The sequence below is a fragment of the Panthera onca genome, chromosome F2, assembly GCF_046562875.1.
Source record: "Panthera onca isolate mPanOnc1 chromosome F2, mPanOnc1 haplotype 2, whole genome shotgun sequence".
Lineage (NCBI taxonomy): Eukaryota > Metazoa > Chordata > Mammalia > Carnivora > Felidae > Panthera > Panthera onca.
The window spans coordinates 10,421,877-10,493,965 of record NC_138356.1 but is presented as its reverse complement, the minus strand read 5'-3'; the positions used below and the strand labels follow the sequence as shown (position 1 = coordinate 10,493,965).

The following is a 72,089-nucleotide window of genomic DNA, read 5'->3' as shown; positions in this document are numbered from 1 at the left end:
AGATTTATTAGGTTGTAAAGCCTAAAAGCCTATTAACGGGTCCATGTATTCAGGGTGAGGCAGTCTGGGTCCAAGCCTGAACACTCACTTCACTTGCTTCACTTATCTCATTTGATCCTCCTAGGAGTCCTTGGAGGTGCTCGTTACTCTTACCCCTGTGTGAGAGAGGAGAGACAGAGGGAACTCCAGAAAGGTCAAGTCACAGACTCAAGGTTACAGCGCTGGCCAGGGGCAGCGTATTGGAATCCGGGCTGTTCCCTCTCGAGAGCCAACTTTTTCCACCTCGTGGCAAGTCAGAGTGACAGGCTGTGTCTCTGAACTCAGGTCGTCGAAGGTAGGCCACAGTTAACAGAATCCGTAGTGTCATTTCTCTCCTAAAATCTCGACCGTGGGGGAGCATCGTCTGGCCACGCTCAGCTGGTCCAGCGTTGCCAGGATGCTGGCGGTGGGACTCCAACCACGCGTATGCGAGGAGCTGCTGTGTCGCTACGTTCAACTGTGGTCCCTTTCGCGGGGAAGGCAGTCCTCTGCCTCACCGATAGCTCGGACTTGTTTGTGGAGTCTCCGTCTGTCCCTCTCAGGATCAGTGTTAGACATTTTTGGGGCGGCTGGGTTTCAGGCTCCAGCCTCCATCTCATTGATAGATAACCGAATGCCAATGTCATACTCACCAGCCCCTTCTCTACATCGCCTCGACTGATCCCAATTCAGAGGCTTGGACACCCAAGGCACCCGAGGCATTCAAGTTTCGCAGAGCATCACAGATTATTCAGATTCTTCTAGTCTAAGCTCTCCTTTTAGTTAGAAACTGGTATCTGATGAGAGAGAAGCGATTTTGCTAAAAAGGTTGCACAGCAGGGTCCAGGACAGGCCCGAATCTAGAAATCTCCAGCAGACAACGGTAGTTGCTGAATGAGTCGGTATACATTTAACATTAAGGACCTTGCTCTCCAAACCAGAGGCATTAGTTGTTGTTTTTTTTTCATAGACTCCACCAAGTCCATTTCTTTATCTATAAAGATATACATGAAAAAAATAGAAAAATTACAAGTATTCATAAACTTTAATACTACGATATTTTTTTTAAATTTTTTTTAACGTTTTATTTATTTTTGAGACAGAGAGACAGAGCATAAGCAGGGGAGGGTCAGAGAGAGAGGGAGACACAGAATCGGAAGCAGGCTCCAGGCTCCGAGCCATCAGCCCAGAGCCCGACGCGGGGCTCGAACTCACGGGCCGCGAGATCGTGACCTGAGCCGAAGTCGGACGCCCAACCGACTGAGCCACCCAGGCGCCCCAATACTACGATATTTTTATAGAAGTCCAGCCTTTATTTGGAAAAAAAGCAATACACCAACAATGTCTGTTGGGACATTGTCTGTTCCCATTTGCTAAAAACCACTTCCCAGTCAGCGAAAGTTACCCCAAATCTGCTGTTAAGTTAATCAGAATGTAGATGGACCCGTTGGGAGTTCTAGAGCCAATTTATCACGGAGTAAATGAATGATAATTTTGAGAATGTTCAGAGTTTGTGTGAGACAGGTTTTGACACAAGGGAGAGCTTACAGGAGAAAGGACGATCTCCCTGACGTGCTGTTTTGCAAAACTTCAAACGCTGAGAAGAGGTTAGAGAACACAGTGAAAACGCCCCCCACTCCCATCCAGATCGGCCACGTTCACACTTCGCCACGTCTGCTTTTACCAAGAAAGATGGCTTGACGAGTGATTTTCGCTAGGGTTTTCATTTGTAATTATCTTCCTTTTAAGTTTCCAATTTGGCGTTTTTGTCTCTGGTTCCTCTGAACCTTCTGGGAGGAAAAAGGGACGAGGGAACCAGGTGGTAAGTGAGGTATGGATTCTCTTCCCCACTGTCACCGGTGCTCCATCAATACATAATCTTGTTTTACTTTTCTGGCAGGAAAAAAAGAGAGATTCACTTCAACTCCCTGGGAAACAGAAATTGTTTTTCTTTTTGTTTAATTTTTTTTAACGCTTATTCATTATATTATTGAGAGAGAGAGACAGACAGACAGAGCATGAGTGGGGGAGGGGCAGAGAGAGAGGGAGACACAGAATCCGAAACAGGCTCCAGGCTCTGAAATGTCAGCACAGAACCCCACTCGGGGCTTGAACCCATGACCCCTGAGATCATGACCTGAGCCGAAGTCGGACGCTTCACCGACTGAGCCACCAGGCGCCCCTGTTTTTGTTTTTGTCTTTTTTTTAAACAAACAGAGAGACCCCTGGGTGGCTCAGGTGGTGAAGCATCCGACTCTTGATTTCAGCTCAGGTCATGATCTCAAGGTTCATGAGATCGAGCCCTGCATCGGGCTCTGTGCTGATGGCGTGGAGCCTTCTTGGGACTCTCTCTCTCTCTATTCTCTCTCTCTGCCCCTCCTCCACGCTTGAGCTTTGTTTCTCTCCAAATAAATAAATAAACTTAAAAAAAAACATGTGTATATATATATATATATATATATATACACATACATGTAGGGAAATACATCCAGGAAACTATTTTTGTTCAGAATTTTTCTTTGAGTGTGTTGGTGAGTATATGGCCAGGGAGAAGGTAGGTCCAGGGATTTAGGGAAGCCTTCGGTGCTCCAAGTAACGTGTGTCGGTCAAGGGCTGTCCTTGAGAAGCGAGGGCAGGTGTCCTGGGGGTGTTTTGGCGTGAACACAGGACAATTAGGCAGACTCAGCAGTTAGCTTCTCAGAAATATGGACCTTAGTTCCTTTACTTCATCACTTCTTTGGAGTGATTCCAGGGCAAGCCGGTTCCACAGGAGGCTAACTGTATTTTATTCCCCTCCACTGCTCGCCAGTGCTCCGGACTGGGGTTCTACCCACAGCAGGAGTTCCGATGTCTGAACACAGCTCCAAAGGAAATGAATGATGCGTGTGGAGGCGCTCCGTGCTCTGGGGTGGGGGTGTGGGGGTCCCCTGTTTTGCCTTAGTCTAGGCTCCACAAGTTGCAAATGCTTTATTTGGCTGCTTTGTTGGCAGACCTTTTTCCTTCTATTGATTTCTCACTCTATTAAACTATTGGGAAAGAGTTACACACAGAATTGAGAACACAGCTCAGCACCCGATTGCGTGATGAGGTGGGTTCACTATTTGCGAAGAGAAAGCCGAGGTGGACAGGGTCTCAGCCCCTCGCCCGGCTGAGCAGTCGGCCCACGGGTCCCCGAGGCAGACAGGTGGCCTGGTCAGCGGTGACAGAGGCAGAACATGCAGCAGAGACTGGGCAAGAGAGCCAACAGAACCCTTCAGGGTGCATTCGTTTATGGAAAACCTCACGTTTATACCGTACTTTCTCATTAACTGAAGTTTCGGAAATGGTCATAATCAGGCCTTCGCTTGTGGCACAGTGAGGTAACTCGTTCGCTGTGTAGCTTCCTATGGAGCTGTAAGGCCAGCCACCTTTTGGATTTCCGCTCATGTTAGAATTGGCTCAGGCTGCTCGTCTCATAATAACGAAGGCTTATCGCCAAAGAAATAGCGTCTAGATATGTGACTTCTTTCAATTCAACCGTGTTTATTAGACAGTCCCAACTCCTATGTAGTAATTTCCGAAGATGCACTTGTGAATAGAATATCGGGGACTCAGAACATATTGTATGGACGAAACTACGTTATAAATGGGGTTTCAATTCTCAGAGAAACCAACAAAAGCTGATTTAATCCCTAACGTCACGTGGGTCATTCTGTTTTGAGTAATTTTGCAATGCAAAAGAAAAGGGGGGGGGGGAACGCTGTTGAAATATGAATATTTTAAGTCAGTTAAGGAACAGGTTGATTTACCTCGAAAATATGTCTTAGAGGAGGATGGGAGATGGAATATGAAGCCCGAAGAGTCATCTGGGTACTTCGAAGGAGGTAATTTTACAGGAGGCGGTTTAGAATCATAGTCTCTAAGGGAAGGATACTCCCTGATTTTATAGCTGAGGATAACAAGAGGCAGAAAGCTATTTCTAATTTTACCTCAAAGCGTATCCGTTCGATTTACTTCTCATTCAGCTGTGTCAGCAGTGGTGTGGGGGTGTTAGGGAGAAGGCTAAGAGCACGTAAAGGAGAATTGGGGGAAATGGGACAGGTCAGTGCATTCGTTTCCTAGAGCCGCCATCACAAAATACCACGGACTGGGTGGCTTCCAAGTTCTGGAGGCCAGAAACTCAAGATCAAGGTGTTGGTAGGTTTGGTTTCTCCGCAGGCCTCTTTCCCTGGCTTGTAGGTGACCATCTTCTTACTATGTCCTCACACAGGCTTTCTTCTTTGCATGCACATCCCTGGTGTCTTGGCATAGCTTTCCAAGGAACCGGCCATATGGGATTAGGGCCCACCCATGTGACCTCATTTAACCTTAATTATCTCCGTAAACTCACTGTCTCCAGACAGTCACATTCTGAAGCATTGTGGGGTAGAGCTTCAACATGCAAATTGGGGCGGGGGGGGACACAATTCAGTCCATACCAGTAGGGAAGGTGAGAGAGATCAAGAAATGAGTTGAGGAGTTAGGCGTTACCAACGTGACAAGTGAACGGGGCAGGGCACACAGAGTGGTGATTGGGAAGAAGCCAGTGGTCGGCTAGTTGCTTCTGCATGAGGACAGGGAGTGGGGTACGGGGCCCCTGAACCAGCCAGTGTGTATGTGTGTGTGTGTTGGGCGGGGGGGGACTAAGGCACCTCAATTCTCATCCCCATGAATCTGACTTTTTCCTAAAGAGCAATGCCATCACACACAGTCTCCATGAAGACTTTTAACCCATCTTAAACTCCTTCAACAGGAAGCTGGCTGAGATGGCTGTGCGGCCTCCAATGAAGGCATCCTTCCCAGTACCCACGTCAGACATGACAGATAACATTGGCCAAGCGATTCCCTCTCGGACAGTGTGATCCAACACTAATCAAGGAGCTTCCCTTCACGTTAGAAGGCCTTCACAGTGTCTGGCCTGGGAATTTCAGAATGGCTGTAGAACATTGACCGCTGTATGTCTCCCACTCTTTCCTATTCTAAAGGGGAGTGTTTTCTTGCACTTATCCGACCCCTACTCAACCCTGGTTCATCAGTCCAAGGTGTGCCTTTTTAGTTCATAGATGCCCAGATCAAGAGGAGGCATCTCTGACTTGATGGGCCTTCTGCTGGAGACCCTAGACTTTTAGCTGGAATGGGGCTGACAGTCCCCCTAAGGAGCTCCCCTTGGGTCGGGGTCAGTGTGTTCCGTGAATGAGAAGAACAGTGGGATTGTTAGAGGTGCTCAGAGGGTGGGTTGCTATAGAGACAATGTTATGGGTCTTCAGATTCTATCTCCTCATTCTCTTCCTAGGTACATGGGATACTACCTGTCCTGGCTTCTCTTGTAGTGAGTTTGGGGCCAGATGTCTGGGTTCTGGTGAACAGGATGAGTTCACCAGAGCTGTTGGTTGCCCCCAACCCGGCCTTTAGGAACCCTCTCTGAGATCAGCCACTTCTCTTTTCCCTCACCGTGGTGACCGCAGATAACATGTTGGAGGCCAGCACGTGATGGACAAGGGCCACCTGACTCACACGCTGGGTGTTGCATCAGTGAGAAATAAATCTGCTTATTATGTGTATGCCACCAAAAAACAGGCATGTCCCAGGCGTTTCTAAAACTGAAATTGCCTCGCTGTTGTATGCTTTCCTCCTTTCCCATGTCCCTCGACCCTTGCTTTCATAAAGACTTCTTATCTCAAATTCCAGCCAGTCCCACGTGCTAACTCATTCCAAATAGTCCCCCCACATACCTTGTTCTCCAAAAATTTAGAGCAACCTCACAAAAGGCTGTTCTGAGGTTTTGTTTCTCAGCTCTCAGCCTGCTCCTCTGTGCTGTACTCTAGCCCCCCTCGGAATCGGAATCAAACGAAGGGGTGGGTCAGCTGGGCAGCTGCCCTCAGAGCCAACCCATGAGAGGCGACGGAAATGCAATAGAGCGAAGGGAATTGTATTTGCCAGAATTCCTCTCAGAATCCTTTGATCAGCTGTTTGTGGGGGGTGGGGCAGAAGGGAGACCCCCGCAAGGGGCACATTCCAGTAATGGCTGGCGTCTGCTCAATTGCTTTCTAGGGAAAGAGACCGATGTGCACCCCTGTGACCAGCTGATTGCTCATGATGGGGAAGGAGACGCAAAGAACCACTACCAACAGCCCTTCCTCAGCCCTTTCCCCCACTCAGTGCTCAGCCCTCCTCTGAGAACGTACGTAACGGCTTGATTTGGTCTGATGATGACTCTTGTTGCTTTATGGTCAACTTGTCTGTATGTTTACCGCAACCCAAGAGTAAGAAGGGCAGCATAAGTATCTACACATAGTGGGGCCCCTTCTCACTCCTGTTTTCCTCTGGGTAAGCAGGTAATTGTAGGACTAATAGGGCCACAGAGCAAATCTCAGCCTCATTTGGGACCTTGTATTTACCTGCAGGCAGTGGGTCCTTTTGCAGCTAGAGATAACAAATATTGAACTGCCCAGAGCCTATAGCATTTCTGCAGCGAGAATGACCCCCGGTGACTCACCCAACATGATTTTAGCCTGAGACTTGAGAACAAGGCAAGGTGCAATTATGAAGTGAGCCTTACTCTCTGGCGGTCCCTTCCTCATCTCCCAGTGCCCATCTTTCATTCATGAAAGAGTTAGGAGTTGCCGAATGCCCAGACATGGTGCCGGGATTGGTAATTCATAGAGATGAAAAGACCCAATCCTGCCCTCCAAGAGTCCAGAGTTGAGTTCAATTGTTTTAGGAGCCCAGACAGATGAAGTTCCAACAGCATGTATACCTAAGGGTGGATTTAAAATAACATGATACCTTTGGGGCAGGGGCAGGTATTTAAAGTGTAACTTCTAACTTCAGAACAAACAGACCCCATCCTATATCAGAGGATGTCAAGCGGCAGACGGGTGAAGCTGTCTTCCTAAGGTCCTGCAGTCAGGCCTGGAGACAATTGCTCTTTGGAGGCTGGCCCTGTTTTAGGGACACAGTGGTCGCCTCTTCTATCTGACTGCTCACTTACAAAACAAGCCTTTTGCTTTATTCATCAAAATTGCTCGGCCGTTATCAACCCTTGTGCACCGTATGAGTCTTGCAGAGCAACCCTGGCCTCAGTGCTCCAAACTAATAACCCTCTTTGGATGTCTTCCAGTGCTGTCTCATGGTGTTTGAAATTTTGGCAGGAGATCTAGGGTCAACAGTTGTTTGCAAAGTATTCAGCTTGGTTACTTTGGGTGAAATGATGTAACCATCGCTATATCTTCGGTAAATCAGCGTTTGAATCTAAAGTCACTTAAGGGCAGTGGCAAGGCTGATGGGTAAGAATGCAAAAAACTGCAGGCCTGCCCAAATACGGCCGGTCAACACACACACACACGCACACACACACACACACACACACACACACACACACTTTAAGTAACCTTTTGCAACTTATATTCAAAAAGAACAAGGAAAAAGTATTTGCAAATAATAAAACATCTCCAGACTAGATGGCAGGCTAAACACGATCCAAACCAAAGGACTTTGCGGAGAAACAAGAGAACAACACAAACAAACAAAGAAAACATAAAGTAGCCCCTTGGTAGTCAGAGATGTATTTTTAAGACCACCCAAACCCACAAGCACCACTGCTGTTCAAGCGTCTATTCACCAGGTAAGTGACTCACTCCTGCACACAAATATCACAGATTACTAAATGCTAAGGATGGTGGGGGGACCCTCCTGAATGTCCCAAACTGTGATGGTAAATCTTCAAAGGAAGGGACCCTCTCATGATTATGGGGATAAGACCAAAGGAACAAAGGCTAGTGACTCACCGATTACGTACATCCTTGGCCTCTATTGATAAATATGTTAAAGAGGTTCTGAGCTCAAATTTATTAATAAAATGTACAAATTAGATGCACAAGACCACATTGCAGTTCCTCATCGTTTCTAAGCGACACCGATAAATATTGAAACAATTTAATTCACCTGAATGAAAATAATTTCATAATTTTGTAAGAATCTAGGGAAAAGCTTCTGGCCAGAATATGTTCACTTGTGCCAGAGGAGAAGATCACAAGCAGATTTCCTGTACACACACACACACACACACACACACACACACAGATGCACTCATACTCACACAGAGATGAAGAAAAAAAAAAAAAGAAAGACAGAAGAGGGTATAAGAAAGACACTGAAAGCACCAGATGGGGAAGGTAAGTTGGGTCACCACCTAGGGGTGATTCTTCACACTGCCCAAGCTCATGGAGCTTCCATCATATGACATGATCACGTCTCATTAACCAGAAGTTGACCACATAATTCCAGGAAGGTAGGCATGGCAAATGGATTTCTTTGAGGGAGGCATCAGATTAACAGGATGCAGTGGACACATTTAGAATTTCAGAAAGTCTTCGATAAGTTTCACAAAATCCATCATGAAATTGTTATAGAAATAGTTCTCATTGTATATGCATAAAAGAACTTGCTCGGAGTAAGCAATCAACACAGGCACCACAAACAGCCAAGTGCCCTCGCTAACTATAGGCTTTGTTAAGAAACGCAAGTTCTCGTTGTAATATCTCGTATGGTTTAAAACAAACAAAAAACCGAGCAGTATTGTTTAGCGGTTGTATTATTGCTGTATGGCAAAATACCCCCAGATTTAGTAGCTTAAAACAACGATAAATATTAACTCACGATTTCTACGGGCCAGACGTCCAGACCTCTTAGCTGGGTGCCCGATGCTCAAGGTCTTTCCTGAGACTGTAGTCATTCAAGGCCGGATCGGGGCTGAGGAATCCGGTGCCAGGCTCTCTCATGTAGCTGTTGGCAGACCTGAGAAATTTGTATCCAGTTTACTTGTGTGGGTTTACTTATGTGGGCTGCTTCGTGCCATGGCAGCTGGCGTTCCCCACGGAGAGTCACCCAAGAGATAGCAAGAGGCCCCAAATGGACCCTACAGTCTTTTTATGACCTGACCTCAGAAGTAATATCCCATCACTTCTGCCGTCTTCTAATTGTTAGAAGCAAGTCAAAATTTTTAGCTCCCAAACAAGGCATGAATCCCAGAAGGCAGGGATCACTGGGGCCATCTTTGGGGCTGTATAGCACAGTGGCTAGGAGTCTGATTCTGGAATCATAATACCTGCGGTCATGTCTCAGATTTTCCACTTACTAGCCTCATGATCTTGATCTCTCGGTGCTTGAATTTCCTTACATTTAAAAAGGGGATAATAAAGCACCCACCTCACAGAGCTGTTATGAGTAGTCAGTGAGTCCTTAAAACACCGCTTAGCACTAAGTAAGCCTTCCAGAAGCTTTGGTGATTATTACAAAGGATTGCTTGGTACTCTGGGTTTCAAAATGTTCTGGGGCTAAAAATGAGAACTTTCTGTATTGGGTTACGTAGGAGGTAATATATTTTTTACGCGCATTACCCACAGGGAGGTAGTACTGAAGGAAAAATAAAATGGCAAAAGTATAAATGGCTGCCCGAGTGGAGCACTGCCAGAGTTCCCATCTCATGGCAAGAGGGCCTTGGGTGGTGAGGGAGATGTTGATGGGAAGAACCAAAAATCTCATCAGGGAAGTCCAAATTCTCAGAACCTGAGGACCAGCAGCCTTCTGTTTCTTTCTTTTAAAAAAAATTTTTTTTAATGTTTTTATTTATTTTTGAGACAGAGAGAGACAGAGCCTGAGCAGGGGAGGAGCAGAGAGAGAGGGAGACACAGAATCTGAAGCAGGCTCCAGGCTCCGAGCTGTCAGCACAGAGCCCGACACGGGGCTCGAACTCATGGACCGTGAGATCATGACCTGAGCTGAAGTCGGACGCTCAACCGACTGAGCCACCCAGGCGCCCCTACCGTCTTCTGTTTCTGATGGCTTCCTATCTCTATTTTACTCGTAAGAAGAGGATAGGGGATGGAGAACCTCTTGACTTTGCCCTTCAGAAAAAATATATTTGAGAACTGCCCAAGGTTACAGAATTCCAATAGAGCTAAAGTCAAAGTAAACATATCTTTGCAAATCTTATTGACCTCAGAGTACAGCTATGCCTCCCCACCAGACCTAAAAGCCTTGCAATTGCCAGTAAAGAAAACACTCTCATGATTCACCTGTCAGGCTGCAAAGTATAGGATCAAGGGAAGTCAGAGGCCAACCTCCAACTTCAGGATAAGAATTCCAAAGATTTTCCGACCCTTCAACTCCACCCCCAACCGATGTGTATATCCCGGGGAATGGGTAAATAAATCACCTAGAAGAAGAAATTTACTGATGGGAAGTGACATAGGCATTCTGTTGAGATTTTCACATATCAGACTTCTTGATTTATTAAAGCTGCTTGAAATCCCAAGTATCTAATTCCATCCAATATTTTGGACTGAGACTACTAGTAATAGTAAATGTTCTACATGCTTATTATGAGGTTGACACTGCACTGGGGGCTCTCGTGGATTGCCTCAATCACCCTATGAGGGTTATACCATTACTGGCTCTTTTTCCGGATGAGGGAACTGAGATTTACAGAAGCTAAGTGACTCATGGCCAAGAATGATCTGTACCCCGAAGGCCCCAGTGCAAAGACCTTCCGCTGCTATCGGCAAGAAGGGAAAGGCAGAAGGTGTTTAGTAACAAACCGTTGGTTGTGGGATGGGAGTATGCTGGGGTGCACTATGAATGTTGGACGGCCCAGCAGGGCCAGATCACTACAGACCCGCACTAACACGGTAAGAATGTTGGGAAACCTCAAGCTGTTTCTGAACTCACTAGTCACTGATTAGAGGGTGAAGGAACTCTTTGTGAGGAAAGAAAGATCTGAGGCAGGCCAGCTGGGTTTGACAAAACAGGTAAGGGTAGACAGGGCGGAACGTCACTCTTGCTACGGTCCCAGCCCTTCATGAGCAAAAGTGGGGAAGGAGGACCGGGGATGGAGGTGGGGACAAAGGAGTCAGACACACAGAGCTGTATCATCAGAGACACCTTGAGAAGATGAGACCACGGAGTGGCCCTGCTCGCGTCACGTTCTAGATGGGAATGTGGTAAAGCAAAGCTTGGTGACTGCAACAAAAACCACCACTTGGAAAAAGAGGAAACACAGCAGTCACTGCTTCTCTGTGAAGACGGAATCTCGCCAGGGCAGGGACCATAAGGATTCTGTGCCTGGAAGTGTGTGTGTAGCGCCTTAAGTAGACCTCGATCATGTTCCCTTGTCTGTGTTCTCCAGGCCCTGGGATCCTCCCTCTGGCAGGGTGTTCACTGGCCTCATGGTCACGTCTGAAGTGGGCTCTCGGGAATCTGGGCTCCTCGAAGGCTGCTAAAGCCAGTCAGTTGCTAAAGCCAGTCAACTGTTAACGGTTCGGTTAGGTTCTGAAGTTGTTATATTTTCTGCCAGGTGAAGGCCAGGATGCGTAGAGAGAGAAGAATGAGGCTGACAGACAAGAGAGAGGTAGATACAAGGGAGAAGGTCTTGATGTCATTTGAGTTCTGGGTCCAGCTGTTCTTATACCTCAAATAAGTCATTCTCTTTTCCTCCCTTCCTTCCTTCCTTCTCTTTCTTTCTTTCTTTCTTTCTTTCTTTCTTTCTTTTCTTTCTCTCTTTTCCTTCCTTCCTTCCTTCCTTCCTTTTCCTTTCTTTCTTTCTTTCTTTCTTTCTTTCTTTCTTTCTTTTCTTTCTTTCTTTCTTTTCCTTCCTTCCTTCCTTCCTTCCTTCCTTCCTTCCTTTCTTTTCCTTCCTTCCTTCCTTCCTTCCTTCCTTCCTTCCTTCCTTCCTTTTCCTTCCTTCCTTCCTTCCTTCCTTCCTTCCTTCCTTCCTTCCCTCCCTCCCTCCCTCCTTTCTTTCTTCAGAGAGAGAGTAAAGGGTGGGGGGATGGGGGTGGGGGGAAGGTTGGTAGGGGTAGAGGGAGAGAGAGGAGAGGGAGAATCTTAAGCAGGCTTGTGGAGCCAGATGCAGAGCTGGATCTCATGATCCTGAGATCATGACCTGAGTCAAAATCAAGAGTCGGATGCTTAACCGACTGAGCCACCCAGGCGCCCCAGTCCTTCCCTTTCTACTCCTTAGATTCTCTTTAGATTTTGCGAGATGCCCTCAAGGCCTTGGCAACCAGGAGTCCTCACTAACACAATCCTGTAATGAATCCAGCCATCAAAGGTATTTCATTCAATGTCATAGACAGTCAAGTGCTTTGACCTGGACTAGAGTTCTAATAATTTTTGCTCTATTTATATTACGTAACATCTGTTACACATTACCAAGGCAAAAACAGAAACAACCCCCCAACACCCCTGCCCCCAAATATTGTGGTTGACCTATGGCAGGTGCATTTGTTTACAAGGGATAATAAATGAAAATGAATCACAATGCAATGGCTTCTAGATGCCCTGATCAGGCTCCAGAAGTAAGTCTGTTATCAATAATAAAAACATGCGTAAAATATCAGTGGGTTAAACAAAACGTGGCAGTTGCACACAATGGAATATTATTCAGCTTTTAAAAGGAAGGAAATTCTGACACACGCTACCACACACGTGAACCTTGAGGACATTATGCTAAGTGAAACGAGCCAGTCACCAGAAGACATACACAGCACAATACCCCTTACATGAGGTGCTTAGAGGAGTCAAATGCATGGAGGCAGAAAAGAGAATGGTGATTTCCAGGGGCTAGAGGGAGGGAGCCATAGGGAGTTGTTGTTTAAGGGGGTAGAATTATAATTTTACAACAGGAAAAGAGTTCTGGAGATTGGTTGCCTAACAGTGTGAAGGAACTTAACACTCCTGAGTTGTGCACGTAAACATGGTTACGGTGGTAAATTTCATGTTATGTGTATTTTACCACGGTTCCAAAAAAATCAGCCGGTGAGATCAGTGTTCTAGAATCTTGCCATTGTGAGCAAACAAAGATATTTGTCGAGGGGCACCTGGGTAGCTCAGTCGATTGAGCGTCCGGCTTCGGCTCAGGTCATGATCTCGCGGTCCGTGAGTTTGAGCCCCGCGTCGGGCTCTGTGCTGACAGCTCAGAGCCTGGAGCCTGTTTCGGATTCTGTGTCTCCCTCTCTCTCTGCCCCTCCCCTGTTCATGCTCTATCTCTCTCTGTCTCAAAAATAAATAAACGTTAAAAAAAAAAAAAAGATATTTGTCGATAAATTAGTCCGGGTTTTAGGCTAGATGACCTTCCAACCTGGGTAGTTAAAAATTTGATGATAGCTATTCCTTGGGTGGGTGGGTGGCTCTTCATTTTTTTCCCTCAACAGGGTACACATAGAGACATTGTTCTACTTCAGGCACATGGGGGTAACTGGAAAGGTCTGCTTGAAGCCGGAGGTCATCGGTCGGGGGACTGTAGCCGTCCCGGCACCCAGCCAGCTTGCCAAGTGCTGACTGTCAGTGCACTCAGTCGCCTATTCACGGCACACCTGTTCATGGCTCAATCCCATCAGCAGGGTCGCTTCGCACGATGATGACCTCTGTCAAGGGCTAGATTCCAAAGCCGACAAATTAAATGTGTATAACCTGTAGCTCTGAACAGATGGAGTGGTTTTACTCCGGCTGTTGTTGTTTTGTAGCCTGCTGATTTTATCGGCAAAGCCTTGACCATCAAGACGATGTGTACTTAAAAGCGGCTGATTGATTAGCTGCTAGTAGCTGGTCCTCAGATGCTACACGAGATTGACAATAAGAATGAGCATTAGTTGGTTATTCAAGTAGATAGAGCACAACTACCAGACCCTGGGACATTAGTGTTCACATTCACTATGACTTTTGGATATAAACATAAGTATGCATTCCTTTTGAAAGATTTCTTCTCCCTAGCCAACCACCCACAACTGTAATGAAATAACTTATCTTAACCCAGAGTGGGTATTTTCTGAAGTCACGTAACAAGGAAAATGGATCCCCCAAAGAGGGCATCTGCATTGTACTATATCACCACACATTACATCACATTAGGGTACACTTAACTCCAAAATAAAGGAGGAACGTCTCTGTATCTTAGATCAAATACTGTGCCTGTGTTACTCTTAGAATCCATCATGGCTTTTTGAAATGTCATTTTAGGAAAAAATGTTTGGGAGTGATGTTTCTGGAAAATGAACTTATGGCAGACTAAAGATGACAGTCCTCTCTTTGAGAGGCGGGGTCAGTTCCCTCTGCCCTTGAGTCTGGGTGGGCTGTGGCTGGTTTGACCAGAAGTGATGCTGCCTTATAAAATGCCAGGCTAGAAGAAGCGTTACCCTCATAAAAATCCTGCTTTATGCGTACAACGGGTTAAGTCTATCTTTGAGCTTGGATGTGCCCAAACAGTTCCAAGGTAAATCATCCAAAGAAAAATTCAAATAATACCTAACTAAGGCTATAACTGACTAATATGTTGCCTCTATATTTGTTTTCTCTTCTGGTCTGGTCACAATCCTCAAGAAATCTTCCAACCATTCCAAGGTTGAAAGAATCTTCAGAAACGGTGATCTATGTTGATTTCCTATTTGGGGAGAAATACATGCAAATAGACTTCTAAGTCAGCATGTTATTATTATGACCAAATGTTGAGAAAAGTTTTGGGGGATGACTGAAAGATCATGACAGCTATCAACAGAGTAACTTTATTTTTCATCAAATGTCAAGTTATTTCAAATGTACTAGACTCCTTAAGATGTAAACAAATTTTAGAAAAACTAAAACTAAAAAGGACGATCTCTATTTCACAGACAGTGGTCAGCAAAGCAAGGAAGGCCTTAAATCAATAGATGACAGATACATAATGACTTCTTATGTTGTGGAACACTTTAGAGAGGTGAAGTGATTTGCCTAATGTCCCATTGATGGTAAGTGGTGGAATAAAAACAAGACTTCAGTTTATATAGTCATTGTCTTCCTCCTGCCAAGCCATGATGTGTCCATAAACCATATTGCTTCTGCAGAAATCCACATGAGACATGAACATTCGAGAAATACAAAACTTTAAACATGTAACCCAGTGAGCTCATTGCCATGGTGCTGATCTACCGAAACTTAATTGAAAAATTGGTCCAAGCACTGATGTCATGGGACATGCTGTTTTTGTTGGTTGCTTAACGGAAGTTCAAAGAAAGAAAGCAAGAACTTACCCCGCACTCCAGCCTCCAGTTTGCGTTGGGTTCATCTGATACTGGCCACACATTAGGTGCTATAAGTGTTTTGAAAATCTCCCTCTAATCAAGCAGGAGGACCCAAAGTTGGTTCTATTGAGATGTGTTATTTGAATATTTGATATTATTTCCCTCTCCCTGTTCTGTTCACCTTGAAATAGCATACTTTTCAAAGCTTATAAACAATTGGCTTGCACAAAAAGGTAAACTGATAACTCTATCTCTTAGGACAAAGAAATATCAGTAGAGGTAACAGTGTGTATTTGTGTGTATATTAGAAAGTTTGGAAATAGCAAGCATTTTGTCACTGAAGAGCTATAAAGCTTCCAATGTCAACATAAGCCAGTAGGTTATATACATGGCCTGTTCAACTCTGGACCCAATAGCCAAGATCAAGGCCATTTACTGATAAGAATAGACCTTGAACAGTACTTATCAAGGTCTTTTTTTTTTTTTTTTTTTTTGGCCCCCCTACAGGTATTTGGGAAGGCTGAAACCAAACTGTATTTGCATGTAGCCTTGATCCTGTGTGTGTTGTACTTCTTATGTTTACTCTGAGGTAGTTCTTTATTCTTAGGCCTATAAACTCTAGGTCAACGGCATTTAAAACAAAACAAAACAAAACAACTGTGATACCACAGCCACATTTTCGTTAAGAACCAAGCCATTATGTAATGGATGGTGAAAATGCCATATACAGCTACTAAGGAAGACATCTCCACCCTTTTCTGCTGAGGACCTCAACTGGTTTGGTGAAGAGGCTAAGTTTATGATTATAGACAGAAAAGAGGGAATTGGCTTTACTTAGAAAATCTGGAGTTTTAGGGAGCATTAACTTCCTAGCAGAGAGCATAAAGTCGGCACGGTGGCATAAGCCTGGAGGTGCAGCACAGAACAAGGTGGCCAAAGAAAAATCCCCAGGAATAGACAGTGGTAGGGCTGGAATGTTCTACTGAAGTTGTTTGTCTTGCTGTAATATTTCTTTCCGCTTCCTCTGCAACTTTTATTAAAGTTGGCTGCCCAAAGAAAGACCCTGTAGGCAGAGTGTTGTTTTTGCTGGGCTTTTGGGGGAGGACAGGATGGGTGATGTCCAGGTTCGACATCTGCATCAATGTCGTGCAGAATAGGAACGGGGCGGTGGGATGGGGCAGCGGCATGGCGGTTCACAAATTGCACTAATTCGTTAGAAACAAGGAGCTCAGAATAAAGATGCTCATGAAAACAAGACGAATGTGGAGCAATGCTGGGGAGGGCTTTTGACTTCCGCAGGACGTGGAAGGGAAGTCAGAGCCGGTCTCATGTAGAAATTAGAAGGATGAGAAAGCATAGCCGCTCTGGGTAGAAGTAATTCCATGTTTCTCCTGCTCACCTTTTCCCTCTCTGGAAGGGGGTGGTTAACAAATACACAAGTATCTTTACAGAACTTTTCCTTATCTTGCCTTTAGGAGGTACTATGAGCTTCTTTTTGATTTTACAGAAGAAGATATTAGAGCTCTGGGCTGCTTTTCCAGGGACACTAATGAACAGTGGGAGAGTGAGGGATTACGCTGAGACCTGACCCCAGGATGATGTTTAGGGCACATGGACGCAACGTGGACCCGCCCCCTCTCCCCCCCCAGAGTGACTGAAAAGCATACTTCCCTACACTGGGGGCAGGGAGGATCTCTGGTGGCTTGTGATCTAACCAACTCACTTTGCCACATATTAGTGAGACTAACGATATATTGACGTATATATTCAGATCCCTAAAGGAAAAAGTAGGAGATTTTAAAGGAATGAATGACATTTGCCATATCATCATTTTCATTTAATCTCTTAACACTGGTTCTTCAGCAGTCTGTTTTCTTGGGGGAATTTGCTGCAGAAAACACACTGTTTCTGTTCTTTGCACAGAAATTGCAGGGACTGCAAAGTAAGTATGATCAAAATAGGGAAACCATGTGCAAATGAGGGACAGGTGGGAGAGAATGACAAGTAGCTGTAATCAAGTGAGAGCATTAAAGACATTACTGGAAAAGTAAGAAAGCCAGTTCTAGGTAAATTAAGACAGACTGATCACAATTACCAGTGGCTGAAAAGTCCGAAAGTTAAAGATCACCACGAAGATTTTGGATTTAGTTAAGAAAGAGGTTGGGATGCCTAGGTGGCTCGTTGGACTCTTGATTTGGGCTCAGGTCATGATCTCATGGTTTGTGAGATCTAGCCTTGCCTCAGGCTCTGCATCAACAATGTGGACGCTGCTTGGGATTCTCTCTCCCTGCCTCTCTCTCTGCCCCTCCCCTGCTCAGTCTCTCTCAAAATAAATAAAGAAACGTTAAAAAAAAAAAAAAAGAAGAAGAAGAGGTTAAGGAAGACCTTAGCGTGGCTGTTTCTGATAATTGAGGGCAACAAAAGTCAGAGCCCAAACTGGGGAGAGAATTGGAGAGTGGACAGCGAGGCAGTTCAAGCCAAGTGGGTTCGGACTCAAGCCACAAGCCAAGTGGGTTCAGACTCCACTGAGGAGCAAGACGAAGGAAATAGAAAGACACGAGAAGTAGACACTGTCAAGCAGAAAAACTATTCTCCCTTATATGAGAGAAAATCTGGCTCTCTTTAATGACACAGAAAGAGACTGAATGAGAGAGAGGGAGAGAGGGAGAGAGAGGGAGAGGAAAAAAGAGAGATTGAACGATCGCAAATAAAGTACGCAGGACACTTGTGTTGAGCGCTGGGCGTTGTATGTAAGTGGTGAGTCACTGAATTCTATTCCTGAAACCAATATTACACTCTATGTTAACTAAAATTAAAGAAAAAAAAAAAAGAATTGGGAACCAAAATAAAGCAGGCAGGACTATTTTAGAAAATAGAGGGCTGAAGGAGATTAGGAAGTCAGTAAGAAAAAAGGTATTGTCCTAAATGAACTGTCACCAAGAGACACAGCAGCAGGGATTGTTGAATTCTTTAGTGACAAAAAGATCTAAGAGAAGTGAATGATTATGTATAATCAGAGTACTCAGCGGCACGGAGATAACAATGGATAATTTCACCCCGAGTCCTCACAGCACAGAGAGAATAGATGAATATTGAGTGGAAATAAGGATGAAATCTAGTGAAAGCTTAAAACAGGAACAGAGAGATTTAGAAAAAAAAAAATTGTAATAGAAAATAGGTCAACCATCAGGAGGTTAATGGGAAAGTGCCATAGACAGTTGTTAAACTATATGTTATCTTGTACAATTCCCATTACCTATAAGGTAGGCATAGCATAACGAGGTAACTAAGGCATAGAGTTAACATGCCTTGACCCGCTGGTCGATGATGAAGTCAGGGGTCAAAGTCAGACCTGTCTCCAAAGCCTATACACTCCACCACCATTAACATTTTTGTCATTAATGAGCATTAACATTTTTGGAATACTTTAGTATGCGTTAAACACTTTTTTCTACATAGCTGAAAATATTAACCACGCTTCACAAGATCAATCATAATTTTCAATATTCCCCGACCGTATTTCACAAGTTGCCCTCAAAATATCATTTAGAGTTTGTCTCTCCAGATCAGGATCTTGTTCAATGCACACTAATCCAGTTGTGTTCCTTATCCCTCCCTGAATCTAGAAGAGTCTCCTCTTTTCATGACATAGATCTGTCCTGTAAAATGTTTCACCTTCTGGATTTGTCTGATCACTTCTGGTTGACCTTTAACTTATTCTTCTGTATATTTCCTCTGAAGTGCAACTTTCATCTAAGGCTGACAGATTCAAGTTACAGTTCTAGTAGAGAGTTATCTGGCAAGTTCTACGCGTATGTCACAGGCAACCCACTGGGAGATGTGCAGTGCCTGGCTGTTTCACCACCGGGATGCTAAGTGCGGTCGCTGAATTAGGGGGTTGCTGAAATCAGCCATTTTTTTTTGAAGGGACTCTGGTTACTTTCGGTGAGGAATAATATTAGAGACTGAAACTTGGGCTAGAAATGGTAAGAAGTTTGTTTGTTTGCTTTGTTCTCCCTAAGTAAACTGTCATCCTATGGTAAACCTTTACTTTTTCTTTAAAAAAAATTTTTTTTAATACTTATTTTTGAGACAGAAAGAAACAGAGCATGAGCAGGGGAGAGGCAGAGAGAGAAGGAGACACAGAATCTGAAGCAGACTCCAAGCTGTCAGCACAGAGCCCGACGCGGGGCTTGAACCCACAAACTGTGAGACCACGACCTGAGCCGAAGTCGGACGCCTGACCGACTGAGCCACCCAGCTGCCCCTATGGTAAACCTTTTCTAACATGACTTTGTTTTTAGCATGAATTTTTTCATATTATTAAATATTCTGCATTTAAAAGATGACTTAATAGTATTTTATACAGACACCATATGTTTTGTTGATTAGATCTGCACAGTTAGACACTAATTTTTTAAAGTTCTCAAACAATGAGAAAAATTGTATTGACCTGTAAAATTGTCTTTTTAAAAAGTGTTTATTTTTGAGAGAGAGAGAACATGAGCAGAGGGAAAGGGAGAGAGAGACAGAATCCCAAGCAGGCTCTGCACTGTCGGTGTGGAGCTGGACACGGGGCTTGAACTCACAAACCGAGAGATCAGGACCTGGGCTGCAGTCAGGAGCCAGACGCTTAACCACCTGAGCCATGCAGACGCCCCAACCTGTAAAACTGTCTTTAACCTATTCGTTAATGCTATAATTTACCAGCTATTTACTATACTAAAAACGCTTTTGACAAGATTCCTCAAATTCTTTTACCAGTAGAACAGCGCCAGAAAACCCACCTACAAGGAAGAGAATAAACAACACAAGGTATAGTTTCTGTGGATTTACTTATTGGCCATTTTTACCTCCATCACACCACCTTTAGGCACGTTATGTTGGTCAGTGCTTAATTTTGTGGAAAGAATCAGAATGAAGAGCTGAAGGACCGTGTTCGAATGTCCTTGTTCCGGACAGAAGAAGACCAGGGACTGGCAGAGCTGGTGGTAGAGGCATGTTGAGCAGTTTAGGACACCCAGCTCTTATGCCAGTCTTCTCCGTTTCCACCTGCCAACCTGCCAATTTTGTCTTTATTAGAGGGCCCGGCGAGCATACGGTTTGCACACACAATTTGGAAGAACCGGCCACTGCAAGAATCGAATCTGAGTAATCAGAATCTAGCCAAAGAAAACAGCACGGAATATGATATGGGTAAAAGGAAAAAAAAAAAAAAAAAAAGGACAGAGCCTTTATAGCAGTGCCTTAAAATGGAAAATGCATTATTTAAAAAAAATTTTTTTTAACGTTTATTCAGTTTTGAGAGACAGAACAGAGCGTGAGCAGGGGAGGGGCAGAGAGAGAGGGAGACAGAATCCAAAACAGGTTCCAGGCTCTGAGCCATCAGCACGGAGCCCAATGCGGGGCTTGAACTCACAAGCCGTGAGCTCATGACCTGAGCCGAAGTCGGACGCTCAGCCGACTGAGCCACACAGGCGCCCCCTGGCAAGTGCATTAGTGAGGGAGTTGAGACATTTGGGGCATAAGAGTTGGATGCTCTCCAGAGAGAATGGCCCGTGGACAATGTGCCCAAGTGATAAACATCTGAGCAATGACACCACACCGAAAAATCCCTAAGGACTAGTACACGACACTGTCAACAGTTTCACAATTTACTGTCACATTTCTGACAACGCACGTTGTGTTCAGCCTCGTATTCCTTAGGCATCGCACAGGTCAGAAAACACGGGGCGAATGATGTCGAGGTCTGGGTCACTCCCAGCTCTTATTTTAACCAGTAGGTTCCATCCTCTCCCTACACTTGATTCAAACAGCTAAGGGAGAGACAACGATGCAAATTCTATCCCAGGGCCTCCTCACTGTCTGCTGGAGACAGTACTCAGGAGCCGAACTGGCACATACTGATGTCCCAGCACTAACTTGTCAAAGGCACTAACAGGATTCTGTCTTGTTAACAGCAGCACCTCGATCCTTGTGAAGATCAGCGGGGCCGGTGGCCTTCGATGTTTACTACCGGATGATGACATATGAAAAAAGAAATTCTTCACTCACTGCCCTACCTCCCCTGGCTCCTCCTCCAGACACAGGCATTGGTGGGCGAAAATGCCGGCCTTCCACTTTCCACCCGGGTTGTTTTATAAGATTGGAGTCATTTTGTGAAAGAAGTTAACCGGTAATCAACAAGAGCATGTCTGATATTGTTAATTGCTGCCCGGCAGTGATAACTGTTACGGTAAGCTCAATTCTTTTCTTACATTGAAGATAACCACCTGTCAGCCTCCATCCACCGCCATGTTGTAGCACACAGGATTTTTCAAAGGCTGTACGAAGAATTTTTCAGATTCCTAGGCTTATTAACTTTTTGGCTTTCAAGATATTCCGGTTTAAAGTTGAGCAAGAATACCAGATTCATGCGCTAGATCAATGTAAAAAGAATTCGACATTCACTGCTCCGATTAAAAAAAAAAAAGACTTAGAGGACTAGTGCCTGATTCCTTCCAATACTGTTTTTTTTTTTTTTCTGCCTCATTATTCTTGGTGTAATAAAATTGCTAGGGAAACCGCAAACACTGAGGAAAAATATAACAAAACCTTGAACCATATTTGAATACTCCACACAAGAAGTTACAGAGCACCAAAGTGACCAAATCATCATGGAGTAAGATTGTATTTGAGGATGGCTTTGGTGGTAAAGTTAAGAGTTGCCATATTTGCTGAGTATGTTTTAGCATATTATTTAACCTTTTATCGACAGTCTGTAAAATGAGTGTCCTGATATCTCTGTACGTTCGCTGTAGATGATTAATCAGAAATGAAGACAATGTTTGTTGCCCGACCCTACTGGAAACCAAAGCACACCGAGAGGCAGGAGTCGCTGACTTCATCTCTGCTCACAACGTGATTCTTCCCCAGTCATTTCACTTTTTCTCCCATAAAGACAATGGGGATAACATTGATGCTGCTGGTCTCCCAGGGCTCTCGTGAAGGCTCGCCTCACCCCGTCTTCCCTACACGCGGCCCTTCTCCCTACACATTTGAGGATGAAGAACTGATTCTTCCATGGGAAGCTCCCAGCCAGTCAACAAGTTTGGGAAGTAATATTTAACAGCATAGGGAGAAAAGGGAGAAAAGACAACCTGACAAGAGAAAGGCAGGGGAAACGAGAATGGAAACGAACGTTTGTGTGTTGGTGGGAAAACGCATCACCACCACCGCTCCCAGCCCCCCACATACTTATAGGATGAAGATTTTTAGATATTTTGGTAGACCCTATGGGTCAAAGTAGGCACTAACTATTGTTTATAACAGGAAGAATAATGAGGGAAATAACCAAAAATATGTTTACATATATCTAAATGCAATTATTTGAGTAAAAGTCTTAGCCTTGATTGGAGAACCATCCAGAAGTGGATTTGGGGGACTTCTTTGCAGGCATGAAATGAAAAGCTTAAGTCATAAAATTGAAAACTTCTAAAACTGCGAACAGTTTTTATAGTTGTTTTCACTGATAGGTTACGGTAGATCCTCTTATTAAAAAAAAAACATTTAGAGAAAGAAAAGATAAATACAGTTTGTGAATCACCCAGTGGTCCTTGTCTGAGGAGACAAGATCAAATGAGATATACCACACACTCAATGAGTCATGCGTGTGCCTTGGAATCGAATGTAGCCTCTCTTGAAATTTTCATTACATCTCAAACAAAATGATTAGGATGCCTTGGGACATAATTCTATGTTAAAAGTCATTTATTTCATGGGCTGCACATAGGGAACCCCTGATCATTTACAGCTATGAGCTTTAGTGCCATTTTGAGTGTCAAATATACTTAATATTTGTATTTATTTACAGTATGTTAAAAATCTATGCAAATTAAATAAGTACTAGGTGTTTTAACATAAAGACATAAAGGTGCTATTAAAGAATATCAAAATTGGGTGCATAGGTGGCTCAGTCAGTCAAGCATCTGACTCTTGGTTTTGGCTCAGGTCATGATCTCACAGTTTATGCGTTCGAGCCCCACATCGGCTTCCACACTGACCATGCAGAGCCTATTTGGGACTCTCCTCTTTCTCTGCCTCTCCCCCACTCACACATTCTCTCTCTCTCTCTCAAAAATAAACATTTAAAGAATATCAAAATTAAGAGAATTTTTTTTAACATTTATTTATTTTTGAGAGACAGAGCATGAGCAGGGGAAGGGCGGAGAGAGAGGGAGACAGAATCCGAGGCAGGCTCCAAGCTCCGAGCTGTCAGCACGGAGCCCGACACAGGGCTCGAACTCACGAATTGTGAGATCATGAACTAGGCTGAAGTCGGATGCTTGACCGACTGAGCCACCCAGGTGCCCCCAAATTAAGAGAATTTTAAGCATTATTTTCTCTCTGAAAAATAATTTCAAGAACATTGAAACTCACACCTGTTTGCTGATATCCTTGTCTGTTTATAAAGGTTATTTGGAAATCCGTAACTCCAGGTCATTTCTGCTTTCTTTGCTTGCGTGGAAGATTGGGCAATGGGAGTTAATTTAGAGAACAAGAACGATATAAAGTGACTAGTGAGAATTTTATCAGTTCGGCCAAAGTGAGAGTCAAGCCAAAGTCAACAAACAGTTCCTCACACTAATTTCATTTCAAAGGCACAAGCGATGTGCAAGCAAAGTCTCTAGTATCATCTGACTTTCTGCAGCTTTTCAGTTGATGAGAGTTGCCATAAACTGCGGCACACTCCCAGTTAAATAAATTTCAAGTAAATTTCAAGTAAATTTCATTAAAATCAACTTTCGCATTTTTGAGGTATCAGTATTAAAGTTAACAGATAAACGATGACGAGGCATCACATTCTACCGTAAAACATCAACGGCTAACATTTTATGTGAAAGGGAGCAAGTTAAGTAATAGCTACTGAGAGGCTAGTGGTATTTTAACTCTGAAGTAAGGATAGAATCCATAAGAGAAATCAGACTAGAAGCAATTAGATTACACGACAGGTGGGCAGCATACCTTTCTGAATAATCAAGTAGAACGTAAGGAGTTGAGGGTCTCAACCACGCCTACAGAACAAAGTTCCTCCTCATTCTTGAACTTGTGGAATCACAGCACCTACCACTGGGATCCAGACAATGTCGGGTGTTTCTCTTACTGTTGGCTTCTCAGGAGGGCGTTATTCTTCAGCTCTCTTTATCCCAGTTCTACCCCGGGAAATGCCGGGGCCATCCACTTAGAGTTATAGGTGGCACCGCTCCTGGAAATGAATCAAGCCTCCCACCTGTACAATACTTTGTTCCTCTTCCTTTAAAACCCAAACATCTGGACAAATGTTTTCTGTCACCGGTGTCAGTTCTGTTAGCACCTCTGAATCTCTGTTTCAAAATATGTATATACACATTCTTCCAACATTCGGAGGGTCCCATTCTTTTTTTTTTTTTTTTTTTTTTTTTTTATAAATTTTTTTTTTATTTATTTTTGGGACAGAGAGAGACAGAGCATGAACGGGGGAGGGACAGAGAAAGAGGGAGACACAGAATCGGAAACAGGCTCCAGGCTCTGAGCCATCAGCCCAGAGCCCGACGCGGGGCTCGAACTCACGGACCGTGAGATCGTGACCTGGCTGAAGCCACCCAGGCGCCCCCGGAGGGTCCCATTCTTAATTCACTGGTTGGTGACTTATTAACCACTTAGGACTTTTACATTTAAGGTACTGTTCTAAGCTCCAAGCGATGTCCCCAGCAGTGGATAGCACGGGCTATCTGGGGCGATAAAGTGAGTTCATATATTGGGATCCACAAAATGTAGGATGCCCCCGGGGTCTGGCCCGCGTCACAAATTTAAACCCAAGCTTGCTCTTATGGGAAATGCCCTTCAAGGAAACCTAGCACACACCAATCATAATCCTCTGTCTCAGCTTTTGCTAGCTTACCTTTCTCTGGAAAACAGGCCCTGCCAGTCTTGTAAGGAACCAACCCCCCCCCCCCCCCCCCAAGCCAATCATTCGTGTCTCTCAGTTGCCTCTTGTACCATCTACAAGGCTCACTCTTGCCCCAAATCCCTTGGGGTCAGTGCTCCAGGGCTTGTGAGGCTGTGTATTCCCCGCTCCACCCTCCCACCCCCCACCCAACCCACGGATTGTTTTCCCTTAGGTAAAGGACATCAAGCTGTTGCTAAATAGTTTTACTTTCGTCACTTGAAAGGGGGGACAGGGTACAGCAAAGACCGTCTCCATGTTAGATGTTGGTAAAAGCCAAACAAGTTAACGAGAAAATATCAGGTATTGCTAATACCTATAGTAAACAGGGTAGTGTGACAGAGACAAGGGCGTGATTTTAGACTGAGGCCTCACGAAAGGTCTCTCTGAAGTCACATTTACACTGAGATCAGGGTGACAGAGAGGGATGTTGACCATGAGTGACATCTGCCTATCGAATATGGGACCCTGCTCTTCCTAAACCCTCAATCAATGTTCAACCCAAGTACTTATTTATCTATAGGCCTTATTGCAAATGAATCGAGCACAAGCTTAATTAAAGAATATAAAGTCAGGGGCGCCTGACTGGCTCAGTCAGTTAGGCATCTGACTCTTGATTTCGGTTCAGGTCACGATCTCGCAGCTTGTGGGTTCAAGCCCCCCATCAGGCTCTGTGCTGCCAGTGTGGAGCCTGCTTGGGATTCTCTCTCTGCCCCTATCCTGCTCACTCTTTCTCTTAAAATAAATAAATAAATAAATATTAAAAAAAAAAAAAGAATATAAAGTCAGATTAGTTTGAATTGCCATAGAATACCTATGTACACACAACGTTTCAGTGACATCTGCTAACATTATGGACATTTACAGTGTGTTTTCAAATTTTTTTTTTTTAACGTTTATTTATTTTTGAGACAGAGAGAGACAGAGCATGAATGGGGGAGGGTCAGAGAGAGAGGGAGACACAGAATCGGAAAAAGGCTCCAGGCTCTGAGCAGTCAGCACAGAGCCTGAAGCGGGGCTTGAACTCACAGACCGCGAGATCACGACCTGAGCCGAAGTCGGACGCTTAACCGACTGAGCCACCCAGGCGCCCCTACAGTGTGTTTTCAAGGGGGAAAAAAGACCCAGCCTTCATGTTATCATATATTTTATGATATGCGTATCTAAACCATTTATTTGCATGTAATTTTACTATGTTAATAAAAATTATCACCTCATGTCAGGGACTGTTAAATCCACGCTGAGGATGAACATTTCTTCCTATAAGGTGCTATTCTACCCTACTACCTTCTACGCTCAGAAGCCCAGACCTGGCTAAAAAGTCCAGGCTGCTGGGAGCAAGACCTCCACTCGGATTCAACTATGTTCATGCGTTCACGTTCAAGCCTACTGATGTTCTGAGTATTTCCAGTATTTGTAGTTGCTACTTTTTAATCAACACAGATTCTGATGGGACACTAAAAATTACACGTTTACCATTCCCAATCCCAGGACAAAAATGACAAAATCTGCTAACATTAGAAGAAACAAGCCTTTCCCACTCAGACAAAAATGAACATAACGGGAAAGATGTTAAACGTGGAAACTCCGGCCTGACACGCCGTATAATTAACAATGTTCTACAAGGTACGTGGAAAGGTGCACTCTGCAGAGATGGGAAATATGAACCAAAAAGCAACTGTGAAGGCATAAAACGACACGTGCTCATTTTAAACAATCTTCCATCACGAAGGTCAAAGCAGGAAAAGGCGTTGCCTTAAACATGATTATGTTGCTATCTATACTAACCGTTAATTTTTGGGTGCTACGCTCGTGCACGTGCACACACACACACACACACACACACACACACAGTTACACATGTGCATTGGGGCTCCTTTTATAAATCACTTCTTTGGAGTTAAAAGATACTTAAAATTAATACAGAGAATTATACAGACTTATACAAAATCATACAGAAAATTTCGCACCTTTATTTTGATGGAATAAAAACAACAACGGTAACGGGAAACTGAGATACCGTAGCTACAATTCGGTTCTTGTCTGTCAATCAAGAAGGTACACTACAGGAAATTAAAGCACAGGCAAGGCTATTCATGCTTTAATCTATGTCACTCAAATAAACCTGCAAATCAAGGAGATTTTGAAAAGGATTTTCAATGACTTTCAGTGAAAACATTCTTTATTGGTAAAGCGGACACTTAAACTCTTTGATTACATATGTCATGCAAACCAACTGCCCTCACACGTGGTTGTCTAACAGCTCGATGTAATGGCATCTTTTTGGGGGGTGATGATAGATCTTACAGGTTACAGCGACTCCAGTAGTAAAAAGAATTCGGGGAAACGACTCTAATGCAGCAAAACGCCACGTAGTACGTGTGAAAGCGTTGTTCTGAATGCCCAGTTCTCCCTCCTAACTTCTACATTGTCCAAGACTATCATATATAAAGATGGCAGTGGCTTTTGTACGTGCGTCTACAGGCACGCGACCTACGCGATAAAAAGGAACTACAGGAATAGCATTTCAAACAATTTTACAGGGTTTTGTGAATCCAAAACATGGCAACGCCCTTTAGTATAAAATGTCCATTTGTTCCAACAGATGACTTCCTAAGGAAGACGATTTTGCTCCTGTGACACCATAGCTCGTTCCTGGTAAGCGTTTTAGCCTGCCATCTCTTCCCAGACCCTCCAAGCGGTTAGCAGTCAGTGGAGAGGAGCATGGCTTCCTTCGCTCGGAGAAGACTCAGGAATGACGTCACTCCGCCTCGTGACACTGAGAACGAGCTTCTCCGTGGAGGTGAGATAACACTTCTCTCCGTGGAACTTCTGCCAGCCCTGCCAGGGGGAAGACCTCTGCCACGGGTCAGTTTACCTCCTTGAAAACGACCAGAGCACCGGAGGCAGGTGGATCCCAGGTCTCCTATTGGCGCATTCACGTCACGTGGCAGTGAGTAGGCACAGTGCTTTCCCAGACACCTGGAAACGGGGCGCCGCTGGAACAAATACCTAGAAATGAGGACGCAGCTTGGCAATCGGGCAGCGGGTAGAGGCTGGAAGAGCTTTCAGGAGCACGGCAGAAAGAGGCAAGATGGCCCCAAGTGCCGCCAGCGAGCGGATCTACGCATGTTAACGCTCATGAGGGCAGGAAGGAGGTAAAGGGCAGGGCAGAGAACACCCAAACTGCCATGGAGATTACGTAAACCGTCATAAACAGACTGTTAGAGGAAATAAGGGCATTAAAGGTGCTGCCAGTGAGGGCTCCTAGGAGATGAGGAACATGCTGTTGGAAACCGAAGGAAAAGATTCTGGTTCCAGAGTGGCAAAAAGCTTAGCAACACGGGGTCAGCAGCTGTGTGGAAAGCATTAGTTGTAAGGGATGCACCGAAGACATTTGTTTGGTTGAAGAGATTTCCGAGCAGAGTGGGCCAGATGCGGCCTGCTTTCTTCTTGCCAGTTACAGTGAGAGGTGAGAGGAGCCAGATAAATTGAGGAAATACCTGTTAAAGAAAACAGGACTCAACAATGACTTGCAGATTCTCAGTCTACCGAAATGACAAAGGACCTTAAGAGATTCCCTGTCGGGAAAGCCTGCCCAGGGGAAAGAGAGGAGGGTGCAGCTATGGAACCTTTCGCTAATACCTGAGGAAGGCCTGAATTTTTTTTGTCACACTGTAGGTTCTTTGAAGAGATTAAGGGTGTGACTCATGGATCCTCTCGGCCTTCTCACAAAAAGCCACAAAGGGAGACGCGATCAGCTAGGAATGCTCTGTGCAGGGGCCTCCGGTCTACTGGACAGAACCCTCGTAACACGCACGCAAGATCCCCAAGTTTCTTCGGATGTCATACGGGCAGCTACTGCTCTCTTACGTTGAAATGGATGGGGATGGTACGAAGTGAAAGACGGTCAGACTTCCCACAATTCCACAGGTAAGAAACAAGCCGATGAAACTGCTCAGGTGCCACCTTTCACAAGAAAGGAAAGACGGCTCTGCGAGGACACCACGAGCCTAGATGGTGCTGTGGGCCACAGAAGGCTGTACCCGGGATTTGAGACCTGATGGCGTGCGCATGGCTCACTTCTAAATTGCTTGGCATGGGTGGCTCTTTTTCTCGTTTGTCTGTCTGAACAGGAATGATGCCTATAAACCCTATTGTCTCCCTGTCCCACCATTCTATTTGGGAGCAGATAACTGTTTTTCTAGGCTCACAGGTGCACAGGTGGAGAGGACTGCGTCCCAGGAATCATGCCCAGACCCTCACTCACACTTGATTTAGAGGATTTTAAATGAGGCGTGGGACTTCTGAACCGGTGGGATCCAGGTAAGGCTTTGCAGTCTAAATCGATGCTGGAATGGGCTGACACTTTCGAGCATCTTTGGATGGGGTGACTTTCTGTGGGATGCATATGGATCCTTGAAGCAGGAGTGGGCTGTGGTAGTCAGAATGGCCCCCAAAACGTCCCTGTTCCCATCACCGTACCTATAAATGTGTTACCTTACGTGGGAAAAGGATTTTTGCAGAGGTGATTAAGTTAAGCAACTCGAGATGAGACTTTTCTGGTAATTATGCTAGGTAAACCAAAGGTAGTCACAAGGGTCCTTGTAAGAGGGAAAGAGGAGAAGTAAAGTCGGTAGTAAAGGACTAAGGACAGAAGCAGGCATTGGCGGGACGCAGCCAGAGTGAGGGATGCCAGCAGCCTCAGAGGAGGCAGAGAACAGACTCGCCCCTGGAGCCTCCAGAGGGAAGCTGTGATGTGCCACTTCGTGTGGGAAAAGGGACTTTTTAAAGATGCGGCTAAGGTTACCACAGACCTTACAAAGGGGGAGATAATCCGGAATTATCTGGTGGGCCCAATCCAATCACATGAGTCCTTAAAAGCAGAGAACCCTTCCCGTTGTTGTTAACGAGGTGTAATTAACGACAGAGAAGGGTCAGAGAGGCAGTAATCCTGGCTCTGAAGATGTAAAAAGGGGGCCATAGGCCAAGGAAGGCAGGTGGCCTCTAGAAGCCGGAAACATAAGGAAAAGGGTCTCCTTTGGAGCCTCTCAAAAGGAACACAGCCTTGTCAATGCCTTATTTTAGCCAGTGAGACCCATGGTGGACATCCAACTTACAGAATTACAAGATCACAAATTTGTGCTATTTGAAGCCACTAAGTCTGTAGTCATTTGTTACAGCAGCCACAGAAAACGAACCAGGAGTGGTGACCAAAGATGAAATGGTATCTGGGAAGAAGAAAAAGCTTTTCTATCATTCCTGATGTAGCCTACCTCATTCGGGAAGCAGCTGGCTTTGGCAGAAATGCAAATATTTATGCTGGTAGTTCTTTAGATCCAGTCTGGCTGACGGAATTTACATTTCTGAATTTGTACACTCGTTGTGCCCTGGAGTAGAATACATTCTGGGTTGAACACTTAGAACAGTGTTCAGTATATATAGTGGGTCCCCTAGAAAAATGTGTTGAATAAATAAATGAATGCGATCAAGACAGGCTCTGGGAGGGATTGTAATTACTCTAAAGTGCTCTTTAACAGATCTTCTCAAGAACTGCTGGCCTTTATGTCTTTGCTTCTGGTTTATGATGGTCATAGTTCTGTAAAATACAAGGCCAAACTGTATTTTTTGACACAGTAATATAGCTAAATCAGTAAAAAGGATGCGTACAATCTTAATAGGAGGAATAATTATACGATCAACGTATTTCAAAATCAGAACACAGATACTTTTCAGTACATGACACAGAAAAAATTTCAAACTATTTGATCACAAGATTTCTTGATGGCTGTTGCTCAATGCAGCAACTTTAGTGCAAATTTTACCAAACGCATTTATCAAAATGGGATTTTGTTCATTTTCTCTGCAAACAAATGTTGTTACATTAACACAGAGCATGTAACAAATTGGTTTGCCTGGACATTTACAGGCTATCAACATAAGCCAGCCCTGCAACTAAAACCTCAAACATATTTCTCTCAAAAATCTATTCCTCGTCCAAATTCATCTATTCTAAGGCTGGAAGACAGAATGAGAATAAAACCAAAATTTATCTGTATAAATAATAAAAAGTTTGTTTTCTTAATGCTATACGCATTTTCCTTATTATTATGGCACATTATCTTCCCTACATGCTATTGCATGGGTAGGAGCAATGTTATTTTAGCTGCTGGAGTATCACAGTGTTAAGAATATCTGCTTCTTGTAGTGTCAGGCTTTCATCTGTTAGCTCTTTGTTTGGAAATGAAGTCACAAGAATAAAGTCAAGAGTTGCAAATTCAGGACGGGACTGTATAATAAAGTCCCGGACATCCAGGATCCTGAAGAAATAAGACAAAAATGATTTGTGATATTAAAAGTTTTATTTTAATGTAAGCTTTTAGCTACAATTAGACGATGATAAGTCCTAACCCTTATTTAAATGTGTTGTAGCTTTTAAAAACGTACATTATTTCAATGGATGGATTTATCTTGGACTATAGATAAAACATGAGCATTCACTCTGAGTGTAGCTAATGCTTCCTTTAACTGTAAACAGAGATAATCTTTAGGTGTTTTATACGTAAAATAAATGTCAACAATGTTATTAACACTTTTTTCAGAGTATAAAATATCTTAGCAGCAGACGGCCCAGAAAAAGGTACTTTGAGTGGCCTGGGTCAAGGTGAGTTTATAACCACCAAAGGTGTAAGTCATAAGGATCATTTTAAAAAATGACTTTCACATATCCCTGGTAACTCAACTAAGATTATAAATATATCCCTTAGAGGGAATCAATGAACAAATAAAAATGGTACCTTAATGAGTACAACAAAAGTACAAATGAATGTTAAAATGACATTGAAAAGTTTATTGACAGTGCTGGTCAACAGCACAATTATACTTTATCTACACCACAAATTTATATTATGAAGAATCTGCTAAGTAGAAAGTTAACTCCAATCAGAATTATAATTTTTAAATGAGTAAAGTCCAAATAAAGTTTTACTATATATACTATATTAAACCAAATTTGATCCCACTTACATGGTTTTAGCAACAGTGCAAAACTGCAACTTTTAACAATTTCATTTTGGAGAGATACCTGAATTTGCATTAGTCTGTGAGCAGTTCACAGAGGATGTTCTAACACTGACCTTTCACACAGCTATGACCCTTTTATTTTCCTTCTGTCAAAAACATACTTAAAAAGTGTATCTAATGAATTTCCTATTCCTCTGCTCACGTCGCATAGTTTTATTTGGATGAGGAACCACGTGTAAAACTGCGATCGAGCTCACCTGTGTGTACTATTGAATCTTTGTATCAAACGACTCCCATCTGCTAATCTGATCTGAATTTTTGTCGTTGGCACTGAATCATCAATGAGAACAACGGCGTTAAGTATGGACTTATCCTCCTCTTCAGGAGACGAAGGGGTACTGACTATTTCAGGTGTAAGGCTGAGAAGGAAGAATTGAAGAATTAGAACACAAGTCTGAATACCTAAGACGTGAAACAGTGAAGACAGTGGAATAATGACTGACATCCACAGCTGACTCTCAAGTTTTCCCGCCTGGGATCTGGACCAGCAAGAGTACGGCTTCCTTTGGGTCTCCCATAATTCCTCCAACTTCTTTCATTATACTAAAATTATTGTGTATCCTAGGATTCTATTTTTTTTTTTTATTTTTTTTTTCAACGTTTTTTATTTATTTTTGGGACAGAGAGAGACAGAGCATGAACGGGGGAGGGGCAGAGAGAGAGGGAGACACAGAATCGGAAACAGGCTCCAGGCTCCGAGCCATCAGCCCAGAGCCCGACGCGGGGCTCGAACTCACGGACCGCGAGATCGTGACCTGGCTGAAGTCGGACGCTTAACCGACTGCGCCACCCAGGCGCCCCATCTAATTTATGGTTTATCCAATCTCTTTCAACAGCTTAACTCTGTGGGGCGCCTGGGTGGCTCAGCTGGTTGAGCGTCCAACTCTTGATTTCAGCTCAGGTCATGATCTCACGGCTTGTGGGATCGAGCCCTGTGTCAGCACAGAGTCGGCTTGGGATGCTGTATCTGTACTTTAATGCTTTCTGTTTAAAATAGATTCTGGGGGCGCTTGGGTGGCTCAGTCAGTTAAGCGTCTGACTTCGACTCAGGTCATGATCTCACACTTCGTGGGTTCAAGACCCACGTCGGGCTCCGTGCTGATAGCTCGGAGCCTGGAGCCTGCTTCGGGTTCTGTGTCTCCCTCTCTCTCTGCCCCTCCACAGCTTGCACTCTGTCTCTCTCTCCCTCAAAAATAAATTAAAACATTCAAAAATAATAAATAAATACATACATACATACATACATACATACATACATAAAAACCAAAAAAACAGATTCGACCGGGGTGCCTGGGTGGCTCACTCGGTTGGGCGTCTGACTTCAGCTCAGGTCATGATCTCACGGTTCATGGGTTCGAGCCTGGCGTCCAGCACTGTGCTGACAGCTCAGAGCCCGGAGCCTATTTCTGATTCTGTGTCTCCTTCTCTCTCTGTCCTTCCTCCCCTTGCCTCCCTCCACCCCCCCCCCCACCCCCGCCGCTCTCACTCTGTCTCTCCGTTTCTCAAAAATAAAACAGGTTAAAAGAATTTTTTTTTAAAACAGATTCTGACCAGATAAGCTTCTTCTCAAAATATAAAAAGAAAGTACCAGGTGGGGAAACTAGGTAAGGAAAGCTGTTCAATGCATTTCTTTATAAGATGTGTGTATGTCAAAATGAATTTATGTGGAATAATAACATTTGAGAACAGGAATGGATTTACAAGAAGGTTTAGGCCAACCATATCACTTTATAGGAAAAAAACAGAGTCACAGAGATTGAAAGACATTTTCAAAGCCACGAAAGATAGTTAGCTGAGTAAGCTGGTTAGTAAGGTATAAAAACACATTTTAAAAAGTTGTGGCAACTTTAATATTTAGCCTTCAAAGTTATACCTTTTTATTACTTATTAAAACATTCTCCTTATCATTCAACTGATCAAAATAGAATGACATTTTTGATACAATGTTTGTATGTTTCAAGTATTACGTTAAAAAGAAAATGAAGAGAAAGAGGGAAGTTAATTGATAAAACAAACTCTCCGGGCAAACTGGAGGAAAGGACGGAGGCTGTCTGGAAGGAGAGTGAGTCTCTTGGTCAGGTAGAGAAGCATCTTCTAACTTAAGAGAGGGCAGTAAGGATGGATTTCCTGAACTTGGAGGCTAAGAGGAATATATTAAGAAAGTTAATTCCGGTCAGGCTCCGTTTTCTCAGGGAAGCTGGAAGCAAAAAAAGTCTGCTGAGGGCAGGAAACATTTGGGATGAGCCCTCTGAGAGTGGGAGAGGGCAGCTTGCCCGTCCGGCATGGGGGCGCCTGGCATGCGGGTGCAAACATCCCCAACAGTACTGGGCTGCACAGGGGCAGACAAATCCACAGGCTGCACAGCAAGGCAAGGGGCTGCAGAATTGCTGAGATAAGAAAAGGAAGAAAAGGCAGGAAGGGAAGGATTGTTAGATTTTAGAGGAGAGAGCCCTTAGGGTCCAGGGGTCGACATGAAGTCAAAACTCAGAACAGGTGAGTGGCAGGTGGGTTCTTTTGCACTGCACAGTATGAGAACAGGCAGCCACTGTTCTTAAGCAGAGAGATTTGCTTCAAATCATGATTTGCATCATTATACACACAAGCTCACAAACCTACAGCGACGGTCTACTTACTAGCCCTGCTTATCAGAAACGATTCTGTGATTTCCTGGGGCTTGTTGGGTTCTACTCCAGCTCACTAAGCTAATTTTTATGCAGGAATACAGTTTATTCTGCCACTGTACATTTGTAGCTTCAAACCTATGATCTGCTTGCTCCTACGATACTACACGAAGGAACTAGGTAATATTTTTATTGCATTTAGGTTTTCCTCATAATTATTTGTCATATCACAGTAAAAAATTAAGTTAGCTTCCACCTGTGTAATGTTCTTATATTATATGTATTTTTAAGTTTATTTATTTTAAGAGAGAAAGAGGGAGAGAGAATCCAAAGCAGGATCCGTGTTGTCAGCACGGAGCCCGACACGGGGCTTGAACTCACAACCGTGGGATCCCGACCTGAGCTGAAATCAAGAATCGGTAGCTCCACCGACCGAGGCTCCCAGGCATCCCTATCTGTGTAACGTTCTGTCTGCATTTCGACTGACGGCTATGGAAAACAATGGACTTATTTCCATTTCTGTTTTGTTTGCCTCTGTTTTGTGATTTCTGTTCAGTCGTTATCTGGAATTCTTAGGAAATGAGCCATTTTAGAAAGTTGCTTTCTGAATCTGTAAAGGTGAACTGTTAGAGAACCTTTATATTTTAACAGACTTAACGTAAAGCCTTCTAAAATGTCCTAGGTAGTTCTTCACTTTCTGAGAATGTAACATATACTCTACTACTCTACATTTCGATTCATGTGCATCCGAGAGGCTCACACCACCATGTTAATCTCCTAGTGTCGTTTCCTACACAGAAGCTGAAAATTCTGAAGACTACATTTCTCAGACGCCCTTGCAGCGAGAATTTTATATAATCCCACCCTTCTGCCGAGCGACAGATACACGCTTGCATGGTGAACGTAAGCACTACGAGGCCAACGTTTTGCAGCTCTTCTGGTCCCCCAGGTCTTGGAGGCATTTGATTCTTCTACAGCAGCCATGACAGAATGTTCCAGTGTCTGGTCCCTAGCTTCCATGGGCACTGAGCAGCTGAGGGGGACACAGGAAGTCTTCACTCTAGAAAGTTCTCTGTTGCGTTTGTTTCTTCCAGGAAAGCTTGATTTGCTATTTCCAGAAATTCTATAAACTATCCAGGGTTCTGTCAGAAGCCCCTTTTTAAGCTAGTAAGTGGATTCTGTTTTCTACACTCGGAAACCCTGACCAATATGGCTAATGATTAACGACACAGCATTCTCACCACTTATTTTTGTCATTTTGTCAGGTATTTTTTGTCATATATTTTGTCATCATTACCTCCTTTCTTTGGGGGGGTCATGTTCTCTAGCTAATTGCCTTATGAGAAGAAAGACCGGTCTTTGTAAGATACAACAATGAGATAACACCCTTATTTTTATGAGTTGAAACTGTCGATTGTAATCACTAGCTCGTCTCAGCTATCTTCCCTTTATGCTACTTTCTTCATTTTCAGTTCTAGATTTACTGTTCCACTAACCAAGGTGTGCATTGTAACATTAATTCTTGGTCATAAATTTAAATAAAAAAGAAAGACTATGTACAAAGCAGAGAGATGGCTGGGCATTTTACCTGTGTTCTAAATTAAAAATCATAATCTGACTAAACATTAAGAAATGAGGAGTGCTACATCTGGAGTTCATAGTTATAAAAACAAAAGAGGAAGAAAACCGTCAGGAGAAAGCTGACCCGTGTTAGTGGTAAGGAGAGAGAAGGGAGAAAATTTCCAAACAGATCTGTGAGTGGGCACTGAAGGCTTTGGGTCCTAAGAAAAGCCGGGGCCACACATGTCCCTGTATTCCCTACCTGTCTCAGAAGTCAGTGTATGTCAGGAGAAAAGGATACAGAAAGGGAGACTCGAGGTATGAGAGATGAGCGTAAAGAACTGACGTGAATTCTTCCCTATTTTGAGAAACGCGAGGGGGATAGCGAACCAGTGTGCACGAGGCAAGGGAAAAGAACCTGGATGGGAAGGAATCACGTGGAAAGAACAAAGGACGCACTGAAAAGGCTATGATGGAAACAAGGCCCGTGTTACTATTTTACGTGTCACTCGTAATACGTGGACAAAGACAGGGTAACTTTTACCAACAAAGTTCGCAAGATTTCTGAAAATTCTCTTAAGCCACGGCTATCATAAAGGAGTCCGCTCACACACACATGATGCCACGCACATTGGTTTCTGAACTGTATTCGCCAAAGTCCTAGGGGCTCTTTAGAAACATCTCCAGAGCAATGCCTTCCTTCTGCAGTCCAAGCTCAGGTCGTGTGAAATGTTTTCCGTGCTGGGTTTCCCTAACTTGAAGAAAGGGTTTGGTGGCTTTAAATGTGCTGAACACAAACCAACCTCAGCACACAGCTCCTGCTGCGAGAGCTTAGCAGTGCCTTATGGCGGACAGGCAAGCTCACAGCTGAGACCTAAGATGCCGACTGTCTCATCTAATCAACAACCCTTTACGGTCTCCCCTTGTGCGCCCGTGTAATCAGAGAGAGGCAGGACCGCACAGGGGTCAAAAGCACCAGCTCGCGCCAGAGCATGGGGTCTGAATCCCACAGAGCAACCACTTCCCAGACCCGTCGCCTTGGGCAGACTGCCGCGGCAGCAGATGAAGTCATCACAGGATCTATATCCAAGAGTCGTGAAGATTAAGTGACTTCATGTATTTTAAAGTGTTTCCTGGGCCAGGGATGTGGTGACTGCTATCTAAGTATGAGCTACCAATATTATCACTAGATTTGCATATGTAATTCTACCGGCAAGGCCTTCGCAGTTCATGTTTTAGTTTTTACTTTCTAGGTTATTTTGCTTTTGGTATTCTCAAAGAAAACTCGTGCTGGACAAAGACAAGTATTTTTCTCATTTTAGGATTTTACCTTCCAAGTTTTTGTCCTTCTCCACTGAAAGCCTTGAACCTCAGTCTAGGTTTTATGTATTCTTGATCCCGGCGGTCCTCCATATCCAAATTCACGTGGCCACCGTGAACCAGCCGCTGAAGCTCCAGGGGAATCTCCCTTTTAAAAAGGGAAAAAGGTTTTAGTTCACTTAAAAAAAAACCTAATCTACACCGTTGACATGATTATAATCAAGTTGTGAGCTACTCTGGGAAACAGTTATAACACAGAAATTCCCACGATGATGGATTAGTCCCTGTAGATCTTTTCTTCTTCAAGCTGCCTCACATTATGATGCCTCCAGCTTTGCTTTTCTATTTCAAAATTGCTTTGGCTATTCGGGGTCTTTTGTGGTTCCATTTACATTTCAGGATTGCTTGTTCTGGTTCTGTGAAAAACAGTATTTTAACAGGGATCGTGTTAAATGTACGGTTTGCTTTGGGTAGTACAGGCATTTTAACAGTATTTGCTCTTTCAATCCATGAGCCTGGAAGGTCTTCCCATTTCTTTGTGTCATCTTCCAATTCTTTCACAATGAGGTATTTCACCTCACACCTGTCAGAATGGCTCAAATAAAAAAACACAAGAAACAATAGGTGTTGGCCAGGATGTGGCAAAAAGGGAACTCTCTTGCACTGCTGGTGGGAATGCAAACTGGTGCGCCCGCTCTGGAAAACAGTATGGAGGCTCCTCAAAACATTAAAAATAGAACTACCCTGTGACCCAGCAACTGCACTACTGGGTATTTATGCAAAGAATATAAGAACACCAATTCTAAAGGATACACCCACCCCTATATTTATAGCAGCATTATTTACAGTAGCCAAAACACGGAAGTAGCCCAAGTGTCCACTGACTGATGAATGGATAAAGATGTGCTATATATACCCAACGGAATATTAGTCAGCCAAAAAAAAAAAAAAAGGAATGAAGTCTTGCTGTTCGCGATGATGTGGAAGAAGCCAGAGTATTACGCTAAGTGAAATACTCAAAGACAAATACCATTAGGACTTCACTCATATGTAGAATTTAAGAAACAAAACAAACAACCAAAGGAAAAGTGAGAGATAAACCAAGAAACAGACGGTTAGCTACAGAGAACACACGGATGGTTATCAGAGGGGAGCTGGTGGGGTATGGGTGAAACAGGTGAGGAGGCTAAGGACTGTACTTGTGCTGAGCACTGGGTGACGTGGGAATTGTTGGATCGTTACATCGTACACCTGAAATGCATGTAACACTGTATGATAACGGTACCGGAATCAGAATTTGTAAAAAAGCTGTATCACATTATTCCTTAGTGGTTCTCAATACAGGGACTTTTTGTCATCAGTGATCCTGGAGTGCTTCTAACATTTAGAAAGCCAAACTGTAAGATGGCAATTTATCCCTAAATAAACGCTAGCAAATTCCTGTGAGGACATAAGAGTTAATATAGATATTTACTTCTAAACTCTCTGGAAGAAGGTGAAGTTTAAAAATCGATAGGTGTCTTTGACTGTCGAGTGATTCGCGAGTGCTGCCGTTCAGGGTCGGGACCCAGGTATGAGATGGTCTGCCACAGGGATTCAGTTTGCCGAATCAAGTCTTGTCTCGGGTTCCACAGAATCACTGAATGCCCTGCCTGAGATTCACATGGATGACAACACTGTCTGTAACGTCTGAGTCTAGAACTTCAGGCTTTGGGTCTGTCTTAGAAAAAAGCAAGACACATTTTGGGGGGCAGGGAGCATTGTATTAATGTACTTCGAAAATTTCAGGAATATGTGTATCATATAAACAGAGAAGACTGCACTTTGGTTTGCTTGGAGCTTTACCAAGTCCCTGACTTCAACGCCACTGATGGTAATTATGTTGCCAAACTCACACACCTCATCATTCCGCGTTTATGTTTGTCACATTTTCTCTGAGAGGTGTAAGACTGCACATAGGTGCGAATTATCTGACTACTATTATTTTGTCTTCTGGTGTGGTCAGATGAAGCAGTTATAAATTAAAATATGTACAATTTTATGATAAATTATTTTCCTTTATTTCAATACATTTAAAGTAAATTTTAGATCATTTTTTGGGGAAATAATATGCAGGGGCGATTATGTCATCTGCGAGTTCTTCTTTGAGGACAGTGAAGGTGGTGGCACAAAATATTTGTCATAAAAAGAGGACAGTGATTCTACAGTTGCCAACTACTATCTGACATCAAATCACTGTTTTCAAGGAGTCTTTTTAAAAACTGTTCTTGATCATAATTTTACTTCAAATTAAAACTCCTAAAAAAAACTCTTTTAGGATACCATGACTGCTTGAATATTAGTCCATAAAGTTTGTGGATTATTTTCATTTAAGAATAAATGAGTTTTGGTCTACATTACAGGACATCCAACATCAGCATGGTCTTGTCTTCCGCCATCTTGAAACGAGCATCAATTTCAATAGCAATGTTGATTTTCCCTTAGCAGATCTTCACTTTCCCTAACCAGCTGCTCCCAGCTCTTCCCAGTGACTGCAAGTCTCCCGGTCCACAGCACTGTCTTAAACTATTATTTCCTCGTATTTACCCTCGCCACATACTGCCTTCTAGGACAGCTTCCCCACCTTTCTCAAGGACGTCAGCATATGGCCTACAGCACTTTTTGGTATCCAAACATTATCTTTGTAGAATTCAAATTCAAAATTCATGCTGATTAGTGTTCTAAAAATAGAGGTTCTCGACTCCCTCAACGCCAATGAGTTTCACCTCTACTCCACTTCAGCCACTCTCCTTGGACATATTTACATCGCTTGGAAAAGCTCCAGCTTCAGTTCCTGGATGGAGCATAAGCTCCTACTCCAGCCCCTTCCCTGCTACTTAAATCTCCCACTTACTCACCAACCTTCTCTGTTTAGTTGTGTTTCTACTTAGGAACGATCACATTGATGCAGAAAAGCTTTCATAATCATAGCAAAATCACCTGATTCCTCATCCTTTAGCAAGGAGGGCTGGTGAGCTATGATGTTCGTTAGATGGGTCAGAGCATTGTATAGATGGTTTACTTTCACGAACCACTACTCCAACTAACCTTTTGAAATCTTCTGCCAGCAGTAATGTCACCTTAAAAATTTTAATATAAGTTGCTGAATTTCAGGTACACATACAATGAGAGTCATCCTGTTAATGGTAAGCAGGAGAGTGGCTTAGTGGATGGACAGCTACATGCTAATCAATGCACTGACTTATTACATTAAGAGGTTTCTTCCTGGAACTGGGACCATAGCTTGATCAGATTTTGGAAGGGGCCAATGTCTACTGTCCCTCCCCACCAAGTTAAGAACCAGAGACTTACAGATAGCAATATACCCTTTAGATATTTAAAGATACCCTTCCCTCAGCAACCACTTACATAATACATCCCAGTATCGTGAAAAAGTCCCGCCCTAAGTGACAAACAGAACACAATACATCTTACCCTTTTTTAACAGACTCCAGAAATTGAGCATTTGGTGGGTCGTGATAAGGTCTCAGTTCTCCATCATCTAAACTGAAACCATTGCTCCACAGTTTAAGCAAAATCTGAACCTTTTGAGCATAGGAAAAAAGACAAAGGCATATAAGAATCCATCTTACTGAACAATCTTAAGCTTCCAATGTGATATTTCACAACATATTAAGCCACCCACTTTATTTAAAACATGGGAGTTATTATTTTTTATTCACAGTTAAAATAAAGACATAAATGAAAGCATGTGTTTGCCAGGCAGATTTGTATGTAGCTTAACAAATCAACAATGGCTGAAATACCAAAGGTCCCACAGCTAGACCCTCGCCTTGAAGTACAATTATTCTGGGTCACTGAGAAAATGAAAGGATGGAGAGCATACAGCTGTCACTCCACACCCACCCTTCTCATTCATCTGTGCCCATACTCTTGTCTGCTACAGGGCTTAAACAGTTATGTCAAGGGGCAAGAGAGAATTTCCAATGACCCTCCAAGGCTAAACTATACATGTTTCAATGAAATTGTAACTCCAAATTTTAAAAGGCAAAAACAAAGAATGACCGTTTACAACTCAGCTATTTCTATATTCTGACAGTCTACCACTAAGGGTAATTATTATTGTATGTACGTAAAGCTCATTTTGATAGTGAATCATACGTTCTTTCAACGTATAGAAAATATTTACAATCTAAGTACAAGGCATAATGGAGATACAAAATATAAAATTTGAGACTAAAAGCTTTCACATCGATCCTTTAAAATCCATGTTCCAAAAAATAACAGAAAAGAGATTATATTATCAACCCTTAAATTTAAAACAGCAGGAACTAGAGGCAAATATCTACAATTTTTCATTTTGGCTACTGTACCTACATCTTGCAGTTGGTTTTCTCCATAGATGTATTCAGACCGCTTACAAAAGGAATTGCCCAATCTATATCCTCCACCTGTAAATGACTAAAATACACCGCAAATGAGCGAAAAATTCACTAAGGTTTATAGTGAAAAACGTTATGATAATGTATGATACATATTTTAAAACTAGATTAGTTATAATTAGCCCAACTGGTTTACACTTTCGAGGAAAAATTTTTATCTAAATGAAGCTCTTATGTTACAGAGAAGTATACTCAAGTAAGATACTATGTTTCTTCCCTAAAAACATTAGTGACTTGAGTTGAAATAATTTAGACCAATTTTAAATTTAAAAATGCATTTACAGGGGCGCCTGGGTGGCTCAGTCGGTTGGGCGGCTGACTTCGGCTCAGGTCATGATCTCGCCGTCTGTGGGTTCAGCCCCGTGTCGGGCTCTGTGCCGGCAGCTCAGAGCCTGGAGCCTGTTTTGGATTCTGTATCTCCCTCTCTCTCTGCCCCTCCCCTGCTTGCTCTCTATCTCTTTCTCAAATAATAAACATTAAAAAAAAGTTTTGTTAATGTATTTACATACTGAAATATCTAATTTCAAGTATAAACAGATTTTTAAAAGCCACCATTAGTATTTTATGTCTTATCATAAAAATTATGTTTAAATCATATTTCACAAAGTAAATAACAGTTTCACAGAGTTAAGGAAGGATTTTATAAATGGGTATAAATTACTCTGAAGAAAGGCTGCATATTTATTTTATAAGCTGCTTTTATTTAACTGTTGCAGTCAACTATGATTGTACTTTTTGTTTTATTACACTGATCACAAGGTCTTCTATTTTTCAGGGAGGAAGGCTTATGAAGTAAAAATACCATTCCTTTTAATCACTTTCCATATCATAAATACGCTTTTAATGATCACATTCCTTTCTTTTCTACAGACTAAATAATCCATAAAAAGAAAAAGATACATTGGACTTTGTCAAAACTAAAAACTTCTGTTCTGTGACAAGCCCTGATAAGAGGATGAAAAGACCCGACTACCATCTGGAAGAAAATATCTGCGATCCAGGGGCACCTGGGTGGCTCAGTCAGGTGTCCAATTCGATTTCAGTTCAGGACATGATCTCATGGTGTCATGAGTTTGAGCACCGCATGGGGCTCTGTGCTGGCAGCAAGGAGCCTGCTTGGGATTTTCCCTCTCTCTTCTGCCCCTGCCCAGCTTATGTTGTCTTAGTCTTTCTTCAAATACATATATATACACACATACACATATACACACACATGTATGGATATATATATGCATATAGGCTTATAAATGTATATAAGTATGTATAAGTATAAATATATATGTAAATACATATACATATGTATGTAAATATATAAACATATATGTATATTTGCAATGCATATATTTGACAAAGGACTCATACCTATTGAAATCTCTAAAGAACTTTCAAAACTCAACAGTAACAATCCAATTTGAAAAGAGGCCAAAGTCATTTTGCAGTGGGGGAGAGTAAAGATAATGGCAAATAAACACATGAAAAGATGTCTCACATCACTAGCCATCAGGAGAACGCAAACTGACATCGCTGGCCGTTAGGAAAGTGCCAACGAAAACGACAATGAGTTATAACCACACGCTTATCACAATGGCTAAAATCTGAAATAGCGACAATACCAAAAGCTGGCAAGAATGGAGAAACTGGATCTGCCATTCACCGTGAAGAGTTTGGCAGTTTCTAAGAAACTAAACATACACTTCCCTTATGACCCAGCAACTGGACTCCTGGGCATTCATCCCACAGAAAGGAAAACTGACATCCACACGAGAATGTGGACACGACTGCTCACAGCAGCTTTATCTGTAATTGTCCCCAACTGGAAACACCTCAAACGTCCCTCAGTAAGCAAAAGGTTCGACCGACTGTGGCACATCGATACCATGAAGTGCTACTCTGGACTCAGGAGAACAAGGTACTGAGACACTCAGTAACTCCGATGATCTCCAGGGCATGGAGCGGAGTGAAGGAAAGCTAATCCCGAAAGGTCACATACTATTACTGTATCATCCCACTCGTATAACGTTCTCAACGTTACGACGTTACGGAGGTGGAGAACAGGGTTAGGTGGCAAGAGGTTAGGGATGGGAAGAGGGTGTGAGCACGGCGGGGTCCGCCATGAGGGAGATCCTCGTGATGACAGAGCGCTACCTTGACTGGGCTGACAATTACACAACTCTACACATGTGAGAAAACGACACAGAACTATATATGGACATGGTACCAGCGTCAGATCTTGGCTTTGATTCTGTACTACAATTATGTAAGATATAACCACTGGAGGAAACTGGGTGAAAGGCACATAGAACCTCTCTGTGTTCTTTTTGCATATTCATGTGAATCTATAATTATTTTTTAAGGAAGGGTAAACAGGCAAGTTTCACAGAAACGTAAAAACTTGCTGTGACTTTCAATCATTAATGGATTATAATCTTATAACAATAGAGCAAATGTTTAAAACAGAAACATGTAGGGGCGCCTGGGTGGCTCAGTCGGTTAGGTGTCCGACTTCAGCTCAGGTCACGATCTCGCGGTGTGAGTTCGAACCCCGCGTCGGGCTCTGGGCTGATGGCTCAGAGCCTGGAGCCTGCTTCCGATTCTGTGTCTCCCTCTCTCTCTGCCCCTCCCCCGTTCATGCTCTGTCTCTCTCTGTCTCAAAAATAAATAAACGTTAAAAAAAAAAATTTTTTTAAAACAGAAACATGTAGTCAGAAAACAATGCTTCCAAATAAGATAAAAACCTATAGGTGAGATCGAATATATAAACAGTGTGTTTCAGTTTTAAGTTTAGCACTCACCTTAGATTTGTTATCACCTGAAGCTCTTGTGGCTTCATTCAGAGGGACAGCCCCATGTTCTCTTGCCTCTTTGAAAAGTTCACTCACAATCTTCCCAGTTGAAGGTTGAACTATATGTAATCCACTGTATTCACGTTCACTTGAATAGAACCTTTCGACATTAAAGTTCATGAAGAAAAACTCAGAATACAAACATAAAACTCCTTTGAAGTAAAAAGCTACAGAGTCTTAGGATATGACCTTTGTTTAAGAAGAACCATTTCTATGACTTCTGTGGAAATACTTAATTTGAAAAATGGGATTAAGGAATGAAATAGTAAATGGTTCATACACTTTCTCCTGATGGGGTTTGTGGCAGTCAAATTCACATCCCACACGAGAACTGGCTTGTCATTTCTTCCATCCCCTTTCTGTAAGTGCTTAGCAAACGCATCTCTCGCACAACGTGGGCACTCTTGGTGTGGTGGGCAAAGCAGTGTTGACAATCAGAATTAAGTCTCTTCCCCTGACGAATCCACATTCAGTAGGGACCTACTTAGTGAAGGGACCTACTCCCACACAGGGAATTTATTCCTCAGAGACTTTTGGACTCAAAAATTGTAATTCCCTGTATCAAAGGTACATAATGTAGACCACAATGTTTCCAGTGTATTAGCTACATAGTGACTAATTTCTAGTCTGACTCCAACTTCACAATGGTCCTAGGGAACATAAAATTCACATCATGTTTTACATAAGATTTTATCTATCTTATCTTTCAAGATTTTTTTTCAGTCAAGAGTATCAGAAAATATAACCAGCGAAATATCAACATGGAGACACCCAGAATAAGATAACAAAGCTCATATGTTCAGTTCTAAATCTGTCCTGAACTGAGTCACAAAACAAAGAGGGGAAATTACATCAATACTGGAGGCTAAGAATAGCCTTTCTATAAGACTTTATGCAAAATTAGTATATGGAAAACGGGACAGAAAAGACAGAATGGCAGAACGGCTCTTAATTCACTGTAAGCGAAGGAAAAATCCACCTGGAGAACAGGTGGGCACCATCAGAACCCTGTGAACACAAGACCAGCTCATGATTGCTGAGGACAGGGGTGCGGTGGGCTGGACCCCATCCTGCTAGGGCACTAGGCAAGCACAGAGGTGAGTCTGCCCAGAGCAGCAGACAATGGAAGCCTTAGGGGTCAACCTTATCCTCAGAGGGCCCGGTAGATCAGGCAAGGCCGAACAATGCCATAGCTGGCTCTTAAGGCGAGTGGTGGTACAAGGTGGGTAGCAGAGGATTTAAGGCAGCTGTGCGGAAGGAAAGGAAGAGGAAGGAGGAAAGGAAAACAAAAAGAAAAGCTGCCTGTTGCAGCTATTTCCTGTTGTAGCTCCTTCCCATGTCTCTATTCTGGAAAGCACAACTATATATTTCATCTCAGTCCTGGTTACAAAGACCTTACGGGAAAAATGTGACATGGGAAAGGATTTACTAGTTCCTTTATGGTTAATGATTTTCTTTCCTGTTTAAGAAACCTTTGCCTACCTGAACGTCACGGAGATATCCCACTTTCTTCCAGAAGTCTTATTTTATTTTTCTTATTATATGTTATTTTCCTATTTATATTTCCTTTTATGTTTAGATCACAATCCATCCGTTTCTCCTCTTTCATAATTAAGTATGCCTATATCCTTGACTCTTGTCCTCAAACGTAAACTCCTCTGATCATCAAAACATTTGTGCACTTCCCTAGGTAACGACCTCTTCTACAGGCGATTCTCAAATATGTTTTTAGCCTCCTGTGACTTACGGGGTCCAGGGCTGAACTTAAAAGCACCTACTGAATCGAATTCATCTCTCCAAAACCAAAACTAAACCTGTATTCCCCACACAAATCTTCTCATGAACAGTCACTTTTTTTCCTGTACAGCCTGTAGGTCTCTTTCCTACTCAGTTGCTCCCTATATCCCACGTTACCATGTTTCTACAGTAAATTCTTTGGAAGTATCCCACGCTGATTTTACTCTTTCTCCTCCATTCCACTGACGCCACTTGAGTCCAAATTTTTATTGCCACATTTCTTAGATTACCGTCATTGTTTTCTTCTTAATTTCTCTCCTTATCTTGTTCTCCCCATTACTATTAATTTTACACTGTACCGCCAGTCCTATTTTTCTAAAATATATAACAATAGCTAACACTTATCAAGGAGTAACTATGTGCTCATTTAATCCTCGTAACAGTGGTATTATCTCAGATTTACAGAGAAAACTAAAGCTTAGGGAGTTTCAAAGTCCATTGGCAAAACCTTATTAAAACAGAGAGGAAAAAAAATTAGAACTGAGGTGTATCTGTCTCTAGAAACAAATCTTTTCTCACTGTGTTACAGTTTTTAGCATAAAATTTACATTAAAAAACATATGCTGGCTTTCCATTGTCTTCGACACAAGTACAAGCAAGCCCCTTTGGCATTCAAGGCTGTCTGCCCATAATGTGGCTCTATCCAGGACTGGCTATGTAATTTGCGGGGCTCAGTGCCAAATGAAAAGGAGTCTCTCTGCTCAAAATTTGTTAGGAATTTCAATATAGTAACGGCACAACACTAACCCCAGCACGGGGCCTTTCGCAGCATGGGGCTCTGTGTGAATGCACAGGTCACACAGCCAAGAAGCACACCCTGCCAGCACTCTATCTAGCCAACCTTATCTGCTGCTGGTCTACTAAAGTTCTGCTGGCTCCTATCTGGATCCCTCTCATCATACGTATCATTTTCTCCTCTGTGCCCATTTGTTTAGGAACCCTGTCCCTTGTCTTTTGTGGTACCTGTATCCTAATAATCTTTTAAGGTCCAGCTGGTTCCAACACTGTGCTAGTCATCTTAAACACTTATCTCATTTAATTCTCAAAATAAAACTACTGCCTGATGACGCAAAAGAACTTTTTTTTTTTAAGCTCTCAAATTTTTGAGTAACTCCAACTTCGTAGTCGTTCAGTGTGAACAAGGAGGCACATTGTTTTTAGGTTCTGTTAGATGTCAACTTTTGCAGATGAATATGTTAAAGCTGGTGTCAGGCTATCTTCTGAGTTCTGTAGATTCTATCCCTCCTCTCCTAAATTACAAACATAGACCACATTATGTGCAGAGTTCCAGACAGTGAAAATATACTGGATTTAAAAATGACAAGGAGCAGAGAAACAATTTGATACGCAATACTGCCCAAGAAAGTGAACCATGAAAATAAGCAGGTCTTCTGTACCAAATAAAGCAGCAGAAATGCAATGAAATTGAGTATATGTCAATGTGGAGGATGGAATCAAAAGAATTATATACTTAGTATTAGAAAATAGCATACTGAGTTAAAAAAAAAAAAAAAGATCGCCAATAACTTGCTTCATTGTATTCTAAGCAGACTAAACACAGCTTAAGCCTCAGTCAATATCTTTTAGGGCAGCTCCTCCTTTTGGGTATGTAAATATTTCCAGAGATCAAATCTGAGGCACAAAGTTCTTCAAAATGGCATTACCAAATTGCAACTATTAATGGCAACACTGCTTCAGACAGGACAAAACAAGAGAGAAAAAAACCATTCATTAAAATATCTTAAAGATCCAGGTGCCTGGGTAGCTCAACTGGTTTTGCATCTGACTTCCGCTCAGGTCATGATCTCACAGTTCGAGCTCCACATCAGGCTCGCTGCTGTCCAGCCTGGAGCCTGTTTGGAACCACTGCCTCCCACTCTCAGCCCCTACCCTGCTTGTGCTCTCTCAAAAATAAATAAACATTAAAAAAAAAAATCTTGGGGCGCTCGGGTGGCTTAGTCGGTTAAGCATCCGACTTCCGCTCAGGTCATGATCTCAGGGTCCATGAGTTCAAGTCCTGTGTCCAGCTCTGTGCTGACAGTTCAGAGTCTGGAGCCCGTCTCAGATTCTGTGTCTCCCTCTCTCTCTGCCCCTCCCCTGCTCATGCTCTGTCTCTCAAAAATAAGTGTTAAAAAAAAAAAAAACAACAACAAAAAAACTTAATGATTATATTTGAATAGCAAGGAAAACATTAATACACTAACCTTATTATAAGTAGTCAACTATTTTGTTATATCGTAAACAAATTAAGTTGTTCAAAATACGCTCAAATTGGCGAAACAATGGTCAAACAGTTAATGAATAAAACTTTGGTACATAAATATTTTAAGTATTTTCAAAACTTTGGAGAATGTGTAAGTCAAGAAGTTAAAATATATTGTATATATATTTTACATATATATGTACACAAACACATACGTGTCAAAAATGAAAAGGACAGGGGCTCCTGGGTGGCTCAGTCGGTTAAGCGGCCGACTTCGGCTCAGGTCATGATCTCGCGGTCCGTGAGTTCAAGCCCCGCGTCGGGCTCTGTGCTGACAGCCCAGAGCCTGGAGCCTGTTTTGGATTCTGTGTCTCCCTCTCTCTGACCCTCCCCCATTCATGCTGTCTCTTTCTGTCTCAAAAATAAAATAAATGTTAAAAAAAAAAAAAAAAAAAATGAAAAGGACAGGATATTCAAACAGTGCCAAGATACCAAGCTGCCGATGTACAAAAGAAAAACCGTATCTTACAATGGAATGATGTGGTGATCGGCCCCTTTGTCAAGTGAACATATCACCAACAGTGAGAAAATCTGAAATTACATATGGCTCCTGATGTGATATAATACAGGGTAGGCAGTATCACTTACTAGTATCCTCGACAAATATGTTTAACAAGAATCTAATGGCGAAGACACAATGACCTTGAATGTCAATGTAATGAATTTTGGATTATACAGCTGAGCTAAGAGCAAACAGCGAACAGATGAGGAGAATGCTCTGGATTCAGATTCAAAACCGGCACAATCAAGTGGATGGCATGGCCATTGGTTAGATCCTAAATCCAAAAAGGGCTTGAAGAGATATTTATGGACTAGACATTACAGGATTTCAGGAAATTACTGTTCATGTTCTCAGCTGTGATACGTTACCAGGTGATAAAGGTGTTTGTGCCTCTTCTTAGTGGATAGTCTATTGAAGTGTCTAATGAAACGTTATGATGGCTGCAATTTGCTTCCAAGTAGTTGAGTAACAGAGTGTTTTTACAGATGTAATGCTGTAACATGTTAACAACCGGGGAATATAGGGAAAGCATATACAGCATACATTCATTGTACTAATCTTGTGATTACCTATGGGTTTGAAAATTCATAAAATAAAAAGTTTGGGGACAAATTTTCTTTCTTCTCATTCATGTCCAAAAAAGGTACATCATTTTTATCTCCCCTACAGAAAAAAGGATGTGGAGTAGTGACAAACAAAAAAGAAAGGGTAATTTCTAGTGAAGTCTTAAATTTCTGGTAAAATGACAGACTTTCTGTGAATGAGATATAATGGAAAAATTCCAAGTTTCTCCACAGTGATGAAATTCGCAGTATTAAAAAGACATTAATGAAAACATTGCTAGAAACAGGAAAACTCATAGTAATGAAGTGTACCTGGCTCTCATCTCTTAAATCTAGTGGTTCTCCTTCTAGTTCAGGAGTTTAACAATAGCAAATACTGTCTAAGAGATCACTTATTCGATGGGTCATCATCCGTGAAAGCACAGACAGGTTCCTGAAGTTCTAGGTTCTTAAATGGAGGATAGAAGGCATATAGGGACTCCATGAGTGGGTTTTCAGAAACACAAATCCTTAAAAACAATTAATAAAATTGTGCGTAAATGCTATTTTGTGGGGAGGTGGGCTATAGCTTTTGTCATATCCTCAGTGTGTCCTATGACTCAAAAAGGACCGCAGTGTCCAACAAAAATACTATTCGGTGTGTATTTCTTTATGATGTCTACCAAAGTATCAGGACTTTAAGACAATTTTTCCATAAGTATGTTTTAGCTTTCTACTATTGTTCCAGGAATACTACCTAAATAATATGTACTTTAGAAATCATAGTTTTAGAAAAAATTCCCAAGGCCATTTAAAATAAGAGGATTGGTGAACTAAAAACACATGCAATGTTTAAAACCAAAACAAGACAAAAACAGAACAAAACTTACCTCTGAGGTGGTGTTCGCGGGCTTTTAAAGACTGCAGCGTTAGGTCTATCAGATTTGGAAGATTTGCATTTCACTTCATCTTCATATAATTCCGCCAAGGCCAACTATAAAACAACAGATTTGTTATGAAGTATAACCCTAGGAATGAACTCTTACAGACAAGTAGAAATGAAGAGTAGAATATTAACTTGTGATTGAGCCGTAAATTTTTTTTAAGTTTATTTATTTATTTTTGAGAGAGAGACACAGAGAGAGAGAGAGACACAGAGAGAGAGAGAGAGAGAGAGAGAGCGCGAGCGATCATGGGAGGGACACAAAAAGAGAGAGAAAGAGAGAGAAAGAGGGAATCCCAAGCAGGCTTTGCACTGTCAGCGCAGAGCCCCATTTGGGGCTTGATCCCAGGAACCGTGAGATCATGACCTGAGCTGAAATCAAGAGTGGGTCGCTTAACTGAGTGAGCCACCCAGCTGCCCCTGAGTTGTAAAAGTTTTAATGAAAAATAAAGGCTGCTGCTTCAGATGACCTCCTTCCAAAATAAAACCAAAGTATCTCTCACTTGATAAAACTAATCAAAATGCCACATATACTAGAATAAATTAAAGTTACAATAACTGCTTAATTGTTTTCAATTAACTATTCACCTGTTTCAAAAACTGCATTTGATAATATTTTCAAAGTTGGGTGTATAATTTTCCTATAATTAAAAAAAAAATACTTGAAGATGTTTTACACTCATGTCAGTCTGCTCTGATAAAAATTATTTCATTTAGCTGTTTAAGTTTTCAAAATCCAAGCACATAAAATAATTTCAAAATTATTCTATTTAAAACTTTAACAGACATCTGAATTTCATCAAGTTTACGCAAATGAACTTTTAAAAATATAAGATAATAAATTGTACATATGGTTTATATAACTTTTAGAAAACAGTATTACCAAATAATGCGTTATAGATACATGGCTGGGTACCTTCAAAATGGAAAGAAAAATCCAACATAGTTCTTGAAATTGGAATTTTAAAAAGTTATTCATAAAATTTCAGCATTAAGTTATTTTGTTGCCACTTCTGACAACTTGAACAATTCAAAAATTTCCCTTAATGTCCCCCGAATAGGCATGATCATCTCTGGAAAATCTTTTGGGAAAAAAGTAACCAAAAATGATATTTAGAGGGAATGAATGCTGGGATTCATGATGTCCCTGGAGCATCATATGGTGTAAGTTCATTCGTAAAAAGTTCCACGGGCTAAACAATGAGATTATGAAGCTATTTCAATTGCACAGAGGGAATAAAGCACATAAGCACTGATCATCTTTTCTCCAGAATTTAAAATGTGAAGAGCATGACGCGAAACCTGAAGGAAAAGTAACTGAGAATGAGAATAATCAAGTAGACAGCAAAAGATGAAAACTCCTGGAATTCTCAGCCTTAGAGTGACAACTGCCAGAAGGTATAGTTTTTATACAGAAGAACAACATCACCATTACCGGGGAAGCTTTGAAAATGCACATACTCCGGCCCCACCCTGACCCAGTGAGTGAAAAACTCTTGGGGTGGGGGGAGGAGCCTGCAATCTGTGCTATCAAGCCTTCTAGATGATTCTGACACGCACTAAATTGAGAACCAATGATACGGAATACTGATAGCCATCAGGATTAGGATACTTGTGGCAACTGTAACACAGGACCAGACATTCTTATTCTTTTGCCCACTTACAGAACTCCACTATTTCCCCCAACCCGTCCTAACTCTCGTAAGTACTGAAGTGATCTCTAATCACCCCCGACTCCAATCTATAGGGAAACACAGCACTGAGAACAGAAACCTTTTTTCTTTTGATACGATTCTGGAGGAAAACTGGGACAGAAGCATACAATTAAATATGTTAACCAAGTGTTAAACCCATGTGCGTGTGGATTGATTGAGGGGAACCAGAAGAGAGATAAGTCTCTGAAAATGTTCAGAAACTTACGAACACTGAGGTTTTTAGGGTTAGTATTGTCACTAACAATCCCATCCTAAGCCTTCCCACTGAATGTTTCCCACTTTGGGGGTACAGGAAGGGAGCTAAGATCTGCTCTTGGTTTGTTATCCAGAGGAGATTTTTGCGGTTTGTAAGTCAGAGGCTCACAGTGCCGGGAGGCTTTCTGGGGGACAGCCGTCCATGTTTCCTCCCGTGCTAAATGAGGAAATCTCTTCTGATTTAGATGCCAACAAACCCTACACTGCCTGGCAGCTAACATATACATACTTAGGGGTATCTTTTGCGTGTTCCAATTAGTAATACATTACTCTTTTCCTCTACTATATTGTGACTCGTAGAACGAGCTTTCCAGAAAGAAGTATCTGCTGAAAAGTACACTTAAGAAAGCAGAGCTAGATTAAACAATAACGAGGCAATAAAACAATAATTGATATTAAAGAAACTCATTGGGGAGAAGAACATCATTCTTTTAAACCTAGTCTATTTCTTCGTATATCATCACTTTGGTTGTTTTCAGGTTTATTTCCAAGTTCTTCAGATGCTTATTAAATTCTAAAGGAAACATTATCAATACTTAATGTATTTAATATCCACATCACGTTCATAAGATATTAGTTATCCACCTACCAACCTACCAGAAAGTAGATAAGAACAAAAAATCCCTATCCTCTAACTGATGGTGGAGAGGTCGGCATTCTCCAGTGACATTCACCAAAACATCTGTAACCATCAATCATATCAAATCCACTGCATTAGGTCTGTAAATCTGCCAAGTATCAGGCAATCATTAACCAAACTTTTCTCATTTTTCACATGAAAAGAAGAAATGGATTGAAGTGAGAGACAGGATATTAAGTTACAGGGTTTTCACTTTAATAGTATTAGAATGGACTAACCAGTTAAAGGTATAGTATTCTCCTCCTTTAAAGAAAAAGGAACCGGGGCGCCTGGGTGGCGCAGTCGGTTAAGCGTCCGACTTCAGCCACGTCACGATCTCGCGGTCGGTGAGTTCGAGCCCCGCGTCAGGCTCTGGGCTGATGGCTCGGAGCCTGGAGCCTGTTTCCGATTCTGTGTCTCCCTCTCTCTCTGCCCCTCCCCCGTTCATGCTCTGTCTCTCTCTGTCCCAAAAATAAAAAAAAAAAAAACGTTGAAAAAAAAAAAAAAGAAAAAGGAACCAAATATTTACCAAGCAAGTATAGAGCCCAAGATACTATGGGAGTGCATGGGCACTTCATAGACATTTCATTCCTGACACCACCTACATCACCCCTAGATTACAAATAAAGACACTGAGAATCAGAGAGATTAAGACATTTCTGACATTCACAAGTCTACTCAGTGGCAGGGCCGGTTTCCCCCACCATCCCATGTTGCTTCTTAACGAGGGTAGTCTATAACAGAAAAGAAGAAGTAGATGGTAACTACCACTGAATTAATTTACGAGCACTGGGACTATTCCCCATCCAGTTTGTCTTCTAACCTGACACTGAGCTGTCCATTCTCCAAATTCTTCATTTTATGTCCTGCTTAACTTGGCATTCAATCATACTCCGCCTTAAAATGCTATGTTCAACATATTCATATGTTATTTCTGCAACAAATAGATAGAAATGCCTTTTCCTCTTCTATCCCCTTCAAGAGTGGCCAGTACCAACTGTGGATTTGATGTCCTACTCGTCTCTTCATTCTGTGGGGTTTAGCGGAACGATGCATGGCAGGTGGTTCAATACTTGTTCAAAGAAGCAGAACTGAAGGTGTAACTGCATCAGAACTTCTCTACCAACGCAGGCAGATTCCGTGTCATTTACTTCTAATTACACAGCTTATTATGATTGTTTACTTGTTGAATTTGTATCAATGGTCTCATGAGACAGGGAGAAAAAAAGCCTAAATGAGGACAGTAGGGTTAAGTATCTGAGAAAGCGAGATTTGCCCCATTCTTATTTAGCTAACTAATGTCATCATGAAGTTTTAAGCCGCCGTTTCTTATGTGCAATGTTTCACGCGCTACAGTTTCTACAACGAGGATGCACAGCCATAGGATGAAATACCTTAGCTCGCCCTTCTAAAAGGGAAAAGCTCCCCGATTAAAAGCAATCATTTTTACACACAAGTAATCCAGACAGAAACAGCCTCCGAGACAAGAAAGATCAAGCCGGCACGTATCATTACTTATAAAGTGACCGCTGATTTCCCGCGGCCACCGGAAAGCTTTCTTCTACAAGAAGTCTCCCGAAGGCGGCACCAACCAGTGAGCCACCCCACACGCAAGGCCATTTTAAATGTACGGTTGCTTCTTAAATTGCAAATCGGGTGGAGGGAAAGAGGCGCGGGCACCAGAGCGTTGGGCTGGGGCACCTGTTTCCACGAACACCACTGTCCGCTGCACCGCCCTGGGGAGACCTGCATCGCGGGAGTTACAATTCGGTCTCCAGGCGGGGTCTGGCGAGGGCTCGGCCGCGGCCAGGGGCGGCCTCCGAAACGCACCCCGCCGCGCAGCTCCCGCCGCCGCGCCCCGCCCTCGGCCGCTCGCCGCACCTGCAGATCCCGCGCGCTCGGGGGCCGCGGCCCAGAAGACCTCTCCTGTTCCCCCGGATCGGCGCCACCGCCTTCCGCCATCTTGCACCTGCTCACAGGCGCCTGCGCCGACGCGCGTTCCGCGACTTCCGGGCCGGTTGCCCGGCAACCGCGGGAGGGGCGGTGCCTGCGCGCCGCCACCTCCCCAGAGCGTGGGGCGCGCGTCGCCCTTTTCCGGCGCCGTCCCTCCCGGGCCTTAATCCTCTTTTCCTTAAAGGTAGTGGGCATGGAGACTTTTTTCCGCAGGGACGCATCTACGTAAGCCGCGCGCTGTCTCCGCCACGCGCCTGGTGGTGTTGTGGGCCGCCCTACAGGGCGGCGTAGACGTGTAGGTTCTGTTAACTCAACAATGGAAACGTCCTCTGGATGCATTGTCTGTTAAAAATCGCAACCTTGCTTTTCTGGTCTTGGTCAAATTAGCCCATCTTCCCCAGCAAAGACTGGGTGGTATGCTCGCCCCCAGTGCGTGAATCGGTGTTGAGGATGAAGAACACAGTGAAAGTTCTTTGCACGCAGAGCTGGAGACTGCAATACCCTCTTCATTCATCTGAGATGTGTTTAAACTTCTCGTGTCTTATTCCAGACACTTTTATGCCCCCGAGGTGCAAAGGTAGAAAAGAGTAGGCCCCAGTCATTCTAAAACTCACAATCTAGTGGGGAAAAGAGAGATGTAAACAGATAATAAAATGCAATTTGCAATAGAGCTTCGCATTGAATGGTATGAGTGGGATGTGGGGTGTGAAGGAGAGTATTTTACTGGTACCTGCCCTGTGCACCCTGCTAGGTGAGCTCCGTGTGTAATCCCGTCTGTCTCTCTGTTCGTTATGTACTATTATTATCGTGTTGTACCCAAGGAGACCAGACGATAAATAATGGCTGGATTCACCCTGTTGTAAATGGCAGTCCAGGTACCAAATCCGGTATTGGCGGTTCCAGTATTCGTTTTTTCATACAACATCTGCTCTAGAAATCCCTGGCTCTTGGTTATGTTCCATAGAGCCAAGGACATTTTGGCCGAATCTTACAATTGACTGCGGACCAAAAGGGATCACAAGGAATGGCATTGGTTTGAGATGCCATGTTCATGTTGATAAAGTACTACTGAAAGGGCGGGCCTACGCCGGCCAACTCCATCTTGTTCTGTGTCCTTCACCTAGACCACGCCTCCTCCCCTTGAGTAACCTCCCGCTCACCCCTTCAAACTTCCTGATCAAAACACGCCCAGCGACCTGCGGAACAGGACTCCGACCGTTCCCCAGCCAATCAGCTGAGGCCACAGCCATTACCTCACCAACTGCCCCTAGACCCCTATAAAACCTTTGTGCTTTTGAAACTCGCTCTCTCTCCCCAGTATCTCACCGCTGCATCGGTGCACGTAGGGGATTGAGCTCGAGCTAGCTCGAATAAAGGCTCTTTTGCTTTTGCATCGGACTCGGCTCCCTGGTGGTCTTTGGGGATCACGAATTCTGGGCATAACACTACATGGTTGAAGCTTAGGGGAAATGACAAAAGATAGAAATGGGTTGGGTGGGGTACAGATCTAGACTGAAGATGTAGGCTTAGCACAGACAGGTTCTGAAAGATCTTGTCTTAGTGAAGAGATTGAACCTTACCTCACGGCCAGTGATTCTCAAATGTTGCTGCACATTAGAGCTCACATTAGAACCCCCTTCCCTCCCCCACTTAACCCCAGAAACTCGAATTTAATTCATATGGGGTGGGACTCAAGCTCATATTTTTTTAAGTTGCTTCCCAAGTGGACTTTGCTTCTGGCCATGACTTTGCACCTGGCACTAGACTTGCTCTTGTTGCATCCACACGACTCCTGAAACAGAATGCTATGGGTACCAGTGACAGTCACAACAAAGTTTATTGCAATGAGAGGCAAGGCAAACCAATCGGTCGGGACCGACACTCTTGACCAGAGTGTGGTCACAAACAGCCGGGGTACTGAGTTTTTATAGCCGACCACATCGTCTTATTATCACCTGGGAACAGAACAAAGGAATAGTTCCCAGGTGGAAACAGTTCAAACAGGCCCTTGCCTCAATCTAATCAAGCGCTAATCCATCCCTTGATTGATAGGATAAGGCTGTTATCTCTTAACCTATAGTGTTAAAAGAAAGCTGTTATCTCTTAAGGCTACAGGTTAGCCCTACTCTTACACTCTCACTCCCAACAATGAAAAAACTTGACAAAGTACATGAAATAACTGTTTTCAGATATTGAATAACAGGCAGTGCAGGTCTGTGATATCCCAGAGAAGAGAAACAAGCAAGATGAGCTGTGTTTGCTCTGACTTTCTGCCTGGAACTCTCACACAGTGCTGGTAGGAATGGAGAATGGCACAGCCCCTTTGGAAGATCATTTCTTCTAAAGTTGAATATTCAGTTATCATAAGGCTTAGCATTTCCACTCCTAAGATTGACCCAAGAGGAATGAAAACATGTTTACAACAATATTTGTACCCAAATGTCCACGGAAGCTGCATTCATGATAGCTCCGAACTGGAAATAATCCAAATGCCCATCAGCAACTGAATGGGTAACATTTTGATAAATTCATACAGTGGAATGCTACTCAGCAGTAAAAAGGGAGAAAGTATGGACTCACACACCATGGATGAATCTCAAAGACATCTTGAGTAAAAGAAGCCAGATGCGAAAGAGTAAATATTGTGTGATTTAATGTATATGAAATTCTAGAACAGGCGAAAGTAATCTTTACTGGCAGAAAGCTAGTGGTTGCTTAGGGTTGTCCCTTTGGGGAAGATAAACCCTGGGAAGGTTGTCTGGAAAAGGGCATATGGGAACTTTCTGAGATGATGGGAATGCTTTACATTTTGGCTGCTGTGGTAATTACGCAGGTATATACATTTGTTAAAAACACACTGAACTACATACTTAAAATAGGCATGCCTTATTATACGTAAATCCTACATTTATAAACTTGGTTGAAAAAATCTCTCCAGATAATTCTGTTCTGCGACCATGGTTGAGAACCACCGATCTGAGGCAACTGTGGGCCACGAAAGGATTTGTGATTCGAAAGATCACAGAGGCATCAGTGTGTAGGATGAAACGTTGTTAGGAAATTAGAAGTTTCCTCAGTGGCAGTGAGCACAGAAAGAAGCAATAGTTGGTAGAGATATTAGGGTCAGACCCAATGATGCTGGAGTTTACACAGGAAATACATGGACAGAAGAATAAAGAATGACATTCCAGGTTTTGGTCAGGTGGTTTGAGAAATGGTGCTACCCGCAAATTACTGAGTAGAAAGGCAGACACAAACTTCGACAGAAAGAAGCCATTCCGTTAAGGACATTTTGAATGTGAAATTCATGCGAAACAATACAGTGAAAATACATCACGGAACAATCGCAACTGTGGATGTGGACTCTAGGAGACCAGGAGAGAACGTTGGTGTGGAGACAGATTTGGTGTTGATTGCAGACTAGTGAGAGCAGAGTAGGTGAGGCTTCCCGTGGCAATGTGAAACACGAGAAGCTAGGAGGACTGACAATACACGGAAACACCAACATTGAAGGACGCAGTGGAGAAAGGAGAGCATTCAAAGTAAACCTAAGGAATAGTCAGGTAGGATGAAGGCGAGAGACTGGAAAAACTAGTGACAGGGTGGTTTCAAGGAAGAGACCAACAGTGTCATCTCCTACGGAAAATCAAGTAAGATTAGGACCAGAGAGCGTCTGCTGGATTAAAGGAAGAGGAGATTGGCGTACCAAAGGTCACTACTAACTTCATACAGAGGAAAATCCATATTTTAGTAGTTTGAGAGTGGCAGCTAGGACAGTGAGGTCTATGTTTTCAATGTACTTAAAGTCAATGGTGTGTAAGAAGTGGCTTAGGCTGGCTTTCGAGAGCCTATTGTTAAATTTTCAGGAATTTTACAAGCAGTTGTAGAACATAACCATTATTAAAAAGTAAATTACATAAACTTACAATGAAGTCATATTAAAAACCAACGTAATGAATACTCAGAAATCATTGTTGCCTAATTATTTGAATACATTTTATTATTTATGCTGTTGAGGTTATTTATACCTCTTGTATCCATATAGTGGAGATACTATGTAAGGGCAATGTACTGAACTCCTCTTCCTAACTCTATGCATTCAGCAACAGCAAGTGGTGGCTTGAAATTTACCATGATGGGAGTATCACACCTCAGAAATTGACAAATATCGTAAGGAAGGGTTTGATTTATTGTTTTGTTCGCAGTCCACTCTAGATTTAAAAATGTGGTGGAGAGGGGCACCTGGGTGGCTCAGTTAAGGGTATGACTTTGTTTTTTTAATTTTTTAAATGTTTATTTATTTATTTTTGAGAGAGAGATAGCACAAGCGGGGGAAGGGGCAGCGAGAGGGGGAGACAGAGAATTCGAAGCAGGCTCCAGGTTCTGAGCTGTCAGCGCAGAGCCCGACGTGGGGCTCGAACCCACAAACTGTGAGATCATGACGTGTGCCGAAGTCTGATGCTTAACTGACTAAGCCACGCAGGTGCCCCTACAATGAAGTTAAGATTTAAAAGTATGCTGTGTCAGCAAAGGAAACAACCAACAAAACTAAAAGGCAACCAACGGAATGGGAAAAGATATTTGCAAATGACATATCGGACAAAGGGCTAGTATCCAAAATCTATAAAGAGCTCATCAAACTCCACACCCAAAAAACAAATAACCCAGTGAAGAAATGGGCAGAAAACATGAATAGACACTTCTCTAAAGAAGACATCCGGATGGCCAACAGACACATGAAAAGATGTTCAACGTCCTCCTTATCAGGGAAATACAAATCAAAACCACACTCAGATATCACCTCACGCCAGTCAGAGTGGCCAAAATGAAGAAATCAGGAGACTATAGATGCTGGAGAGGATGTGGAGAAACGGGAACCCTCTTGCACTGTTGGTGGGAATGCAAATTGGTGCAGCCGCTCTGGAAAGCAGTGTGGAGGTTCCTCAGAAAATTAAAAATAGACCTACCCTATGACCCAGCAATAGCACTGCTAGGAATTTACCCAAGGGATACAGGAGTACTGATGCATAGGGGCACTTGTACCCCAATGCTTATAGCAGCACTCTCAACAATAGCCAAATTATGGAAAGAGCCTAAATGTCCATCAACTGATGAATGGATAAAGAAATTGTGGTTTATGTACACAATGGAATACTACGTGGCAATGAGAAAAAATGAAATATGGCCTTTTGTAGCAACGTGGATGGAACTGGAGAGTGTGATGCTAAGTGAAATAAGCCATACAGAGAAAGACAGATACCATATGGTTTCACTCTTATGTGGATCCTGAGAAACGTAACAGAAACCCATGGGGGAGGGGAAGGAAAAAAAAAAAAAGAGGTTAGAGTGGGAGAGAGCCAAAGCATAAGAGACTGTTAAAAACTGAGAACAAACTGAGGGTTGATGGGGGGTGGGAGGGAGGGCAGGGTGGGCGATGGGTATTGAGGAGGGCACCTTTTGGGATGAGCACTGGGTGTTGTATGGAAACCAATTTGACAGTAAATTTCATATATTAAAAAATAAATTAAAAAAAATAAAATAAAAGTATGCTGTGTCTATAGCTGTTAATAGTATGAAAAGCAAAAAAAAAAAAAAAAAAAAAAGGAAAAAAGAAAAGACCTTTTATTCCAGTGTTTGTAAATTATTAGCTTATTAGAGGATTCACAAAAGAAGTTGCTCATGTCATGTCATTGAGTTCCTCCATACGTTTGTGTTGTTTCACTCAAATCTTGTTAACTTCAATAAAAATATCAGCTGACATTCACATGGTCACTTGAAACTCCCCTCTCTTTTAGCTTGTGATGAAAACCATAGTATTTCTTTCCATTCTTCTCCAAAGAGTTATGATTACAAATACCTCACTGCCCTCCATCTTTTATTTTATATTCTCAAAGTGGTTGGGGGGGGGGGTTCAAGAATCATGACATTTATTCTATGATATAAAATCCAGGAGATTCTGTCTCACACTTGCTTCAACATACAATATGTCTTGTTCCTTGGGGTGCTTAAACTAGAAACGTAATTTTATACCTTGTTATACTTCGTTTTTCCTTCCATTAGATGGTAAGATCCTGGAGGCTACAGGCCATTTCTTTATCTCCAGTGCCTTGATGTAGAGCTTGGGACATAATATCAATCTTTAATAAGTGGATGAGTGAGTGAGTGAGTGAATGACGGAGGTAGGGATCCATAACGCAAACCGAGATTTGACTCTCTCCAGAGACAGAGCTGCAACTCTGCAAGAAATAACAAGAAATATCAACAGAGATCATCATGTATGGATAGGAAAGACAATAAAATGCAGTCCTATCCATCACGGACTAATAAACTGCATCTCGCTGCGAACTTCCCAACCTAAGTGAAATGCACACTTGGGTAATTTACTTCTGCTGGAATGTAACAAGATCCGAGGTCATTGTAGTATACGACCCTTTAAAACACGTTAATCTTGACTTTTTTGGTGTTTACAGAATATGGAGAATTTTTAGTTGTTGATTATTTCACGTAAACGACAACAATCTACTGGGTTAGGATTTGTCTTCATTCTACAGAATTAATTAAAGACCAGGGAAATAAGATGATTTTTTTTTTTTTTTTTTTTTTTTTTTTGTATCACCCAGCTATTAGGTAGCAGAACTAAGTTTTAAATTTAGGTCTATTATGGGCCCCCGGGTGACTCAGTCAGTTAAGTATCTGACTCTTGGTTTCAGCTCAAGTCTTGGTCTCAGGGTTCGTGAGATCGAGCCCTATTGTCGGGCTTTGCATTGATAGTGCCAGGCCTGCTTGGGATTCTCTCTTTTCCTTTTTCTCTAGCCCCTTCCTCATGTGTATGCACACACACACACACTCTCTCTCAAAGTAAATAAATCAACCATCTTTTAAAAATAAATAAATTCAGGTCTATTAGGTCTAAAGACATGCGTTTCCTTTATGCCATCTGTGGGTCTCCTGGGAGATTTCTTATCAGCTCTTGACATTGGGGATTGCTCCCTTAATGAAATTTCCTCAGGATACTTCTTGGCACTCTCTGCTTACCTACCTGACCTTTCCTTTTGAGCTTCCCCTAACATTTTGCTTTCTGTCCACCCTCTAAATACTGGCATTCCCTAGAATTCTGTTTTTAGCCTTCTTACTTTCTTGCTGTATATGCTTTCGCTATTCAATGTCTCCCAGTCTCGTACCGACTATTCTACACAGAAAATCCTCATTATTTGCAGTGGTCATGTCTATAACGTTGCCAAGAACATTGAATTAGTGAGTACTGAACCATTGCTCCCAGAGGAAATACAAGGTTAGGGTTCTCCAAGCTTCCGATTATATTTTCATCAACCGATTGATATATAACCTTGTTTTCTGTTCCTGTTAAAAGACATCTTATTTAATATACATCGTCGATTCATTAACACTGAACTCACAGCCAATAGCACCATAACTCACGCCTGAATGAAGATTATCTAACACATACATTTCCTCCATTTCCTACAAGGGGCATTACAGCCTTGTACTTATGAACTTGGATTTCGGAATAGCAGTACCGCATTCCACTTGGGGCCCTTTTCGATGACAAAATCATCAACCAAATGCACAAAAATGTAAAAAATGTGACACTAAATAGACCTTGCAAAGGATTTTTGCATACAGCGAAGATCTGAAACAAGAAGGCAGAGGATTGCCGGCTTTGCCCTCAGCTGGGAACATGCTCCTTGAGTAATTCGAGTATTTTGCTTCTGTGTTTATGTCTGCCAATGACCACAAAAGCCCCATGTATATTGACTTGGGGTCACAAATAAATTTTATCGAGTAGGCGAATTTGCAAATATGGAAATGTGAATAGAGGATTGACTGCATTTAGGATTTCCAAATCTATTTTTGTAATACCTAGCTCTTTCCTCTACTCCAGACCTGCATCTCCAATCGTCTTTTCAACCGTAATTTTCATTTGGATGTCTCAAAAACATCGTGTCTCAAACCAAAAACTCTTTTTTTTCCTCCTATAAACCTTCTTTATTAGTTTCGCGTTTATTCCATCACCATTTAGCAAAAGCTACAAATCAGAGTCATTTTAATTCCTCTTTGCTTTACCCACACCATTTATTGTTTACCAAATCTTTTAAGTTTCCCCCCAAAATATCTCTTGAGCATGTCTTCTCTTTTCTTCCCTTCCACTGACATGATACAAATTCTTTTTCTTTTGAAAACTGAGGTATAACTGACAAATTGAATTGTAAGATATTTAAAGTGTGCACTGTAATGATTTGTTATATGTATACATTATGAACAGATTCCCCTCACTGACTTAATTAACACCCCCATTACCTCACATTTACACACACACACACACACACACATACACACGGCAAGAACATTTAAGTGCTATTTTCTTAGCAAATTTTAATTATACAGTAGAGTGTTATCAGTGGTCACTGTGTTATACATTAGATCCTCAGACCTTATTTATCCTGTAGCTGAAAGTTTGTACCTTTTAACTTCCTATTTCCCCTATGGCAGCCAGTTTTCTACTCTCTGTTTCTGTAAGATTGACTTTTGTTTTCAGATTCCACATATAAGTGGTAGCATGTAATACCCAGCTTATTTTACTTATCATAGTGCCCCCAAGGTCCATCTGTGTTGTTGCAAAAGGCAGGATTTCCTTCTTTATTAAGAGTGAAGAACTCCAAGACAAGGCAGTGGAATTCATCCGATCAGGGGAGCAAAAATTAAAAAGAATGAAAAGGAGTGAAGCTAGCTTGAGGGAATTATGGGACACCATTCAGCTCACCAATATATGCATTGTGTAGGCTCCCAAAGGACCATCATTTCTTCGAATAAGCATATTTGGCTGGCCAAAGAAAATCATATGGCCATCCCCAACTCAAGGAATTGGGGAAGTACAATCCTATGGTGTGCTTTGAAGAAGTGGAAATCTCAGAGAATAGCACTGACTATTTCAGTGTGATTCATAAATTACGAACAGGGGAGTATTAAAGAGTTTTCCTGCACTGGTTCTGAAGCACTGGTCCTAAGAGTGAATGGTCTCTTTCATCTAATGCTAAAATTGTGACCAAGATACTATACAGCCGTTGGTTCATAACCCTCCCAGGAACTTCCCAGGTGAAATGTGAAACTGGCCCCCATATGCAGAGGGCAGGGAGAGACCAGACAAAGAGACAGGCCACTCCAGGTTGGTATGGTAGGTGGTGGTTTCACTAAGCAAAAGCAACTTCCATATGGCGCTTGTACTGGGCAACAGAATGAATGGATCCCGGCACCCACCATCCAAATCTTGAAAGTTTATTAAGAGGTCTTAACTGGTTTCAGTCATATATACCATGCAGGTGTTGCCAACACCACATCACTGTCTCAAAGGCCATGACCTGGGAGCAGCCTCTGGAAGTAGGAGAGGCAAGTCTACCCAGTTTCCCAGCACAGGGAGGAGGTGAGGAACTTCTAAGTGCCCAGTCTAGCTCTTGGGTCAATTGGTGATCATGTCTTTTTTTTTTTTTTTTATTCCAGTGTAATTAACATAGAGTGTTTTATCCATTTCAGGTGTACAATATAGTGATTCAAAAATTGTATAAATATAATATATATTGCACATATATATAATATATATGATATATGTTATATATATATTATATATATATATTCAGTGCTCATCAAGATAAGTGTACTCTTAATCCCCTTCACCTGTTTTACCCATCCTCCTATCCACCTCCCCCTCTGGCAACAATCTGTTTGTTCTACGTAGTTAAGAGTCTGTTTTTTGGTTTCTCTCTTTCTTTTTTTGCCCCTTTGCTCATTTGTTTTGTTTCTTGAATTTTACATATGAGTGAAATTATATGGTATTCGTCTTTCTCTGACTGACTTATTTCATTTAGCTTTATACCCTCTAGTTCCATCCATGTCGTTGCAAATGGCAAGATTTCATTCTTTAATGGCTAATATTCTGTTATATATGTGTATACACACACACACATATTTATATCTTCAGTATCCATTCATCTATCAATTGATGCTTAGGTTGCTTCCATATCTTGGCTATTGTATACATAGGGGTGCATGTATCCCTGGGAATAAGTGTTTTCATATTATTTGCATAAATACTCAGTAGTGCAATTGCTGGATCATAGGATAGTTCTATTTTTATTTTATTTTATTTTATTTTATTTTATTTTGAGGACCTCCATACTGTTTTGCACAGTGGCTATACCAGTTTGCATTCCCACCAACAGGGCACAAATGTTCCTACTTCTCCACATTTTTGCCAACACTTATTTTTTCTTCTGTTTTTGATTTTAGCCATTCTGACAGGTGTGAGGTGATATCTGACTGTAGTTTTGATTTGCATTTTCCCAATGATGAGTGGTGTTGAGCATCTTTTCAAGTGTTCGTTGGTCATCGGGATGTCTTCTTTAGGAAGAAACAGAAATGTCTATTCAGGAAGAAAACAGAAATGTCTGGTCATGACTTCTACTCATTATGTATTTGGATTATGTGTGTGTGTGTGTGTGTGTGTGTGTGTGTGTGTGTGTGTGTTGAGCTGTATCAGTTCGTTACATATTCTGGATACTAACCCTTTATGGGGTGTATCATTTACAAGTATCTTCTAGAGGTCATGTCCTTTTGATGACCTTCCCCAACAATAGCTGACTAGGAAATGTAGCTATGGAAAAGATACTTAGTAAATCGGGACAATCATCACTGCAAATTTCCCAGAAAGCTGCTCTCTTTTACCTCTAAAAGCACTGAGATCTTCCCTTATAGCAGTAAAAGATGTTAGCATTGTCCTCAGATAGTGGTTTCAGGATTATGCAAACATTACATCAATCTCACACATGGGCTTTGCAATATCTGTTTTGGCTGTTCAGAGGCATCCCCCCCCCCCCCCCCCAACTTCCCTGTTCTCAGTTGTGTAATGTGTTATCATCTTTGTTAGTGAAGCATTTAGCCGGAGCAAAATGACCATGCAGAGGAAGGGTAAAAACAAAGGAAGAAAGGCGGCCACCAAACTTTAGTATTGCATTTCTATCCGCCTGTGACTGAAAATAGAGCCATTGAGTACATTCACAGAGGAACTAAACACCCGGTTGAAGGTAGCCAGGCAGCATTCAGTAAAAGAGGCCGTTCCACGACGACAAGACGACACAGAACAGGATGACGCAGCTAGAGCCGCGGAAGACCCGGGGCAGGCCCAAGGCCTCAGCCCTGTCCAGAGGGCGACGCTCAGTCCTGTTGACCAAGTCCCTGCCATTTCAGCCACCCACGTGCCGTCGACCTGCCACAGTGGTGCCTTCGGTGGGCTACAGTGGTGCGGAGGTACTCGTGCTCCTGGGTCTTGGAAAGCAACACCGGGTGGGAGGTTACCCTGCACGGGCTCTGGACCGGCGCCTCGGTCAGGAAGCTACACCTAGGCCGCCATTTCCCGCGCTGGCAAACGGCGTTGGTTCTGACTCTTACAAGCGCTCCGGTCGTGTTGAGTCAGAGACACTGCAGCATCATGGGCTTACGCATCTTCCCAACAAAGGACCATAGTGGTAATTAAGGTTGGCCTCCAACATTCAGCAGCCCCTTCGGACTCTGAGCTGTGTCTCAGGCAGCCACCCCCAGAACCCCAAATCACCCGGCACATAGAATCAGCTTCTGCACCATTTTCTGCTGTAGGACCTGCACAAAGCCAAGCGACAGGGGTGCCTGGGGGGCTCAGTGGGTCGAGTGTCTGACTCTTGGTGTCGGCTCAGGTCATGATCGCCTGGTTGGTGAGGTCAAGCCCTGACTTGGGCTGTGCTGACAGCGCGGGGCCTGCTTGGGATTCTCTTTCCCTCTCTCTCTGACTCTCAGGCTTCACTCCTGTGTGCACTCTCTTTCAAATACATAAACATTAAAAAACAAACAAACAAACAAACAAAAAGCCCTAAAAAAAAAAAAAAAAAAAAAGCATGCGCAATGTAAAAACTGTCCACCAGAGGGGGCACCAGCCCACAGACTTGCCTGTAATTTGCGATTCCCAACTTGAGGTTCAGATTCCTCCTAATCTTGACTGAAGTTCTCAGACATACGGTGTTATAAATGTATAAATGCATAAAATATACATTAAAAGAGGATTAAGTATATTACTTTGATAGCTATTATATAGAAATGTAAAGCTGAATTTATTAAAAAAAATTTTTTTAAAGTTTTATTCGTTTTCTGAGAGAGAGAGAGAGAGAGCAGGGAAGGGGCAGAGAGAGAGAGAGAGAAGGAGACACAGAATCCGAAGCAGGCTCCCCTGCCCGGAGCCTGACGTGGGGCTCGAACTCACAAACCACGAGATCATGACCTGAGCTGTAGTCAAATGTTTAACATACTGAGCCACCCAGGTGCCCCTGTAAAGCTGAATTTAGGAAACAGAGAGAGAATGGGAGGGAGAGGGAGAGTTGAATCGGTGAGGTGAAATTTGCAGGGGTTGTTCCCATTCTTTGCCAAATAACCTGGGAAAGAAAGTTGAAAAAAATATTTAGCAGGTTCTTCAAAAAATTAAATATAGAAATACCATATGACCCAATATTTATAATTCCACTACTGGGTGTTTACCCAAAGGAAATGAAAACACTAATTTTAAAAGCTATATGTACCACTATGTTTACTGCAGCTTTGTTTACAACAGCCAAGATATGGGGATAAGATATATAGATATATAGATATAGATATAGATATAGATATAGATATACATATACATATACATATACATATACATATACATATATAGATATGTATGATACAGCCAATAAAAAAGGATGAGATCTTGACACCTGTGAAAACAGGGATGGACCTAGAGGGTATTATCCTAAGTGAATTTAGTCAGACAGAGAAACACAAGTACCATGCGATTTCACTCATATGTGGAACTTAAAAAACAAACCAAATGAATAACCACATAAAAAGTAGAATAAGATCCATAAATACAAAGAGCAAACTGGTGGTTGTCAGAGGGGGTGGGGGGAAAGGCAAAATGGGTGAAGGGGAGTGGGAGATACAGGCTTCCAGTTATGTCATGAATAAAGCCATGGGAATAAAAGGCAGAGCTTAGGGAATATAGTCAATGATGTTGTCATAGTGTTATATGGTGACAGATGGGACCTACACTTTTGAGCACAGCATAATGTAGAGAGGTTGAATCCCTATGTTGTATATTCGAAACTACTGTGTCAATTATACTCGCATTTAAAAAGCCATTTAAAGAGTCTAGTGTAATCAAATTGTATTGATTGATTTGATCGCACATTTTACCAAGCTATTCCTTAATCCCTCAGCTTTTTGTGGAGAGCACAGATCCAGTGGTTTTCTTCTTCATTACCCCAGGCCCTTCCCAGCACCTGACCTTCACCCCTCTTCCTGGGCCCCAACGCAAACACAGCCACGACAAGACAAACACACCCAGTATCTGCAGAAAGGACCAGAATTAGGGCAGGCAATGTGAATGACAAAAATGCAATGAAGGAAATTTCACCCTAAATTCCTAGACAACACCAGGTACCGTCCCCGCCTAGAGAAGGAAGCCTGATGGCTAAGTATGCATCTCAGAGAACCCCCATAGGTCGTCCTGCATTCTTCGACATGTAGGAACTCAAGGGTTGTGTCTTGCCATTGTGCTAAGTGAAATCATTCAGAGAAGGACACACACACACCGCATGGTACCATTGATACATGGAAGCTTAAAAAAAAAAAAGCCAAACTCATAAAACAGACAGGAGATTGTGGTTGCCAAGTGTTGGGGTAAGGAAATGGCAGGGAGAGACTGTGGAAGGGTACAAACCTTGAATTGCAAGGTGAATAAGGTCTGAGGCGCTAACGAATTGCATGGTGACTATGGTTGATAATACTACATTGCATAACTGAAATCTGCTAAGAGAATAGATCTCAAGTGTGCCCCTGGTTCCCAAAAAAGGTAAATATGGGAGGAGATGGGTGGGTTCACTTGATTGTGGAGAATCTTTTCACTATATATGTATATATATATATATACAATATTTAAATGTATATCATTTAATGTTAAATGATATTTAACTATATATCACATATTAATATGATCATCATATTTAATATACTTAAATATACAATAGTATATATTGTAATATGTAATGTATTAAATATTTACATATTTAAATATAGCACATATTAATATGATTATTTAATATATTTAAATATCTACTATATATACAAAATCACATACACTTTAAATATCTCACAATTTTTTTGGCAATCATGTTGCACTAAAGCTCTAAAAACAAAAATTCATGTCAGAAAACAAATTCTGAGGGCTCTTCACTTTAAAGATACTTAAGTACCTTATAAACAAAAGAGATTAATAACAAAATAAGTATTTTTGCCGCAGGAGGTTTTTTTCAGTGTCCAGAAGGGTATTTTCTGTGGTTCTTACAAATAAAAACATTCTATAGAATGTTTAGATATGATTATATTTGTAAAATTTGATTTGTGCACTCTTTTCACGGATTTAAATGCTGTGAAAACAGTGATACTGTGTAAATATTTTTATATTTTTAAGTCTATTTATTTTGAGAGAGAGAGAGAGAGAGAGCGAGCAAACATGAGCAGGGGAGGGGCAGAGAGAAGGAGAAGCAGAATCCCAACCGGGACCTGTCATCAGCACAGAGCCCGAGGTGGGGCTTGAATTCACAAACTACGAGATCATGACCTGAGCAGGAATCAAGAGTTGGATGCCTAACCAACTGAGCCACCGGGCGCCCATAAATATTTTATATTATAAATATTGTATTTCTTTTGAACCAACTATGTGTTGCTCTGTTCTAAGCCTGCGTGGATATTAGGGTGATTGACACTAAGCCCCAGCCATTAATACACTGAAAACCTGGAGAATATCTCTCTGCCCACATTCTATGTCCAAGATACTTAGGATCATTAACCAAATGTCCTTCAGTTTGGTGGTCTCAGAGGAAGACTTCATTTAACCCTTGTCTGAGAAGATTCTCTTTCCCAGAATCATTTTGGAGACCACGGCATGACCTAGTATCAGGTGGCTGAGGTTCACATGTGTTGATATTTTCAAAGATGTTTTTCAAATATGAACTTTCATCAAACTCACTGTCAATGTGCTTAAAATTTTCTTGACATTCCAACAGTTTTTTTAAAGTTTTATTTATTTATTTTGAGAGAGAGAGAGAAAATGCACGAGTGAGCGGGGGAGGGACAGACAGCGAGGGGGAGAGAGAATCCCAAGCAGACTCCCCGCTCGGCATAGAACCTGACACAGGGCTTGATCTCACAAACCTTGAGATCATGACCTGAGCCAAAATCGAGAGTTGGACACTTAACCGACCGAGCCACCCAGGCGCCCCTCCAACAGTTTTCTTTTGTGGAAGATGCTGCTTTCTCTGAAAAAGCCTGATCATTTTCTTCATTCTCTACGACATTTTACTGCACTGTAACGGGAATTAAATAAAGATCTTGTTTTCCTGAGCTGTTCTCTCAGTGTTGCCCTCACAGGTTGTTTCCTTGAAGCGTTTGTATGGGGGGCATGGGGGAGGTGGATTGGCCCAGGCTGTGGAGTGCTGAGTAAAGTCACAGCTGAGCCTCATGGGTGTTCTATCTTGAAACTGAAATCTTGGCTTACCTCATGGAAAGAGAGCTCTACTGGACTCCCCACCCGACCCCAGGCATCCCATCCTCGAGAAGGCGTCCCATGTATACTAGTGTCCTGGGGATGCCATGGCAAAGTTGACTGGACATCATAAACAAACTAGGCTTTAAAATAACACAAATACCTTCTCTCCCAGTTCCGGAGGCCACCAGTCTGAAGTCAATGCGTCACCGGGGTTGGTTTCTTCTGGAGGCTCTGAGGGAGAACTCAGTCCCTTCCACTCTCCCAGCTTCTGCTGGTGGCCCTCAATCCTTGGCCTCCCTTGGTTTGAGGATGCATCACTTCAACTCCTGTCTGCATATTCACATCACATTCTTCTCAGTATCCCTGGGTCTTTTCCTTTTCTGTCTCTTTTAAGAAAAGTCCCACTGGATTTTGGGCTCACCCTGATCCAAGATGATCTTATCTTAAACATGACCTAGATCACATCTGCAAAGGCCCCTGTTTCAAATCAAGTCATATTCTGAGGTTCTGGATGGACATGAATTTTGTAGAGGACACTATTCAACCCTGTGCACCACAGATATTGTATAATTCTGCCTACTTGGGGCAGACGTGCCCTTTTAGGGCCATCCAAACCACTTTGAGGGTGACTGCTCTAACAAGGCCCATGTCTTTTTGCAAATTAGAGATTATTTAGACTGAGAAATACTTGGTAGGAAAGCATCCGGTTAACTTGGAAATCCAGTCACCTCACCAAAGAACTTTTAACATTACATTTATTGATGAAGGAAAAAGATAAGACATTAAGTGAAAAGACAAAGACTCTCAGGTATATTAAAGTTTTTGCATGGTTGTAAAGTAATTACAATTTTTTCAAATTGTATTCTTGTGCAAATACAGATTTTCATCAAAGGTGGCCATCAAGAGTTAGACTAAGAGTGCCTGGGTGGCTCAGTGGGTTAAACATCCGACTTAGCTCA

The 72,089-nt window shown here is 42.4% G+C and overlaps 1 protein-coding gene across 3 annotated transcripts; it reads right to left on the bottom strand.

The window, feature by feature from the left end:
- Nucleotides 1-27,006: 27,006 nt before the first annotated feature.
- UBXN2B (UBX domain protein 2B) lies at nucleotides 27,007-55,572 on the bottom strand. 3 transcript variants are annotated; one of them, XM_060610582.3, is made up of 8 exons: nucleotides 55,440-55,572; nucleotides 50,917-51,020; nucleotides 44,872-45,022; nucleotides 42,015-42,098; nucleotides 41,112-41,221; nucleotides 37,648-37,785; nucleotides 32,334-32,495; nucleotides 27,007-28,065 (listed from the first exon to the last, which is right to left on the bottom strand). In XM_060610582.3, the coding sequence occupies exons 1-8, from the start codon at nucleotides 55,518-55,520 to the stop codon at nucleotides 27,756-27,758; spliced, it is 1,140 nt and encodes a 379-aa protein (XP_060466565.2). In that variant the 5' UTR covers nucleotides 55,521-55,572; the 3' UTR covers nucleotides 27,007-27,755. The 3 variants fall into 3 exon arrangements, with proteins under 3 accessions (XP_060466565.2, XP_060466567.2, XP_060466566.1); XM_060610583.3 differs by lacking the exon at nucleotides 27,007-28,065 and adding an exon at nucleotides 31,085-31,373; XM_060610584.3 differs by lacking the exon at nucleotides 32,334-32,495.
- Between the last annotated feature and the right edge of the window lie 16,517 nt (nucleotides 55,573-72,089).

What these genes read in the sequence shown, in the direction of transcription:
- UBXN2B (XM_060610582.3), bottom strand. Translation starts at nt 55,520, where the DNA reads ATGGCGGAAGGCGGTGGCGCCGATCCGGGGGAACAGGAGAGGTCTTCT. An exon ending in CGAGCGCGCGGGATCTGCAG is followed by an intron (nt 51,021 to 55,439) that starts GTGCGGCGAGCG and finishes GTTGTTTTATAG; the next exon opens with TTGGCCTTGGCGGAATTATA. An exon ending in CAGGTGATAACAAATCTAAG is followed by an intron (nt 42,099 to 44,871) that starts GTGAGTGCTAAA and finishes GGTGTATTTTAG; the next exon opens with TCATTTACAGGTGGAGGATA.